Source organism: Panthera uncia, chromosome D4 (genome assembly GCF_023721935.1).
Source record: "Panthera uncia isolate 11264 chromosome D4, Puncia_PCG_1.0, whole genome shotgun sequence".
NCBI classification, from domain to species: domain Eukaryota; kingdom Metazoa; phylum Chordata; class Mammalia; order Carnivora; family Felidae; genus Panthera; species Panthera uncia.
In genome coordinates, this window is record NC_064807.1 from 56,217,057 (window position 1) to 56,275,841 (window position 58,785).

Consider the following 58,785-nt stretch of genomic DNA (forward strand, 5'->3'; position numbering starts at 1 on the left):
GAGCCCCCCAGTCGCCCCTTCTTTTTATATATATATATATATATATATATATATATATATATATATATATAATTCTTTTAATGGTTTTATTTATTTGCTAGAGAGAGACAGAGCCTGAGTGAGGGAGGGGCAGAGAGAGAGGGAGACACAGAATCTGAAGCAGGCTCCAGGCTCTGAGCTGTCAGCAGAGATCCCAGTGTGGGGCTCAAACTCGTAAACTGCGAGATCATGACCTGAGCTGAAGCCAGATGCTTAACTGACTGAGCCACCCAGGCGCCCCAACTCTTTTAAATATTTATAATATATCTTCAAGTTATTTTAGATTTTCTATATAGTAGGCAATAATAACACCAGTGAACAATGAAAGTTTTTTTCTTCCTTCAAAATTGTTAGACTTGTGTCTTGCCCTACTGCACTGGCTGGGACCTCCAATTCAATGCTGAAAGGTTTTGTTTGTTTGTTTGTTTGTTTGTTTGTTTTTCACCATGAATGGGCATTGGTTTTTCTTTTTTTTAATTAATTAATTAATTTATTTATTTATTTTTTATTTTTTATTTTTTAATATATGAAATTTACTGTCAAATTGGTTTCCATACAACACCCAGTGCTCATCCCAAAAGGTGCCCTCCTCAATACCCATCACCCACCCTGCCCTCCCTCCCACCCCCCATCAACCCTCAATTTGTTCTCAGTTTTTAACAGTCTCTTATGCTTTGGCTCTCTCCCACTCTAACCTCTTTTTTTTTTTTTTTTTTCTTCCTTCCTCTCCCCCATGGGTTTCTGTTATGTTTCTCAGGATCCACATAAGAGTGAAACCATATGGTATCTGTCTTTCTCTGTATGGCTTATTTCACTTAGCATCACACTCTCCAGTTCCATCCATGTTGCTACAAAAGGCCATATTTCATTTTTTCTCATTGCCACGTAGTATTCCATTGTGTATATAAACCACAATTTCTTGATCCATTCATCAGTTGATGGACATTTAGGCTCTTTCCATAATTTGGCTATTGTTGAGAGTGCCGCTATAAACATTGGGGTACAGGTGCCCCTATGCATCAGTACTCCTGTATCCCTTGGATAAATTCCTAGCAGTGCTATTGCTGGGTCATAGGGTAGGTCTATTTTTAATTTTCTGAGGAACCTCCACACTGCTTTCCAGAGCGGCTGCACCAATTTGCATTCCCACCAACAGTGCAAGAGGGTTCCTGTTTCTCCACATCCTCTCCAGCATCTATAGTCTCCTGATTTCTTCATTTTGGCCACTCTGACTGGCGTGAGGTGGTATCTGAGTGTGGTTTTGATTTGTATTTCCCTGATAAGGAGCGACGTTGAACATCTTTTCATGTGCCTGTTGGCCATCCGGATGTCTTCTTTAGAGAAGTGTCTATTCATGTTTTCGGGCATTGGTTTTTCAAATGCTTTTCCTGTTTCACTCATGTCAGTTTTTTTTTTTTTAATTTAGCTTGTTAATACGATAGATTGCATGGACTGATCTTTGCTTATTGAACCAGCCTGTCCTTCCCTGGTGGAGGAGATCCCCCTTGCTGCTAGAGAGGATGAATTTCAGCTCCCCACTAGGGCTCTGCTGATTGATTCCTTCCTGGCTGGCAGGGGCAAGGGTATATAGTTACTACTCCCATGTCCTCCACTGACACCATAAGAAGGGTGGCCTCATTACCATAGGCACAAGTCCTGACTCTCCTTTAGACCCTCTCTGATACCACCCAAGTGGGAAGGAAAAGGGGCACCTCATTATGCAGGGTTGGGGATAAAAGTCTAGGCTTCCCACATGCTCTCCACTGATACTGCAAAGTGGAGATTTTTTTACAACTTAACGGAGATAAAAGTCCCATGTCTCTGGGGCGCCTGGGTGGCTCAGTTGGTTAAGCGTCCGACTTCGGCTCGGTCATGATCTTGCAGTTTGTGAGTTTGAGCCCCATGCCGGGCCTGTGCCGACAGCTCAGAGCTTGGAGCCTGCTTTGGATTCGGTGTCTGCCTCTCTCTCTGCCCTTCCTGTGCTCGTGCTCTCTCTCTGTCTCTCAAAAATAAATGTTAAAAAAAAAAAGTCCCATGTCCTTGCTCAGCCTCCTCTGATGCCACATTCAATTTAGGATTTTGCATCTATGTTCATGGATAGTATAGGCCTGAAAGGAGTTTATTCCTTTTCTTTTATTTGAAAAAGAGCCTGGGATTTGACCAAGACTGGTTTGCAGTTTCTTGTATCTCAACCGAGAATGACCTACCATGTTATATAAATGTAGAATTGCAGGTGGAGAATGCAGTGGTCAGCAAGAGAGGGAGACCATATAAAGATGCTTTTCTCTGGGCTTTGTAATTGTTAAGACTTCCTAGGCTGCTAGATAGAAAACTTATTCCAACTGGCTTAATCCCTAAAAGAACTTTAATGTTCATACAACTGAGAAGTTCAAGGGTGGATTCAGTCTCAGGCATAGCTGGAATTAGGGACTCTACATGTCATTAGGACCCTGGGTCTCTCCATCTGTTTCTTATCTCTACTTGTTTTTCCTGGCTTCACTTTAAACGCTGGTGGACAGATTTCCTCATGTGATAGGGAAGAGAGTTGTCAAGAGCCTAATTCACATTCTTCTGTTTGAGTCTCCAGGTGAGAACTGAGCCCTGGCCAACACCTACACTGCAGTCTTGTGGAGGACTTGGTTGAACTCCTGACTTACAAAACTGCAAGATTATAAATGTGTGTTGTTTTAAGCCACTAAGTTAGTGATGATCCTCCATGCAGCATAGAAAGCTAATACAAGACCCTTTCTCTGCATGCTCCAATTAGAAATTTCCTGAGGAATGGCTCCGGTTAGTTTGACTTAGGTTACATGACTTCCATTCGACCCGATTGCTGTGCCAAGAGCTGGTGTACTATGATTGGCAGCCTCATTAGAATCACATAAGAGTGAGAGTGAGCAGTTCCCCCCAATACCCAAAATAATAGGTGCACAGTACAGGATATAGCTGACCTCTGTGATGGCATTCTTAGGGGGTTCAGGTGTGTCTTATGAGTGCTTATAGTGGACATTGCAAATTTGCAACCTTTAGCCAAATCTGGGTATGGATCAAATTTTGTTTGACCCTCATAATACTTACCTTGATACCATTAAAGAATTTTGAGGGACACTCAGTTCAACTCTGCAAACACCAAAGGTAAGCATGGAACCTGCAGCTGGGACAGCATCTCTGCAACCCCTCCCCCACTCCTACATTCCTTCCTGGCATTCTGTTGGAAGAAGCAGTCAGGTCCTGCTTCCACACCTGGTCCTTTCCTGCAGTCCAGCATCTGAAATGCTCTGATTTAAGCTATTTGGGTGATTACATTCTTGACCTGTTATCTGTGATTATCTGTGTTGCTTGATTTGATCATGTTTGTAATAACTTTCATTGGCTGCTGTAATCTCTTGAAGATTTAAGACATCATCCTAACCTGAGATAAATGGTCACTGGTTGTAATGAGGTGGAAATTAATCAGCACATAAGCAGAGCTCTGAAAACCTCCATTTGTCAGTGGTCTGTTCTAGACTCCTTGGTTATCTCCAAAAGCAGGGCTGAGTTGAGGCTGGTTTTCTTTGCTTCTGTAATCTTTAGGTCAGTGAGCCTTCACCTTTGCCTCCAAGCCCTGAGCTTGAACCTTCTTTCCCAACTAACAGCATGTGCTTGCTCTAGGGATGGGAAAGTGAATGGAGCATGGCTCATCCCAACCTGTTGGCAAGGGGGGAGAAAGGCTTTGAATGAGAGCACTTGGAGGATAGTTAAATGTCCTAAAGCTTACATTCAGGGCACTTCCTTCCTCCAAAATGAAACTGTTTCTTTATTTCTTCTGTTCGTGTGTGATTATAAATACATGATATTCATATAGTTCTTTCATACGTCTTTATATATTTTCCCAAGGTATTTAAAAATTTTTGTGACTGCTGTGAATTATGTACAACCACTCTAGTGTACTTTCTTACTACTTCTAGTAGCTTTGACATTTGATTAAGATTTTTGTAGCTGAACAATGTCTGTGAATAGTCTTCTTTTTTTTTTTTCTTCTTTTCATTATTTTTGTCCTTTATTTTTCTGGTCTCATCTAATTAGCTAGGCTCTGCAGAATGATGTAGACATTGAAAGCGGGTGTTCTAATCCAAGTTGTAGACATGGTACAGGCCGATGTTCTGATATTTTCTTTCATGTCAGGGGTGGTTTCCTCTATTCAAGTCTCTACTTTTAAAAAGTCAGAAATAAATATTAAATGTTATCAAATGACTTCTCAACATTTGTCAATGAGATCACTTTTTCTGCTTGAATCTATTAATAAAATGGTTGCAATAGATCTAACATTCCTAATGTTAGAAACCCTGAAACTCCTTTAAAAACTGGGTAATGTGTATCATTTGTTTAATATACAATGATTTTAATCTACTCAGATTCAATAAATGACTTTTTTTCATTTGATCAACTTTTTTTTGTTCATTCACAATCCTCTAATTCTTTCAAAAGTCTTCATCCTAATGCTTTTCTACTGGTCTTTCTTAAAATTTCAACAAGCATATTAAGACTTGTTGTATTTCAGTATCGATGCAGTGAATTATACTTATAAGATTCCCCTTCCTGATACATCCTTCATAAGATGAAACCTTAAATGGGTTGTACCTTTACTTCTCTTTCTTAATTTCTCAGCTTAATAAAGTCATCTAGAATTGTAACTGGAGTTATACCATTGCTTTGTTATCAGTGTTTCCCTCTATGTGTTTTCTAATAATTCATATATTTGTCTTGGCAAATTTGGTATCAAGAGTTCATTAGACTTTATTATTCTTAAGCATTTGATCATTAGCGTCTTACATACCATATCTGTCACATTCGTTCAATTATTTATTTTAAACCATTTGTTGGGAGAACTTTATAAATAAAACTTCTTTTTCAGAAAGAGATTATAGGGGTACGTGCTTTCTGTGTGTGCACGTGCCAAAAATGTCTTTTCAAGTCTTACATTTGTGCAATGGTCAGGGTGCATAGAATTCAGGACCCACAGCCCATTTCTGTGAGAACTCAGAAAACCTTGTTCCACTGGCATCTACATTTAGGGTGACGGAAAAGCAGGCCAATGGCAGCCAGATTCCTATCCCTTGTTAGAAAATATGCTTTTCTCCTGTGGAAAAGTCTATAGAATTATTTTAACATAGATGAGAATCAAAAATTATCCTTGTATCGACTGTATATAGGTGTGTCTTTTGCTACAATTCTTACGTGGTGATTCATGAAACTTTTATGAATGAAACTTTTATCTGTTCAGCAGAATGTTTTTTCTCCTCCTTAATTACTATTTACTTTTTATCTGCTCTGTTTTCTCCTCAAGAATTACATAATGGATCCCCTTGGTCTATCTTTTATGTCTCTCATCTTTTCTCGAATAACTGAACCCTCCCTTTTTTTTCCCTCTGAAGACTAGGAGAGAAATTTAAGTTATTTTTAATGTAAAAATTCATTTTAAGCATTGTTTTATCTACTTTTAAATACTTTCTACTGAATTTTATTTGATAAATAATGTGGATTTTTCCCCCTAGGGTCATGTTTTTATCTCCCAGTCACCTTTTCTTTTAGCTTCTCTTTGGCAAACTGCTTTTGTTTTATTGACTCTGTAGCCTCCCGAGTTCCACTGAGACTTTTCTTCACTGCGCTTAACTATCTTTTTGCAATAACTCTGTCAGCAAAGGCTGTTTGTTTTATGGTTAGTTTATTTCCTCCTTATTGGATTAAAAGTTCATGTGAGCTAACAGAAGTTTTCTATTCCACTCATTCTTTTAGCTGGACTTGTAGATTGATGACTATTGGGAACTGGCTTGGAATTCCTCACCAATCATGTGGATGACTCTTAGATGTCTCCTGGTGAACATCACCTTCTTCTCCATCTGGCTGCCATGTAGTGTCATGCCACGATGGTCACTTGGCTGCATGGTTGGTCAAGCTAGGTCAGGAAATTAATAGAATTCATTTGATTCTCCTAAATACATCTCTGTTTCCAAATCACTCTGATGACCTATGGGAGGCCACTGCTATCCAGGGACAGAAGCCAGGGGTGAATAACTTCTTCAAAAAGGGGAAAGAAAAAAGGCCAGAGCCTTTGACCCTGGTATCAGTTTTGCCACAACCTACTCACCCTCTTCTTTGCTCCAAAAGTGTGAATGATTTTCTGGTAGGGACTATGATTAAGGATAAGAGGTTAATTATGGAGATGTAGGAAGAGAACAATTCAGGAAACAATTTGAGGAATTAATATGAAAATAAGGAGAAAGAAACAATGAGGATAAAGATAAAAATATTACTTTTGTTTAATATAGAGTAAGATGTGTTGAAAGGTAACATGAATCAAGGACCCATCCAAATATGTTCAAAGAAAGAGGCCAAGGAGCAAATGAATTACAGATCTATTGATTAGAGCTTTTTTTTTTTTAATGTTTGTTTATTTATTTTGAGAGAGAGAGCCCATAAGCTGGGGAGGGGCAGAGAGAGAGGGAGAGAGAATCCCAAGCAGGCTCCACACTGTCAGCAAAGAGCCTGACACAGGGCTCAAACCCACAGACTGTGAGATCATGACTTGAATTGAAATGAAATCAATCGACGAAGCCACCCAGGTACCCCTAGACTAGAGCTTTTTGTCAGTTAAAAATAAAACTGGAAAAGTTACTTTCCTGGACATCAATAAGTTCAGTAATGCATCACAGAGATAGATAACTATAAGGCTTGACCAATGGCATATACTTTTGTAGAGTTGCTTATAGAATGGGGTAGAAAAGTCCTATTAAATGCTTCCTATTCATATAAAGCCTTCTGTGTCATTAGTTTTGTCTATGTACCCTTGATGAAATTGGCCCTTTTTCTTATCCCCTGAGACACTTAGGTGAGAGAAATTACATAACAGAGATCTATCATGACCCTTCCACCATCACTGGATGAAGTGTTTCTGAAATACCAGGTTCCTCACAGCGGCCTTCACGTCCTTGTTCCTCAGGCTGTAGATGATGGGGTTGAGCATGGGGGTCACCACCCCATAGAAGAGGGAGATGAGCTTATCTGAAAGGTCCTGCTTGTCTGCCCCCAGGGGGTCCTTGGATTTGGGCTTCCCATACATGAAAAGGATAGTCCCATAGAAGATGACCACGACTGTGAGGTGGGCAGAGCAGGTGGAGAAGGCCTTTTTCCTCCCCTCAGCTGAGGGGATCCTCAGGATAGTGGTGAGGATGAAGATGTAGGAGATAAAGATGAACAGAACTGGGACCCCCAGGAAGATCACATTGGCTACTGCCATACTGATCACATTGATGGAGATATCAGCACAGGCCAACTTCAGGACAGCCAAGATCTCACAGGTGAAGTGGTTAATGACGTTGTCACCACAGAAGGGCAATCGCATTGCTAAGGATGTTTGCACCATGGCGGTCGTGCTTCCAGCTGCCCAGGAGCTGGCAGCCATGGGCACGTAGACAGCCTTGCTCATGACCACAGGGTACCTAAGAGGGTTACAAATGGCCACATAGCGATCAAATGCCATCATGCCCAGAAGCACACACTCTGTGGCTCCCATGGCGAAGGAAAGAAACATTTGCACAGCACAGGCTGAGAAGGGTACAGTTTTCCTGGGGGTCAGGAAGCTGTCGAGAATGAGGGGGACTGAGGAGGTTGTATAGCAGATGTCCAGGAAGGAGAGGTTCCCCAGGAAGAAGTACATGGGCATGTGCAGGCGGGAGACAGACACAGTGACCAGGATGAGGACCCCATTACCCAGCAGGATCACCAGGTACATCAGTAAAATGAGCACAAAGAACGTTTTCTCCAGCTTTGGGTGGGCTGAGAGGCCCAGGAGAATGAACCCCATCACAGGAGAAGTCCAATTGGATCTCTCCATGGTGTATCTCCCCTCAGAAAGCCAACTTCATGATTCTCTGATGCCTAAAGTGGCCAGAAAGCCAGTGAGGAAACTTGCCTTGCTGAGCAGCTGGAGAACAGCCTTGGCAATCTGGGGGTCTCTTTACATTGTTCTAATAAAATGCAGAGAAATTAGTCAAAATCTACTTTGTGATATTTGGCTACCCATGGAGGTGTTTGACATTTCACAAAATTGGATTTAATTTTCTGAATCACATTTAAGATTAACATCACATGTTTACTTCAGGCTATACCATGTGTGGCTGATCCATTTTAATCAATTTTGTGAGAAGTGCTATACTCCATTTGTATGAATTTTTATTCTTTTGGGACATAAGTCTGGTGGAAATAACAGATCTTCATTCTCAATTGCTGATCCAAGCAATTTTAGATACGAATTTCCTCCTCTTTTTTAGTTCTCTCTCACAGTCCACAGGCCCCTGGGATATTTATTCATGCATTCCTTCACTCACCTGCCAAACTCTTTGGAGCACTTACCAAAAGAATTGTACTTCACCAGTCACTCAATGTATGGGGATTATCAACTCCCTTTTCCTCTCTGGGCCTCTGTTTTCCTAATATGCTCTTTGGAATGGGATATATTTAGAGATATTCTATCCAGGGACAAAATGATCTCATGAATTCCTCATTCTTCACTTTCTGTCCCACCACTAAGATGTCCTTCTCTCTTTCCTTCAAGTTCACCCCATGCCACTTAGTCACAAGGAATGAAGCCAGGAATTGGGCTGGGCTCACAAGAGTTTACATATTCTTTTACAAATTCTCTCTTACCTTTTCTGTAAACAGGTCAATAAAGAACACCACTTTTCTGAGGTCTTGGAATAGTCCAGAGGCTGAACATAGCCAATCTGATCTGAAAGTAGCAGACAGAGGAGTTAGCACCTGAAATGGATGAGAGCTAAGTTTTCTGGTCTTCGTTCTGGGTTTGGGTAAAATCCACAAAGGACCATGTATTACGTACATGAAGCCAGTTAAATTCCACCCCGCTATTGGGATTATTCTAGTCCCTGAAGTGATTTAAAGTTTAGAAACTGAAGTGACAAAGTTTAGAAACTTTATACATCTGGGATTATGTCCCCAAGATCCAATTATTTTGAAGTCCCTCCAGAAATACTTTCTTCCCCCTCCTTTCCTTTATACCCATCCTGCTGAGCTATTGGAAAACATTAGAGAGGACAGGTCATCCTGGTCCTGCCAGAATTAACATAAACGCCAGTCAGTGAGAGCTCTCAGTAGAACCCATGATAGTTCTAGGAGAGTGTGACACTCACTACACAGGACAGATCCTTGTAGCTCAATACCACTGGCATTTCCAAATTCAGGATCTTGGGGTTGGAAAGAATCAAGTGACCTAGAAAGTTTCTTCTTGTCTGTGTCCCACCACATAGAGTCCGAACTCCTAGCATGGGTTAGGCCTCTACAGGGCATTGGGAGAGTCCTAAATGAATCTGGTCCTAGCTCTTGCCATGAGAGTTTCATAGGTATAGCAGCTGTGTGCTTGAAAAAGTCCACTTGATTGCAGAAGTGATGTCCTGTTGTTTGAAGTCTTTCTTATGATCATGTGTTTTATCTTCTCCAGAGAAGAAATTTTTGTTGGGATCGGTAAGGGACAGTTGACCAATGTCATGGGATGAGGGAGGGGGTATAGGGACTCTGTTTCTTATACATTTTTTTTGCCTAACCCTCCTGTTTTAGTAGCACCCCTTCACCCCTGGACCTAGAGGATGTGGTGCAATGGCTGCTCAGTGCTGGAGATCTGGTTGCAGTGCAGTGCTCTCCTAGTTTCTGGCTCAGGATGTAGGTCTGTTAGATCTGCAGTGGAAATGACCACATCCACTTTCCAGCCTTCAGGATGTTATCACACTGCTGTCCCCCTTCTTCTTAATCTTGTGGGTTTTGTCACTTTAAAAAAAATGAAACAAAACCAAAAAAGTTAACTATAGTTTTTGTGGGTTGCAAGAGGGAGCAAAATTAGGTGCATGTGTTCAGTCCTCCTTTATGCCTCAGTCCTGATTCTGTGCGGTTTCCAGCATCCCCTATTATTTTCTTATTTATGTTAGTCATTTATCTTGTCTGTTTCCATCTGCTAGAGTGCAATTTTCACAGAGGCAGGGATTTTTTTCTACACTGTTTACAAACGTATCTGAAGTATAAAAACTGAACCTGGCTTACATTAGGCATTCAATGAATAGCTGCTGAATAAACTAGTAAATGAATTTGTGACCTACCCTTAATTTCTCCTTTGCTCCAGGTTAACCCTTCTTTTTATATTTTTATTTTTATCCCATCTTTTTCAATTTCTATTTTTGTAAACATTTAATAATGTATATAATATCTTGGTACAGGAGAACATTTATGTATTTTATAAATAAATAACAGTGTGAATTATAAGGAAGCATGATTTTAAAACCTAGAGCACCGCTGACCCCAGATACCTAGCTTCTGGCTATGGTTCCACCTTTTCAAATGTTTAACAAACCTGTCTTTTCTAAGTGGCTCTTAAATATTGGAAACATCTATCTTTTTTTTTTTTTAATTTTTTTAACGTTTATTTATTTTTGAGCCAGAGAGAGACAGAGCATGATCAGGGAAGGGGCAGAGAGAGAGAAGGAGACTCAGGATCTGAAACAGGCTCCAGGCTCTGAGCCGTCAGCACAGAGCCCGACGCGGGGCTCGAACTCACGGACCGCGAGATCATGACCTGAGCCGAAGTCGGATGCTTAACCGACCAAGCCACCCAGGCGCCCCTGGAAACATCTATCTTGAGCAGAACCAGCTTGCAGAATTCAGAATTTCTGGCCCTATTCAGAGAGGGTCTGCCATCTTACTTGTCTGAACTACATACCTTCCTTTGTTGCGCTCTTCCTGTTTCAGATAGTCTGAGCTTTGAGATGCCTTGAGGGTCTTGTTTGGAGTCTCTCTCTCTCCCCAAGTTGGATTTCTCCTGCAACTCTTCCACAGACTGTCACCCCTCAGTACGACACGTGTGAGCTTGGGTCTCTTGGGGAAAGCTCAGGAACAAGTGGAAGGGCTCACACCATTGCCTCAGCTATTATGATTGGCCCCAATACTGACAGCCACACAGGAATCGGGAAACATATCGCAGGGACAGCCTGACTCACTTCTGCTGTTTACAGGAGCTGTGTCCACATTAGCTCTTAACAGTTTATTATGTTGGTATAACTTTGTTGGTGGGTGGACTAGGGATACGTCAGGCTCTGACATAGCCCATCCAAAAGATATTGCTGAGGCCTGTTGGTCTCATCATGAGAAAGAATTCAAGGACAAACAACACGGCAGATGAGCAGCACAAACAAGAGGGTTTATTAAGGTAAAAGTACACTCTTTAGTTGCGAGAGTGGGTGAGCTTAAAGGGGAACTATGCCCACTGGAGTTTGGATTTCTATCTTTAATTGACAGTTGTTAACAAAGGGGTGGAATATTCATTACTTGAAGGTGGAGATTTTCTTGGAAGCAGGGTGGTCTCTTCCAGGAATGTGGGTTATATACCTTTTCTTCCTTATTTGATCAGGGGTTTTCTGTCATGGCACCCTTAGGGAGGAGACTTTGTCAACCATCTTGGGCCTGTCTGGTTTGATCTGGTTTCTTATGGCTTTGTTTTGCTGTGCTGCCAGGATAGGCCTTTGACTTTAGCCATGACTTCCTGTTTGGTGGCTTCCAGGCATCCTGTTAGAACCTAACTAATTGCTTTAGCATGCCTGCGTGGCTCAGTCGGTGAAGCATCCAACTTCAGCTTAGGTCATGATCTCACGGTTTTTGAGTTTCAGCCCTGGTTCCGGCTTTCTGTTGTCAGCATAGAACCGACCCACTTTGGATCCTCTGTCTCCCTCTCCCACTTACACACCCCTACTCTTGTGCGTGCTCCCTCTCTCTCAAAAATAAATAAAACATTAAAAAAAATAAGAACCTAACTAACTGCTTCTAACAACTTTAAGCCCTCTCCATACTTTGGATATTAGCTCCATAGTCATTTTCTTTAAGAAATTCTTATTTCTTTCAGTGGGGAATGGTATTTAGAAACTCAATCTGGGTGCCAAGGGTGCTTTTGAGTTTCTCATAGTTTCTAGGCCTTTCAATGGAAACAGAAAATATGTGTAAATATAAAATATTTATATGTATATAAAATTCATACTTATAATTTCTACAGAATTTTTGCTTAACCTCATTGATTAAGATTGTCTCCTCATTCCTTCCCATATACATCACCTATGTAATGAATCCTCCAAAAAAACCCTCAAAGGTTGGGGTTCAGAGCACTTCTGTGTTGGTAAACATATGAAGATGGGAGAGAATGGGGAGGGAGTGGAGTCTCTGAACGCTTTCTCATGTCTTTCCCTATGCATCTCTTCCATCTGGCTATTCTTGAATTATATCCTTTTATAACATATCAGTGGTCCAGTAAGTAAAATGTTTCTCTGAGTTCTGTGAGCTGGATCTAGCAAATTAAGAGGAAATTAAGAGGGAGAGGGGGAGGGGGAAGCAAGAGGGGCATTGGAGAGGGGAGAGGGAACCAAAGAGTAAAACAAACTAATCATAATGTGTAGTCTTATTTGGATTTTAGTTTAAGTACACACACTGAAATAATTACAGCATTTATAAGACATTTGGAGAAATATATAATCCTAGATAATTGATGATATCAAGGAATTAGGGTTGATTTATATTTTATCAGAGTATTAGTCATTTTTAGAGGTAAATACAGAAATACTTAAGGATGATATGCTATGGGTATCTGTGATTTGTTTCAAAATAATTCAAGAAAGGGAGAAATAATTCATGGGCATATAGATGAACAAGATTGGTCATGAATGGATCATTGTTGGATCTGGATATGAATACCTAAGGATTTGTTTTATTATCTTCTCTACTTTTCTCTAGATTTAAATTTTTCCATAAAATGAAAAAGAGAGGAATTCTCTAAGTCTTAGGTCATGTATTATATGATGCTCTTTGAGCATTTTATTTGTCACTTCTCTGCAGACCAGCTTTCTCTTTCTTGCAAGACACATGGCCACGTTAGTCCTATGGTATGTGGTCTCTCAGCTCAAGAGCCCTATGCCAACTAACAAGGGTCTCTATATTCACATTCATATTCCTTGGAGAGAAAATATGATTAGCTTTGTTTTGGTCAAGAATGCAATCATCTGTGCCCAGGAGAAGGGGCATGACTGTCCTCTCATCATATGCTAAGGAAGAAACGTGTCTGCCTCTGGCAGAGCTTTCTAGTTAGTATGCCATAGGCTCCAGATATGCCAAGCTGAGTCCCCCTGGGGTCACTAAGCAGGACATGTTGTGACCTAAGTCCCCAGGTTAATTTCCTTCATCATGAATAGACCCATCCACTTATCCCAGGGTGCCATACAAATTCATTATTTTCTATGTGGTTCATGGCAAATAAAATGGGAATGGGAAACACTGAACTAGGGAGGTGGGCAGGACAGGGGTAGTAAGCCAATTTCAGAGAGGTTAACTACAATATAAAACAAACTTCAGGGGCGCCTGGGTGGCTCAGTCAGTTAGGCGGCCGACTTCGCCTCAGGTCATGATCTCGCGGTCCGTGAGTTCTAGCCCCGTGTCGGGCTCTGTGCTGACAGCTCAGAGCCTGGAGCCTGCTTCATATTCTGTGTTTTCCTCTCTCTGACCCTCCCTTGTTCATGCTCTGTCTCTCCCTGTCTCAAAAATAAATAAACGTTAAAAAAAATTAAAAAAAAATAAAACAAACTTCAAAGTAAGTTGATAAATAGAGGAATTGGAAACTAAGATCTGGTTCTAAAGCTTCTGATGCTAACACAACTGATGCAGTTTGAAGGGGTTCAGAGCTGATGGCCAAGAGAGAATTCTTGAGATGTCTTCGGTGCAAAAAATGTGGTTTTATTAAAACATGGGGAGGACCCATGGGCAGAAAGAGCTGCACTGGGGTTGTGATGGGTGACTGATTATATACCTTCAAGTTTGGGGGGGGGTGGTTAGGAATAGCGTAAGTCTCTAAGGAATTTGGCAGCAAAGTTTCCAGGACCTTGAGGGGCTAGCTGTTGTTAGGATAAGATCGTTTACTACTCTCTAGTAAAACCTTAGTCATGAGACCCTTTAGATGTGTATCAGTGGCCCATATGTTTGGAGAATGATTGCTAACATATATCTTAGGGGGAGTAGAGATAAAGGAAGTTTCCAAAGGAATTTTCATATGCTAAAGAAGACTCACAGGATCCTGAGGGGTTGAGCTAAGATTGCCTTTTGTTCCTCAGCAAAGTGTCAACATGGAGGCAACTGAGCTCCTTGAGGAAGGTCACTCTGTTTCAAGGACTTGTCAATGGGCTATAAGCTGTAGGAAAATTTAATTTTATCCACATTTCTCTCTGCCTTTGTTTCCCACATCACAACTATTCTACATGAGTTTTGTAATGATTGCCAGCGGGGTAGAGGGGAGGTGGTTGGTCCATAGATTCTGAAGAGAGAATATATGTATTACATAAACAATGGAGTTTGCATGATGACACGGTTTGGGTTTGCCAGGAAACAGACTCTGGTATGGAGATTGAGGTGCATAATGTTTATTAGGGAGTGCTCTTGGGATCAATACTGGTGGAAGGGAGGATAGAAAGCCAGATTGGGCAGAGGGAGGAGTTGGCCTGTGATGTAGTCTCAACAAAGGCCTCAGTCAACCCTGTGGGGAACTCTGGCAGTAAGGCCACCTTTCAGAGTTATCCTGAGTGGGGGGGAGGGGGGTAAGACATTTATATCTCTTCATCAGTCAATCATTAGATATGGGCTGACTTGAGGAAGGGGGCATGACCTTATGTGAGTCCACTCTTCAGCTAAGAGCACTCTTTAGCTAATTCCTGAAGAAGACTGCCAGGTGAAAGCTCTCTGATTGCAGCACTTTGGGCAGCTGAAGGAGTCCTGTAGAGTCCTATGGAAAGATCTGGGTAGAACCTAGTTACAGTTCTCTTAGTCAAAACTAGTGATATTGAAAAGGAATTTTGCTCTACAAGTATGTTTCATTTTTAGGTCAATTCTTGACTTACGAAGGTTGGAGTTGATCCCAAGTTGATGTCATCCTCTCTGTAGTGAGCTAAGATGGACATAGATAGGCTCTGTGCTCAATGAAGAAAGGCAAACTCACACCAGAATGAGACAAATAATACCAGGTTTGAAATGGTGAGACAGGAGCAGCCTGAGAGGCTAAGGACTCACATAGGCAGTGACCAGTGTCCACGTTTCTGACCAGTGTGGCCAGGAGAGCACTGTGGGGCCAAAGAGGGTGGCTGGCCACATCCCGGACAGGAGAAGCCCAGGACACCCAAGGAAGGCAAGCAGGGAGAATTTGTTTTCATCAGAAAATTTTGATTCTCAGGAAAAAAAAAAGAGACATCCAGTTACCTCAAGGAAAAAGAGACATTCAAAGTTCACTTCCTTTTAGTAGCTTTGCTCCTTTTTGTGTCTCTAGTGACTGAGATCATCACGCATTACACCTCTGGACCCCTTCTTAGGTGCATGGTAAACTGGCTCTGCCTTTCAGTTTTATCATTCCACTTCTCCTCAGTCAGCCACCTTGCTCCATCTTCTGCTGGTCACATGATGCTCCTGCTCTGCTCTCCCCCATAGGTCCATCTTCTAACTCTCTGGACTGTAGGGCCAGACTGTGTACTTAAATACATAAGACTTACTGACAGCAGGAAAATTAAGCTTAAAACCAGATACCAGCTATTAGTACTCCTGGGCTAAGAACTTCCACATGCATTTGCAGGATCCAGCTTACTTGCTGTCAGTGGAAATACTCTACATGGAATCTACATGATCCCAACTCATCTGAGCCTCAGGGGAAAGAAAGAGCCAACTTCATTCTCATCTCCAGTCTCAATCCTGCCACTAAGAAAAACAAAATTGAAAGAGTACCATTTTATCTCTAATGCTGATAATTTTTTATACTATTCTGCCATGGAGTTTTGCCCCACACTGTCTTCCTTGCCTCCTTTCCAGAGAAGGATCTTGGATATTTATGTAACTCAAAGGTACACTAAGCTGTTTTTCCCAAAACAAATGGGCAAACTTCTCACAAGGGTGAATTCACACGTGCGCAAAAGGGAACCAGCAAAATCATTTGTGTTTTCAGCAGCACCCACTTCCGACCCTTCAAGTCCCACCCCATCAGGTTTTAGGTTTTATTGTTTTTAGAACTTGGGTCCAGTAACAGCCAAAGTTCTCCATTGCATATGGAATTCTGTTTTCTGGTAATCATTCTTCACATTTATCTTCCTTGGAGGACACATTCTTCTGAGATGCATGGGTGCAGGCAGCCAAGAGCACAGAATTACAGGGACATTTGTCCTCCAGACCTCACTGGGTGAAGCATTTCTGACTCACCAAGTTTCTCACAGCAGCCTTCACGTCCTTGTTCCTCAGGCTGTAGATGATGGGGTTGAGCATGGGGGTCACCACCCCATAGAAGAGGGAGACGAGCTTATCTGAAAGGTCCTGCTTGTCTGCCCCCAGGGGGTCCTTGGATTTGGGCTTCCCATACATGAAAAGGATAGTCCCATAGAAGACGACCACGACTGTGAGGTGGGCAGAGCAGGTGGAGAAGGCCTTTTTCCTCCCCTCAGCTGAAGGGATCCTCAGGATAGTGGTGAGGATGAAGACGTAGGAAACAAAGATGAACAGAACTGGGACCCCCAGGAAGATCACATTTGTCACTCCCATACTGATCACATTGATGGAGATGTCAGCACAGGCCAACTTCAGGACAGCCAGGATCTCACAGGTAAAGTGGTTGATGATGTTGTTCCCACAGAAGGGAAGTCTCATTGCAAGGGACGTTTGAACCATGGAGGCAGCACTTCCAGCTGCCCAGGAGCTGGCAGCCATGGGCACATAGGCCGCCTTGCTCATGACCACAGGGTACCTAAGGGGGTTACAAATGGCCACATAGCGATCAAATGCCATCATGCCCAGAAGCACACACTCTGTGGCTCCCATGGCGAAGGAAAGAAACATTTGCACAGCACAGGCTGAGAAGGGTACAGTTTTCCTGGGGGTCAGGAAGCTGTCGAGAATGAGGGGGACTGAGGAGGTTGTATAGCAGATGTCCAGGAAGGAGAGGTTCCCCAGGAAGAAGTACATGGGCATGTGCAGGCGGGAGACAGACACAGTGACCAGGATGAGGACCCCATTACCCAGCAGGATCACCAAGTACATCAGGAGGATGAGGACAAAGAACGTTTTCTCTAGCTTTGGGTGGGCCGAGAGTCCCAGGAGAATAAACTCTGTCACAGAGGCAGTCTGGTTGACACTTTCCATGGTATGTCTCCTCCTTCAACAGAGGAAAACACCCAGGTATCCAAACTCAGTGTTCTTTGCCCTGCATAGGCCGAGGGCATATGATCTAAAGTTCCAGTTAGGCTGAGTGATTGGATAATAGTCTTAAAAGCCCACAGTCTCTATTTATTTCCAAGAAAAAGAAGCAATAAAATCAGAAATTACTTTGGGACCATAGGACATCAAGTTTACAATGTTTAAAATGGTGATTCTAATAATTTAATGAATTTGATCAGAGATAAGACACATAACACATTCAGTTTTTTTTGGTTCTGTGTCCATATGGCAGTTCATCTCATTAAACTTTGATCAGAAAAGTGACATTAAGTTTGCTCCATGCTCTCCAACTTTGTGCCCGTTACTAGTGAAATGATTAGTTGTGAATCCACAACTAATTTCCTCTCCAGGTCATTCTCACAGAAAACATACTCTTGTTCCCAAGATCTCCTTTCTCATGGGCAACACTGGCTCCAGGGCTTTCCATCCATCCATCTGTGTCTGAACATCCTTCCACCTACTTTTTGAGCACCCAGTAAGTGGGTATGACAGTTCCTATGAGGAACAGGGGTGCTTCATAACCAAGGCTTAAGTGAGCTCACAACTTAACAGGAAAGGGAAGCAAAAGATTCAGAAGAGACTAGAGTATCCATAAGGGCACCCAGGGTATTGATGGAAATAGGGTCACAGAAAGCTCTTTGGTAATATAAAATCCAGCTGGACTTTTAAGAACAAAAAGAGATGGAAAGACAAGTGTGTGTTGGGTGGGAGGGAGTCTCAAAGTAACTTTGTGCTCTGGAAATGCTAATACATCCCAAATAGTTTGAATCTGATGTTCCACGAAGCTACAGGACTGGCTCTAAAGATGCAGAGTGAAATCACAGTTTATGGAAATCTAGTTCTCTTAGATAAGTAGAGCAGTGATTTTTTTCTTATCATTCTACTGGGTCACCTTTCCTCTAGGTGAGCATCCATACAGGAATCAGTGAGCATTAGTAGTCCTTGAGCCTTTTGACTTATCTGCTAGATACGTCACTCAGACTAATATTCTGTAACTGATTCTGTTCCCCAAGTAATCTAGTCCAACCCTCTCTCCCATTCGAGATCATTTTCTATGCCCCACAGATGCATGGCTTTTTAGTTTCAGCTTGATATCTTCTAAGAATGAAGAGCTCATTACATTCCTAAATGGTGTACTCCATTATTTGCAGAGCTCTAGAGTATTAGAAAATTTTTCTTCACATTGAACCAAGAAGACAGCTTCCTAAGAGTTCCTTATTCATATGGTGGTACTCAGCTTCCTTCTGGAATTGCAGTGAATTTGTGGAAAGTCATCAGGTCTGTAAGCCAGAGATTTGGGCTATATTCTTCTTAACCTTCTAACTTGTTGTTTAGACTTCAGTACTTCCTTCCCTCTCTTACATCCTTAGGTTACCCTATTCTGTGTTGGGATTAAAAGAGATCAATGGTGTTCAAACTTTTTAGTAAAGATAATTTATTTTTTTAAGGAAAGGGAACTTTTTGCTTTCTTAAATTCAGAGCCCTAAAATATAAAGCAGAACTGCTTTTGTTGAAGTGGGGAAGGAGGGCTCAGGAAGTCCGGGCTGCTGAGCCAGTGAGGCTCCTTCAAGGCCAGGCTACAATGATGCACAGCTCCAGATCCCATTTACATTGCAGGCAATATAAATGGTCCCCTCTGGAGCCTAACTCTGGGACAACTCCAGCCATTTCCATGGCTACTATGTGGATAATGCTCCATGGAGATACAGAAGAGGCTCTGAAACCATGGAACCATCTCATTTCCAGGGGTGTCTCTAAAATTAGATGATCACATTAAATGAGACTGAAAAGTTTCAGAGGCTTCCTGCCATCTAGGTTTTTCTAATCCAGGAAGAAGATATTTGTGTGGCCCTCAGTTTTGCAATACCACTGAAACTACTTCATGTCTTCCCTTTTCAAGTCCCAACCTTTTTGAAAAATCAAGTGAGAAGCTGGAAATGTTACTGTGCTAACAAAAGGTTGAGTATTACTCTGATAAGAACTCTCACTTACCTTTATCAGGAACCTACTGAAAAAGGGTCCCTACAGCTTGGGAATAGTGCATGGGCCAGAAATAGCAACACTATTTTGAAAGGCTCAGGCTGAGATGTCCACCTCTGATTTGAAGAAGGGATGAAAACCATTCATCCTATCTGTCTTGATTCTGTGCTTTAGGCACAATCTCCAAAGGAACAACCAGTACATGCAGAAGGCGATTTGAAATCAGTGCTGTAATTGGGACTATTGTGTTCCCTGAAGTGATTAAAAGTTTGGAAATGGAATCATACAAAGTCAGAAAACTTTTTATACTTCTGGGAAAATGTCCCCAGGATCTAATTATGCTGAAAGCACTCTAGGAAAACTTCTTTTTCTCTTCCCTTTGTTCCTGCTAGAACTTTCCATTCTTAGGCCAGTGAAGAATATCGAGGGAACCATTTCCATGTCCTACTTGAATGTCTACAAACTTCAAAATGCTTAAAATTCTTGAAAAGAGCAGCTGGAGAGGTATGAATTATTTATAAACAGCCTATGTTTGGGGCATTAAGGAACCAGCAGCTGCAGGCATAATGCATCTGTATCAAGTGCTCAAGGGCATGGCTTTGGACACTTGGGGGGAACTTCCACTGAGAACCCTAAGGAGACTTCAGGAAAGAGGAGGTTTCTGGCCAGGCCTTGAACAATGAGGGAGAATTTACACATGAAGAGATAGGAAAGGGGTGGTGGGAAAAAGAAAACCATCTTGGGGACAGAGCTTGGCACAGGTCTTGGGCTTGAGTATTTCTTCCATAGCTTCAAAAAGTCATTTGTTTGGAAAGCATCATGGAACAAGAGATATGGAACAAAGTCCAGGGAAGTTGTGCCTGGGTGGTTCAGTTAGTTAAGCATCCAATTCTTGATTTTGGCTCAAGTCACAATCTCACAGTTCATGAGTTTTAGCCCTGTGTAGGGCTCTGTGCTGACAGCCCAGAGCCTGCTTGGGATTCTCTCTCCCTCTCTCTCTGCCCCTCCCCCAACTTCTCTCTCTCTTTCTCTCTCACTCTCAAAATAAATAAATAAACTTAAAAAAAAAAAAGAAAACAAAGTCCAGGGAAAACATTCTATGTCTTCTATGTGGGTAGAGTCTGGCTGCAGCCTCTAAGATGGCCCTCAATTTTCTTGCCTACTGATATTCATGGCATTGTGTAATTCCCTTCTCTTAGTGACTTGATTCTAACCAAAAGACTACACTGTCTTTCTGGGTTTAATGAAGCAAAATGTCAGATTGGAGAGGCCTGTGTGGCAACGAACTGAGGGCAGGAACTGAGGCAAGGAACTGTGTGGCAGACAGTGTAGAACTGAGATCCTCAGACCAACTACCTTCAAGTTACATGGCCAACAATCACGTAGGTGAGCTTGTAAATAAAACTCTTCCCTCTTCCCCAATGAAACCACCAGAAGAGATCCCAGCCATTGTCAACATCTTCATTATAGTTTTGTGAAAGACCCTGAAACGAAAGACCCAGCTAATCAGTGCTCAGATTCTTGACTTACAAAAACTATGAAACAATACATGTGTGTTCCTCTAAACTAGTAAGTTTTGTAGTAATTTGTTTTGCAACAATAAACAAATAACAATAAATAAATAAATGGATTCATGGAGTGAGCTGTGAGGAAGAAGCTAGGGAAAGGAAGAGGTGACACATCTAGAAGAGGTGACACATCCCAGTGAAAGGGAACCTTCTGTTTTCCCAAAAGGCTATCTCATTGCCAGAGGACATTAGTGATCGGAAGGATTTTCCTCATTCTGGACCAAAGCTTGCCTATCACCCTCCTTCTCACTTAGCTCTTGGGGGTTACATGTGACATGGTTGCTTCCTCTTGTGTATCATCCTTTCAGAAGTAAGAAGACAATAAATCATTGTAGACATGTTCAGTAGCACTGAAGACATGAGCCTGAAGTAAGCACAGCATTCCTTCCACAGTGATTTTACAAATAGCATACAGTAACTAAACAGTAATTAAATAAATATATGGTGAAACCATGACTCAAAGCCATCCTGCAAACCAGTCCCTATCATCAGATCACATGGCACAAGGAATCTCGGGCCCTCAAATGACCTTGTGACAGGGGCTTTTCACTATGATTTAGAGCAAAGTAACTAATAAATGCAATAACAAGCCACCAATAGAATACACCTTCCTGTTGTGTTGAAGGTTCTAGGAAATTCTTTACACAAATTTGTGCCTTGTCAATAGCAGTCGTGATAACAAATCCATACATTTACGCAGACTGATAGAAAGCTGTTCACTTTTGGGGAGTAAATTTTACTTACAGTGAGATATATACACCTTGAGTGTATGATCCAGTGAGTTTTGACAGATGTGCACACTATGTAGCCCAAATCCAATCAAATTAGAGAATATTTCCACCACTGTGATGAGTTTTCTTATGCCCCTTCCCAGTCAGTCCCCAATACCACCATGCCCAGAGCAATTTCCATTGTTTTAATACTTTTCACCTTTTTAGAAACATCATATTAATAGAATCATGCAGTAACTATTCTTTGCCTAAGTCTTTATTCAGAATGTTTTTAAGATTTATCCATGTTGTTAAATGATTTAGTGGTTTGTCCTGTACTTTGGCAAAAGATTTTTTTGTTTTTGCTGAGTAGTACTCCATTATATGGATATCCCAGTTTGTTTACCCATTCTCCTTGCTGATGAACATCTGGGCTGTTTTCCAGTTTTGGCTGTTATGAATGAAGTCATTATTAACATTCTCATACAAGTCTTTTTGTAGACATGTGTTTCAACTTCTCTTGACTAAATACCTGAGAATGGGATTGCTGGGTCATAGCATAGGTATATACACTTAGTTTTATAAGAAACAGACAGATCTTTTGCCAAAGTACACCATTTTACACTCCTATCAGTAATGTACAAGAGTTCTCACTGCATCACATTCCCATCAGTGTTCGGTGTTGTCAATCTTTAAAATTTTAGCCAACCTCTCAGTCAGTTAAGTGTCTGGCTTCCGCTCAGGTCATAATCTTGCGGTTCATGGGTTTGAGCCCTGTGTCAGTCTCTGAGCTGTCAGCACAGCACAGCACAGCACAGCTTGTTAATAAATGTACATTAAAAAATTAAAAATTTTAGCCAAATTGATTGATGTGTAGCGGTCTCATTGTGATTTTCTTTGCATTTTCCTGATAACTAATGATATCGAGCACTTGATCACTTGCCCATTGGTCCTTCATATAGTTTTGTCAATTATCTGTTCAAGTATTTTGCTCATTATATACTTTGTTGTTGTGTTTAAAAATAATGGTTTGTAGGAGTCCTTATGTATGTTATTTTTTAATTATTTTTTAATGTTTATTTTTGAGAGAGAGAGAGAGAGACAGAATGTGAGCAGGGGAGGGACAGAGAGAGATGAAGACACAGAATCCGAAGCAGACTCCAGGCTCCGAGCTGTCAGCACAGAACCCAACGCAGGGCTCAAACTCACAGACTGTGAGATCATGACCTGAGCTGAAGTCAGATGTTTAACCTATTAGGCCACCCAGGTGCTCCCCTTATATATTTTAGATACGAGTCTTTGTCAGATGTGTGTATTGTGAATATTCTCTCAGTGTGTGTGGCTTCCATATTCATTTTCTTAATAGTGTCTTCTGCTGAGCACATGTTTCAAATTTTGATGAATTCTATAATTTTTCTTTTTTGGTTACTCTTTTCCATATCTTATCAAAGAAAATTTTGCTTACCCCCAGTCACAAAGATATTTTTCAATGTTTTATATAAAAAGGTTTATAGTTTTAGCTTTTATGTTTAGGTCTATATTCCATAGTGAATTGATTTTTTATTTTTGTGTCTAGTTCTATCAATTACTGAGAAACAGATATGAAAATCTCCCATTCTGACTATGGACCTATCTATCCCTTTAATTATGTCCATATTTTGTTTTATATTATTTTGAGGTTTTGTTACTAGGTGAAATACATTTATGATTTTTATGTTTTCCTGATTTATACCTTGTCATGATGAAATGTCTCTTTTTATGGTAATATACTTTATTCAAGTCTATCTTATCTGATACTTATATATCCTCCAGCTAACTGTTTGATATATTTTTCCATCCTTTTCTTTTCAACCTAGATGTGTCTGTATATTTAAAATGCTTCTTTTAGACAGAATTAAGTTGTCTTTCTTTTTTACCCAGTCTGATAGTCTCTGTATTTTAATTAGTATGTTTAATCTATTTCAATTTAATGTAATCATTGATTAGTTTAGATTTACTATTTTGTTATTGTTTTCCATTTATCTCATCTATTTTTTGTTCCTCTTTTATTCCTTTCCTGAAATCTCTTGGGTTAATTGAATAGTTCTTAGAACTAATTCCATTTTAATTCATCTATTGAATTTTTGGCTTTATCTCTTTTCTAGTGGTTGCTTTAGGGATTACTGTATACATCTGAATATTTTAGTTGTCTCAAAATTATTACTCAAACAAGAATATATAAATCAGTCAGAAAAGCAAATTAATAAATCAACCGCAGTGCCAGACTACTTCTGCCAGCATATTCTAGGTACTTGCTACTCAAGGTGTAGTCTAAGACCAGTAGTGACATCACTTGAGATCTTGTTAGAACTACAAAATCTCTAGTCCCACTCTGGATTTACTGAACCATAATCTGCATTTTAACAAAATCCCCAGATGATTCATATTAACATCAAAATTTGGGAAGCACTGTCATCATCAATTAACTGACATTCTGGGGTAACACAGAGCACATATTAGACCCATCAGACTCCTTATTTGATGATGTCCATCACTTCTTGGAACCCATCACACCATGATCATCTTTGGTCAACTTGGGTAGTTTTGTTTGCTCCTTTTGTGAGAACAACTCCCCGATTGGCCACAACCACACAACCAGTCTTTTGTTGTACTATCAGCTGCTTGGCTTTCTGCATTATTCTAAAACCTGATACTTACCTAGCCCCCTCTAAATGGAAAATGCACAATGCCTTTGCTCCATCCAATGCCACATTTATTTTATTTATTTATTTATTTTCTGTTAAATTCTTTCTTCTAACTCCACAGCTATGTTGTGTTTGCATTGGAATACCTTCTGGACTGAAATGATTGCTCTCTTGAAAGCCAGACAACCTGATTCAGAATCTCTGTGATATATGGTCCTACTGTTGGATACATAGTAGTCAGAGGTTGAATTTCCTAGTTAATAGATTATGGATTCAAATTATGAATTTTAGTGGGACACAGATATTTAGTCCATAGCAGCCCTCATTGGGTAAAAGCAGCCCTATCTCCTCCTGATTACTAGGATTAGTTATATGTAACTAGGAGTGACTCTTTGCCTTGCCTTCTGGTCTCTTGGCGTAAGAAGCCCAACATGACTGGGGGATAGCCATAGCTTTAAGTTTAGTAGATATAACAGAATAGAAAGTCCAGATATTAATCCTTACGTTTATGGTCAATTGATTTTCAACAAAGGTGCCAAGGCAATCCAATGGGGGGAAAGATAGTCTTTTCAATAAATGGTCTGCAACAATTAGATATTCACATGTAAAAAATAAATGAAACCTTTTCTTCACACCATACAAAAAGTTAACTCAAAATGGATCACAGACCTGAATGTAAAACTTAAAAGTATACAACCTGTGGGGTGCCTGGGTGGCTCAGTCGATTGAGCATCCGACTTTTGATTTCATCTCAGGTCATGATCCCAGGGTTGTGAGATTGAGCCTTGCATCAGGCTCCATGCTGAGTGTGGAGCTGGCTTAGGATTCCCTCTCCTTCCATCTGTCCCTCTCTCCCACTCGTGCATTCTTTCTCTTAAAAAAAAAAAGCTATACAACTTCCAGGAGGAAACATGGAATAAAATCTTTGTAACCTTGGATTAAGTAAAGAGTTCTTAAATAAGACATCAAAATTTATTTTTAAAAATTGATTATTGTACTACAGAATTAAAAACTTTTGGTTTTCAAATGACACCATAAAAATGAAAAGACAAAAAAGACTGAAATATTTGTAATTTGTGTATATGATAAAGTACTTATATCCAGGTTACATAAAAAACTCTTATGTATGGCTCAATAATGAGAAGATAAACTGCCCAATTTAAAATATCTTCACTAAAGAGGTACGTGAATGGCTAATAAGCACATGAAAAGATGTGCAACATTAGTAGCCACCAGGGAAATGCAAATTAAAACTACAGTGAGCTACTACTACACATCTACTATAAGAGCCACATTGAAAATACTAATAACACCAAGTGTTGGTGAGGATGTAGAGAAACTGGCAATGTTGTACACTGTGGGAATTTAAAATGATACAGCCACTTTGGAAAACAAGCTAGCAGTTTCTTAGAGTTAAACTTATTTGTACCATTCAACCCACCAATTCCACACCAAGTTGTGTACGTGAATGTTCATAGTAGCATTATTCATGATAGCCCCAAACTGGAAAAATCCAAATGTCCATCAATGAATGAATAGATAAACACAAGATGTCAGATCCATGTAATTCTAGTCTGTGATACAAAGGAGACTACTAATGCATGTTATAACTAGATGAGCCTCAAAAACATGCTAAATGAAAGATGCCAGACACAAAAGACTATATGTTGTATTGCTCCATTTATCTGAAATTTCTAGAAAAGGCAAATCTTTCTAGAAATGAGTAGATTAGTAGTTACTGGGACTGGAGTTGGGGACTGATTGACTACAAATGGGCATGAGAGAACTTTTTGAAATGATGTAAATGTTCTAAAATTGGTTTGTAGTGATAATCGCACAATTGTATAGATTTATCAAAAATCATTGAACATGACTTATAATGGGTGAATCTTATGGTAGGGAAGTTACACCTCAATTAAGTGCTACAAATGTTTAATGAGACTCTTTCTGTGTCCCCTGGTAGAAACAACACTTCTCTGGGAACTAGGACACTTATACCTACAAAGCGTAATGTTACAGTGACTGAAAGTAAAAATTCCCCCAGTAGCTAACTGGAGGTGATGTCATCAGGGATACTCTTGCTACCACCCATGATTCCTAGACCATGTATTTTGCCTTTTGGGGGCACAGAACCATAAAACAGCCATTAATTTAGGATCCATATACCCCATTCTTGAAGAATATTATCACCAGGCTGGTGCCTTAGCAGTGCTTTCAAAAGGCCATTATGTCATTCCCTCAGACAAGTTATTTCTGGATGGTGCAGTATATGGAAGGATCAGTAGATCTCATAATCACGATCTCACAATGACACCAACTTTGCTAAATGAGCCTTGGACCAATGAAATATTACACGGGATAAGTCAAACCCTCTGTGAGTTGTCAGATGGTGATGTTAGCTAATGCCCTTCAGAGAGAAAAGGTAACCCATACTCAGAAGAGGTGTTGATTTTAATCAAGATGGATCACTGCACTTTCAGAATGGAAAGGGCCTAATGTAATCAGCTTACTGCCAAGTGGCTGAATAGTCTCTTCGAATGAGGGTTGGTCTCTGTTGCTGAGAGTTTGAACAATTAGCTGCTGAAGTAGCTACATACTCACTTTGTGAGTGAGTCCCTGTTTAGCAAATAACCTCCTGCAATCATGGCTACTCTGTTCATTGTACCAATGATAGAGGTGGAACGACATCAGTTCCCTGAGTCATTCTGTTTGGTTGTTGAGCCTAGTGGAGAAGAAGGAGGCTCTGAAGGTGCTCCTAGTACATGAGCAGCTAAGGAGATGAGAGGAACCAGACTCAGATTCAAATACTGAAATAAAAACTGCTGTAAGACAGAGTGGGACTTTCCCACCAGTGGATGGAAACACAGATCCCAGGAAATTCACAGGTGGAGATCACTTGAGATTTAGTACTCCCCCTTCATTGTGTGGAAGAATATACCTGAGATTCTTCAAGAGCAGAGAATACACTCTCGGTCTCTCAGCTCTATGTGGCTGGTCAGGGATTTAAACCTAAACATTTTATATTACATCAACCTCTGGACATGTTCCACATTTACAGGTGATGGGATCCACAGAGAGCAAAGCCACTGTAGCAGAAAGGGAGTACTGATTACAAGAAGCACTGCATATTGAGTTCACAACAGTTGTTTCAAAACTGAATTCTTTAAGACTTCTGTGCATTATAGCCTAGCACTCCATTTGCACAAGGCACATGATAGAGAATATCTACTTTATACATTAGTAATCATATTAGATATGACTTTTATTGCCCTCTTTCAAAGAAAGTAACTTAATCTAGATTATTCAAAAATACAATCTAATATAAAGGAGTGTCCTTTAGAAACAAAAGGGCAGGAATACAGGCTAGGCCTAGGAAAAATTGGAAACTGAGAACTGGGAACATATGAGGAAGCCCTCAATCATCGGTTCTTTGGCTGTTCTTTCTTTTCTCTTTGCAGACTTGTTTTCTCTTTACCACCCCAGTACACGTGGGTGAACACAATTACCCCAAAACTCCCAAGTTTGTATGTTATGAATGTAGTGACTCATTTCTTGGGTATTAACAACAATCCCCAAAATCTGGCAGAAAGAATCTGGTTGGTCGAGGTAGGGTCAGTGTTGCACAGCTCAGACATGCATAACTTAACCTGTGTGGATAAGGAAGAAAGGTGACAGAGGAAATGCCCAGAGAAATGAGATTATTGACTCCTAAGCTAGAAAGCCAAACAAAAAGACACTATAATAATATATCAGAAGTGATTCAGTTAACTGTGGAATTGAACTGTCTTCATGTCATAAGCCTTCCTCAGAGGAGTTATTTAACATATTTCATTAATAACAAAAATGTTCATTTATTGAGAGGATATTCTTTGTTAGCCCTTGTGTATCACATATGTATATATATTAAATTAAAATGAAATATATTTATTTTTTATTAATATAATTTATTGTCAAATTGGCTTACACACAACACTCAGTGCTCATCCCAACAAGTGCCCTCCTCAATGCCCATCACCCATTCTCCCTCTCCCCACCCCCTCCTAAATGAAATATATTTAATCCCCACAACAATTCCATGGGGTTGGCTTCATTATGTCCATTTTACAAATTAAAAAACTAAGAGTCTATAAGATTAAGTAGCTTTTTAAAAATGTATCTGAAGTTACACAGGCAGGGGCACCTCCACATCAGTCAGGCTCCAAAGTCCATGCTCTTAACCACAAGAGTAATTACCAGTGGATTTGTAGCATTGGTGCCAGTGTCCAGTCCAAATCCTGAAGAGACAGAGGAAATTGAGTTTGACCATTAGAGTCTGGATGGTTGCAAACATTAATTCCAGGGAAATAAAGGGACTCAGAATATAAACTTTGCATTGCAGTAATAATGAACTGAAGAGTGCTAGAAATTTTATTCTTGGCCTACAGTATCTGGAGTTTGATTAGTGTTGACACAAAATCCTCCTTCACAAATCTGGGTAGGAATAGATGTGCTTTATGTACAATAAAAGAAGATGGAGCCAAAATAAGCTCTAGGATATTAAGCAGGAAATAATTAAACAGGAAGCACTCTGGGTCCCCTGCAGGGTTAAATGGTATCATTTGGGATGTCTTGGTGTTGGTAATTTTGCAAAATGGCAGGTTGGTTTTCAGTTTGGACACCAATTAAGAAGTGACTTTTCCTCACTGCCATACCCCCCCCCCCCCTTGCATAGTAGAGCAGAAAACAACATAATGGGCACAAATTGCGGCTGGTCAGCACATGAACAAGGAAAGTTTGTTTTTCTTACAAAGTTTTCCATTTTTATTTATTTTTTTCATAACAAAAATAAAATATAAGAGTCACTTATCCTTGTTTCTAGGTGATGTAGCACAGTCCTCTCCCCTCTTCATTCCAAAGATTTGATGTTCATTGTCAATCACTCAGGAAAGTCCCATCCTGATGCGTATTGTTTGGGCAGTTTTGTGATGAGACTGGTGTGTAGGACCATCGAACAAATCTATGATTATGAAGCAGTCATTTCCTAGGAGATCTGTGTGCACAGAGCCACAAGGTATGCTGCTTCCCCCTACTCTCACTAGGCAAAGCATTTCTGACTCACCAGAGTCTTCACAGCGACCTTCACATGCTTGTTTCTGAGACTGTAGATGATGGGGTTGAGCATGGGAGTCAGCACTCCATAGAAGAGGGATATAAGCTTGTCTGAAAGGTCCTGCTTATCTGCCCCCAGGGGGTCCTTGGATTTGGGCTTTGCGTACATGAAAAGAATGGTTCCATAGAAGATGACCACCACAGTGAGGTGGGCAGAGCAGGTAGAAAAGGCCTTTTTCCTCCCCTCAGCTGAAGGGATCCTCAGGATGGTAGCAATGATGAAGACATAAGAGACGGAGATAAACAGAACTGGGACCCCCAGGAAGATCACATTGGCCACCCCCATACTGATCACATTGATGAAGATGTCAGCACAGGCCAACTTCAGGACAGCCAGGATCTCACAGGTGAAGTGGTTGATGACATTGTCCCCACAGAAGGGTAATTGTACTGCAAGAGAGATCTGCACCAAGGAGTTGGCTCCACCAGCCACCCAGGAGCTGATAGCCATGGGCACATAGACAGCCTTGCTCATGACCACAGGGTACCTAAGGGGGTTACAGATGGCCACATAGCGATCAAATGCCATCATGCCCAGAAGCACACACTCTGTGGCTCCCATGGCAAAGGAGAGGAACATCTGCATGGCACAGCCTGAGAAGGAGATGGTTTTCCTGGGAGTGAGGAAGCCATCCAAGACGAGGGGGATGGATGAGGTTGTGTAGCAGATGTCTAGGAAGGAGAGGTTCCCCAGGAAGAAGTACATGGGCGTGTGCAGGCGGGAGTCAAGGATGGTCACCAGGATGAGGACCCCATTGCCCAGCAGGATCACCATGTACATCAACAGGATGAACACAAAAAAACGTTTTCTCAAGCTTTGGCTGATCTGACAGCCCCAGCAAGACAAATCCCACTACAACAGATTGGTTGCCCACTTCCATTTTAAGTTCTCTCTTCTACCCTCAGGAAAACTGAGGACAGCAAGCACATGTTTATAGGGATCAATATGTGGGGATTTAAATGACAACTTATAATTAAATTTATCCTTTGGCATGCCAACTTATAATACTAACATTTAAATTACAAAAATCATTGTCCACTGAAGTTACCTTAAAAGTCAGGATATGTCAAATCAAAAGCAGGAAGAGCAGACCCTGGAAACTTAATCAAATCATGATATATGATAGAATTTTAGACAGATGAATAGTGTTGACATACTTGAAGGAAGGGTCTACATGGGAACCATAAAAGAGGAACCCTGAAGTTGTACTGTAATGCATGGGTCCAGACCACTGATTGGCTCTTCTGGCCAGCCCTGCCTGCCTGTAATTGTCCCTGCAGTGTCCTTAGGGGCTTCCGGCTGTCATACTCAGTGGTGATAATCACTGACATCACTTCACTTACTCTAATTCTGTGCTTATACAATAATTTTCTGACAATAATTTGATGCCACATGGAGTCCTACACGGAGAGGATGTGATGAGCAGAGGCCAGGAACATTAGAATCTGCGTAGCATTTATATTTGTTACTTGATGCCTAGTTTATACTTCATTTCTCATGAGTTTGGTTGATCTTCCTTCATTGCACCGTCAATAGGGATTCTCTGGCTAATAGTTCATGGAGACCCTAACAAAAGCACTTCTACATCCCCCCTCTCTAACCATGGCCTTTGTCCACAGCATTGCAGTTTCCCTTAGTCTGTTCCAGCCCCCAGTGCTAGGGAGCAGGGGTAGAATCCAAGGACAAATGTCCTTCATGCCTCCCAGTGTGAGCATTTGTGACTCTATAAGCAAGCTCTATGCTTTTGGAGCTGTTTTATAAGTCACAGCTCCTCACTCAGACCCTTTTATATCTGAGTTGACCATTAAAACCACTGCAATACCACAATAATGCTTTCTCTCCCATAGAAGAGCCGACAGTTCTACCCAGCCTTGCAGAGGGGTCACCCCAAAGAGGCATTGCACATAGGATGTGCTCCAGTCATGTAGACCAGTTAATCCAATATATTAGAGAAAACCTCAAACCTTGGCTTCTCATGTTAAACATGAAGAAACAGAAGCTCACAAGTGCTCCGTCATTTGTGCTAGAGCAGGTCTACTGAGGAGCCAAAGACCCACTATGAAATCCTGATCATCCTCGCTCTCCCTAGGACACTCATGAAAAATAGAGATGTCACACCTTTCTCTAAGATATCTGCCTTGTAACAGAGCTTGGGTAGGGGGCTGTCCCTGGGCTTCACATGTTGCATCTGTGACTATTACCCTGTTGCTGCTAGTCTGAAGCTGTCGTCATGCAATTATCAGAGGACATTAACTATGGGCACTGAAAATACTTGGAAAAAAGAGATCTGTTTTTAGAGATATTAGTACTATTGGCTGCAGAATCTCAAGCTTGGCAGAAATGTCAAAAATTAACTGGTTTGCCTCTTTCCCCTCGATTGTATGAATGTCTATGAAATGCAATTTTCCCATTTCTGCTTTGAACACCTTGAGCTATGTGAGTGCATGGCTCCCATTCCTTTGTGAAACAGCCTTGATTGCTGGAAAGTTTTCCCTTACATTGATTGAACAGAACTTCCTTCTTCTAATGTTGTCCCCATACCTTACCTCCTACTGCCCCCCACTGGCCTAAACTCCCAGGACATGCCTGCTCCCTTCCCCTATAAAAGCCCTTCAGAGACATGGGAGCTGTGAGCTGGTCCCTACTCACAACTATCTTTTCTCTTCTCCCACCTACTTGGAGAAGTTTTGGCTACAGAGAGAGCTCAGTATACATCTAGTATGAGGATGAGGCCATGGTGGGGTCAGGAGCTTACCTAGACAGGAGGTTTCATGGCAGGGAGGATGCTGGAAGGCTCCTGGCTTTGGAGGTGATAGCTTCAACTGCCCACCTTGACCATCCCCTGTCTAGCTCTATCTGTTGAAGCTGTGCCTGGAAATGTGCAGCAAATTCTGTTTAGCTATCTTGGAGCTAAGCAGTCCCTTCAAATTTCACAGAAGGTAAAGAAAATTCGGGGTTGGCCATAGCCAAAGGGGCTCTAGCTGCTCTCTTTGCTGGCCTTCTCCATGCCTGGTGAGATAATAGCAGGAAGGACACCTCAAGTTGCTGCTTCCCAGTGGCCCTGCAGTCATGCCCAACCTGCGTGATCGGGGCAGACACACTCTGCTCTCTGCCCCTTGCCCTCTCTCTATAGGTTCCGTCAAAGAACCACGGAGGAGTTTAGAGTTCTGGTTGTTTGGGGGCAGTTTTTTTTTTTTTTTTTTTCAACGTTTTTTTTTTTTTTTTTTTTAATTTATTTTTGGGACAGAGAGAGACAGAGCATGAACGGGGGAGGGGCAGAGAGAGAGGGAGACACAGAATCGGAAACAGGCTCCAGGCTCCGAGCCATTAGCCCAGAGCCTGACGCGGGGCTCGAACTCACGGACCGCGAGATCGTCGCGGGGCTCGAACTCACGGACCGCGAGATCGTGACCTGGCTGAAGTCGGACGCTTAACCGACTGCGCCACCCAGGCGCCCCATGGGGGCAGTTTTAATCCCAGAAGCAATTTAAAGTTTGGTGGAGGCCTCACAGGAGTTTAGAGCCTGTGTCCCATGAACTCAATTATATACATTGTAGACAACACTATGTAAATCTTAACTCTCACTACAAAGAAATGTTCCTTAGATTAGAAATTCCCGTCCTGTCCTTGCTGACCTTCCTGGAAGTAGAGGAGATAACTAAGGTCTGACTATGCTTTTACCACAATGGTATCTGTTAGAGGGGGCTCTGCACTTGTCTTTGCAGGACTAAGTGTCCAAACAAGAGATGAAAGCTTGCCTAGACCCTCGCAGACACACTGGGCATCCACATGCTCCAGTAGCTGACCTTCGCTGCGGTCATCCAGCACTCATCCTGGGCTGATCAGCTCTAGCCCTTGCCCTCAAAGACAGGAAACATGTACCACAAGCCAGCACCAGGCGCTAGAAATGACAAGGATGGCACCTCTGATCTCCAGAAACTCCCAGTGACAGCTACAGTTTGAGAGATGATTGCCAAGTGCCCCTAAGCTGTATGGGAGCCCAGAACAGGCAAACGTCAGAAGAAGGAGGTCAGAGCAGCTTAGGTCCCAACTAGGAAGCAATTCTTCCTGCCCCCCTGCCATACTATAGTATAGCAGGGAATAAGGATTGTGGATTGAAGCAGAGGACATGAGGGCAGAAGAGAGCTCTAGGGTTGGTGAGGAAACAGCAGAGTCTACCCTTAGAAGCAGCTCTGGAGTCACAGCCCAGGCAGCTAACTAGCATTTTGCTAAGAGCTTCTGTTTAGTTGGAAATCTTTGGTGACAAGAAACAAGAGAACCCTTCAGGTCACCTCCACTGGAGTCCAGGAGGTGAGAATCAGGCAGTATGGAACGTGGCCATGCCTGCTCGGCAGGGCCTGAGAACAGGAATTTTCCCATATAAGTGGATAAGAGGGAAGGCAGGGAGGAGGTAAGGAGCCTTGGATTAAAGCCTAATCTCTATCAAAAGCAACTGACAAAGACTGGTCTTAAAAGAGAAGGAGGGTGATTTGCTAATAAGAGACGCTGGGAACTAATTTTTCCTTGAGAAGAAGATGGAAGTTGGTATCAGTTTGTTGTATACTTTTGTCACCCACGTGGGCATCATGTAGTCATCACGGTCCACGTTATCACAGGGGAAATGCACAAAGATCTCATTATAGAGTGTGGGTTCGGCTCCTCTCCACCAATGCTTTTGTCATTTTCATAAAGACTGAAGAAAAGAAGTCCTGGAGCCCCCTGGTTGGGGACCTCTACGACCCACAGACCACTGCAGGCTTCTGGCTGGAGACTAGCATGTTGGGACTTTCTCTTAAGGAAAGGTTTCAGCCCTCTGAGCCCTCACTTGAGACCCTCTATAGAAGCCTACCAGCCACATGGCACATCTCTGAGTCCAAGGAGTGCAGGGGGACAAGAGAAAGTTAAAAGGTAGGTGGGGAGAGACATCTGTGTATCTTCTTTAGTACCTGCATGCCGATTACATTTTTAGGCACTGCAGACAAATACATTGGGAACTAGAGGGTCCACCTCGAGACTGCTCCCAACCTTGGCACTCTCACTTTTGGAGGTGTCGACCCATATCATGTCAAAATGCACCTGTATCCCACTTTATGTGTAATTTTGTGGTAAATTTGAAGTTATTTTTCTACTTCTGTTATTAGAATTACTTGGCATACAAGTGACTCAATTTACAATTCTATGGTTTCTCAACAGTAAGCATAAAAACTCTGGAGTGTTTGCAAAACTAAGGTAACTAACTGCATACACATTGTTTTAAAATAAGATTCATGAATACAGTACATTCATTTATCCATTACTGAGGTTAACATAATATTCCCTTTTTTGGGCACACAAATAAACAACTATTAAGTTTTTAAAGGATTTCTGTTTGTTTGTCTTGTAGTTAAGAGCCAACAGGTTTTCCAGCCCTCAAACATCTTTGTACTTAGAAAACACCCCATGGCCCGACTACTGCACCCTCATGCCCGGCGGGGGGGGGGGGGGGGGAAAAACCCCCCTGCTGACTCTCTGCTTAGGAGTAAAGACATTTGGGGGTGCCTGGGTGGCTCAGTCAGTTGAGTGACTGACTTCAGCTGAGGTCATGATCTCACGGTTTGGGAGTTCAAGCCCCGCGTCGGGCTCTGTGCTGACAGCTCAGAGCCTGGAGCCTGCTTTGGATTCTGTGTCTCCCTCTCTCTCTCTCTCTGCCCCTCCCCCACTCATGCTCTGTCTCTCTCTGTCTCAGAAATAAATAAACATAAAAAAATTTTTAAAAAAAGGAGTAAAGACATTTGTACAGTAAGTACAAATTAAGATCTGTTTATAGAAGTAAAAAGTAAGGAATTTAACTTAGCAAATCATTGAACAAATGGAATTTCCAAGTTACTTTCCTCGGGAGCCAGGGTGCAGGAGACACCTGGGAACACAGGCCCATCACACACAACTCATGCACCAGTACTGAGATTTGATAATTGTTTTCTGTTGTGGGTAAGCTTTCCCAGGAAGTTGACTCTGGTGGGGAGATTTTCATGCAGGATGTTGACTGGAGAGTGCTCTTAAGATCAATACCTGTGAGGTGGAGGTGAAGGAAGCAGGACAGTGCAGAGGAAGAACTTGAACTGCCACGTAACTCTCATGGGCCAAGGGCAAGCCAGTGCAGCAACTAACTGAATGTTGTTTGCCACCAGTACTCCCCGTGGCTAGGGTAACAGGAGCCAAAGCCCCTAAGGGAGAGAGAGGAGGGGTCTGGGCAGTACACTCGCCACACCACCCACTGTACGCTCTTAACCAGTACTTCTCACGGCTTAACACGCACATGAATCTCCTGAGGGATCTTGTTAACATGTAGATTCCAATTCAGTTAAGTCTGGAATGGGCCCCTTCCGCATGTCTAATAAGCTCCCAGGTGCTGCTAACACTGCTGCTCCGTGGACCACACTATGAGCAGCATGGCTCTGAATTCAATTTGCCCCTCACCTAGCATCACTTTGCATTGACTTTCTCAAGTGAATCAGAGTGTGTGGGTTACAACATATCCCAGCATCACTGGGTGAAGCGTTTCTGAGCCACCAGGTACCTCACCGCGGTCTTAACATCCTTGTTCCTCAGACTATAGATGATGGGGTTGAGCATAGGAGTTAAAAGTCCATAGAAGAGGGAGATGAGCTTGTCTGAAAGGTCCTGCTTATCTGCCCCCAGGGGGTCCTTGGATTTGGGCTTCCCATACATGAACAGGATGGTTCCGTAGAAGACGACCACGACTGTGAGGTGGGCAGAGCAGGTGGAGAAGGCCTTTTTCCTCCCTTCAGCTGAGGGGATCCTCAGGATGGTGGTGAGGATGAAGATGTAGGAGACAAAGATGAACAGAACTGGGACCCCCAGGAAGATCACATTGGCCACCCCCATACTGATCACATTGATGGAGATGTCAGCACAGGCCAACTTCAGGACAGCCAGGATCTCACAGATGAAGTGGTTGATGACATTGTCCCCACAGAAGGGTAATTGTACTGCAAGAGAGATCTGCACCAAGGAGTTGGCTCCACCAGCCACCCAGGAGCTGATAGCCATGGGCACATAGACAGCCTTGCTCATGACCACAGGGTACCTAAGGGAGTTACAGATGGCCACATAGCGATCAAATGCCATCATGCCCAGAAGCACACACTCTGTGGCTCCCATGGCAAAGGAGAGGAACATCTGCATGGCACAGCCTGAGAAGGAGATGGTTTTCCTGGGAGTGAGGAAGCCGTCCAGGACTAGAGGAACTGAAGAGGTTGTGTAGCAGATGTCTAGGAAGGAGAGGTTCCCCAGGAAGAAGTACATGGGCGTGTGCAGGCGGGAGTCAAGGATGGTCACCAGGATGAGGACCCCATTGCCCAGCAGGATCACCAGATACATAGACAGGATGAGTACAAAGAACGTTTTCTCTAGTTTTGGATGGGCAGAGAGGCCAAGCAAAACAAATTCTGTCACAGCAGATTGGTTGGATGCTTCCATTTCAAACTCTCTCCTTTATCCCTAAAAATACTGAAGGCAGAAATTCTTGTTGGTTTTTTTGATGGCTTGCTTGAGTCAGTACATGGGATCACAGCATCATGTCCCTAAAATTATAAACAAACTTAATCTATATATGGGATTCAACTACAAAACCAAGTAATCTCAAGTAAGTCTGTGTAGCAGTCAAAAGCATCTAGAGCAGAACTTGGAAATCTAATGAAATTTAATGAAATAAAAAAGACATTTTGATATTAACATACCTAAAGCAAAAATTGTGTGTCTGCATATGCTGTGTGTCTTCCACACTTTCCAGGGAAACAGGAGCCTCTGACTAATTCTGTCTCTCTCATACAATTGGGACCACAAGCTATCCTAGCTCAGCGACAGAGGCCATTGAGTCATGTTGCCCATTTCTCTGGCTCTAGTTCTTCTTTGCCCAGGAAATTTCTAATATAATTGGACTCCCCATACAAACAGTTTTATAGGAAGAGAATGTGCTGGCTTGCAAACATAAAGTTACTTATATTTGTAACCGTTTTATTTCTTATACAGTATGTGGTTTACACTTCAGTATCTTCTGAGTTTAGTTGGTATGAATCAATTTATCTGATCCTGGCCCTCTTCTCTGAATAATCTGACCCAATTGAATTTCTGGAACCTATAACATGGAGCACTCACCAAAATCTCCCGTAACCACAGCTCACCTGTCTGCACCTCCGTGGCTCTGGACCTTGGGCCCAAGGAATATAATCATAGCTGACAGAGCCCATTCATAATACACACCCCCAGCCTAGGTTGAGTGGGGTCTTGAGTCATGTGCCATCCAGTGCCATTGAGATGCTTTGGAGACATCATCACATGTAAATCTACTCAGCTTGCCAGAATATTCAGTGCCACACTGTAGATCATCAGTTTTTCTGCCAAAGAGATTAGGAACACCAGATGTGATCAGGCCCTGTAGCAGAGTGCCTAAAACAGCATGGAGTGACCTGACTGCTGGTTAAAAATACAGATTGCTGAGTCCTACATTTGCAGATGATCTTGGAGATCCATTTTTTTGTTTGCATAGTTTTTAAATAAATGTTTCTCATATATTTCTGATCCACACCAGTCTTGGGAATCACTGACCTCTAAAGGTGGGGAGGGGTGCCTGAGGGGCTCAGTCAGTTAAGCGCCCGACTCACAGTTTGTGAGTTCAAGCCTTGCGTCAGGCTCTGTGCTGACAGTTCAAAGCCTGGAGCCTGCTTCAGATTCTGTGTGTGTCTCTCTCTCTGCCCCTCCTCCTCTCACACTCTGGCTTTCTCTCAAAAATAAACAGATATTAAAAAAATTTTTTTAAGGTGGGGAAACTGAGGTCTGGAGAGAGGTTTGTGACTTGCACATGGCCCCAAAGAAAGGGTACTTTCTTCTAATTGGTAATGATACAGTGCCCAAAAGAAGTTATCTCGGGATATGTGGAATGAAGAGAGAGAGAATCATTTTTAGAGAAAAGCTCTTTTAGTACCAGGAAGTGCAGAATTTGAAGCTTGGCAGAACCTTCAGATATTAAACCAATCCAGTCCCCTTCCCTAACCCACCTGTTACAGTGATCCTCTCCTCAGGAAGTAATTTCTCTGCCTCTGCAGAACATTTGAACAACATGGGGGCTCGCATCCTCCCATATTATTGTCAATATATATCAATATATTGTTGATTGCTTTTTTTCTAACTTCTTCCTTCCTCCACGGGCCCAAAGACTCCTCTGGGCTCATGCAAAACAGACCTGCTCCCTTGTCATAGCAGCAGGCTTCAGAGCTTTAGAAATAGTTGTCTTGTCCCCCAGCCCAGTTTTTCCCTCCCTGCCTCACCCTGCACTCTCTTTTCAGCCTCTTTTCTTCCCTCCCAACTGGTGAAGAGCTGGCCATAAACATCACCTGGAACTTACCCAGCGTGGGGTGACATCTAGGCTGGGCCTGTTGCTCACAGGAAGGGAAGCCACTGGAGGGGGGAGGCTGCCAGTTTACAGGAGCAAGGCGAAATGACTGTTTCTGTTGTCATCTGTCCATCTGGATGCTACCAAGCCATAACCAAGCAGGCCATACAGGCCTTATCTCTCAGAGCTGCTCCAGCAACAGGTAGATGCACATTTGTAATATGGGCACATACTCTTTAACTATTGTCTGACTTCCTGGTGTCTCTAAATGACCCTAGGTATAGAGGGGTCCAAAGTACAGCCACAGGTCAAAGCCCATAGAAGCTACAGCTACTCACGGTGCCTTTGCCAGACCTTGGGGCTTAGTAAGACGAGACAAAGGTTAACTGTCGAGGATGAGGATCGGCCAGGAACCTCAGCCCAGGCAAGGCTGCACCCCAGGGTGAGTTGGTGAGCCATGCAGCTATTAGACCCAACATCCTCTTCTCTGGGCTCCACACTTTCTCCAGGGGGCCCCTTGATGACTCTCTCAGGAATTAATGCTGGGTTGCTTTGGGGCCAGGCCCTATCCCAGAAGCAATTTAAAGTTTGGTGAGAGGCTCAGAATTTAGACTTCAATCCCATAGACCCAATTAGGCAATGTTGTGAAGTCTACCCAATGCTGCCCTCTCACTACAAGGAAGTCTCAGCTTAGAACATCCTCTGGCCAGGTAATCAGAGTTCCCCTGGGTTTTGATCATGATAATCGGTTCAAGATGGTTCTGACATTGTCCCCAGAGAGCCTAGAAGGAAAAAGAACTGGGCCTCAGTGACTCAAATATTCCTGGGAACTTTGGGCCAGATAGATTCCCTGCCCGTCAGCCATCTCCTCCCCTCCATTTCATGACCCAGCGTTCTCTCTCTCTCTCTCTCTCTCTCACTTGTTCTCACTAACCTGCCCACCACTCTGAACAATCGCTATAACCATGTCAAGTACCAAAATGCCAAGTACCAGAGAGCAGGAGCGGGGGACATGATGACCAGAAACGGGCCTTTGCCTTCAGAGAATGGCAGGCACCGCAGGAATATCTAGAGAGCAAGGCATGGCTGACAGGGCCACAGAGTTTTCCAGGAGGCTGTGCACAGGAGGAGCGCGTAGAACTAGCCCAGGATGAAGATAACAGGGATGGGGGAGAGAGGGACAGAAGGAGACATTTAGAAGGAAGAAATGGTGGGATTTAGAGACAGATCTGGGGTGAGAGGTGCAGGAGAGAGAAGAACCAACAGTGGTTAAAATACCGGATGATTACGGAGGAGAGGCTGTCCGGGCTGGTAGGGGTAGGGTGGCTGCAGGGTTGTTTCTGATGTTTCACGCTACAGTTTTGGTATATCTTTAGTGCCCAGCTCATTGGTTACTAGCAATAAGGATATGACTAAGAAATCGTGTCTGTGACTGAGGAGGTTATGGCCTGTTGGATTTGTTATATTTGAGATAATGGTGAGATGTCGATATTAATGAGTTACCGTTAATTTATAACTTTTCTAAATCTCGTCTTACCTAAGCTTCCCCAGGATCCCTTGAGGTAGGTATGAGGGATACTTGGATGTGAGCAGGTAGAGGAACCCTCCATCTCTGGGCCAGAGCACCTTGCATTCGTGATGTCTGACATCTTTGCCCTCTGCTCTCTAAGTGCTAGGAGCCTTTCCTCCTTCACTCTTGGCTTCCTCAGGGTGAGGGGATGTTTCAGAGTTTGTGGGGGAACAGCGGTGCAGGCAGGCCTCGTGGTCGGACAGGTGTTGGAATGTCAACCTGAGTGGCTCCCGCTGGCCCCTCTGTGGCAGAGCTCTGTGTCCCCCAACTCCAGGGCTCTGCCACACTGGGGACTCCGATGTGCCTCACGGACTCCAGCTGGGACTAAATACCCCCTACTCTCTTCCCTCTGACTCGACTTGAGCTACCACAAGCCTAGCTTCCCACAGCCTTCTCTGTGTTACTGTGGTTTCTCCTTCCTCTCTTTCCTTCCTTATACCAGCTGCTATGTCCTGGTGTTTGAGTTCAAGCTCCTGAGAGACAGATCTAAGGGGTTTGGTTAGTCATCAGGCAGTATAGGCTATCACGGAGTTCACACGTTAACTGCCCCTAAGACAGGTGTCTGCCTGGTCTAGTCAGGTGAGTCCTGGGGCCATGGTGCTTCACGGTACAAAGCATGGAAACAACATAAGAGGAAAGAGAACATAGGTATAACCAGTAAGTGAGGCTTCCTGGAATGAAGCAGCGAATCAGGCAAATGCTGTTTGGATAATCCAGCATTCAGACTTCAGAAATTACACACTTGTGTCTGTCTCCACTTAGTGCTCGCTGCATGGAGTGGTCTCCTCTCCATGAAGAGGCAAAGCTTTGGTCCTCTCATGGAGACAGGTTCTCCCTCCGCCTCCTCCCTTTACCATCTTCCGAGAAGTTCTGTTTCTCCGACCTTATACCACTCGACTCCAATCCCAGTTTTTATCTCAAAACGGTGGTGGTTCTTTTCTGCCTTCACAGAGAATGTGCTAGAATGATTCCTGACAATCTCAAAGTGTTTTGGGCAAGGTTGAAAAGTTTTGGCTGGGGATCTGGTCACAGATCTAGTGAATTCCATGGGATGTCGTGTCCACATTTGTCCTCAGGAAGCCACAATTAACAGACGCCTCTCTAGGAGATGCTGGGGCTACTGGGGTTCAGTCTACCCCTTCGGTCAGCTCCACTCATTTTTGGCAAGCTCACATTTACACACACACACAAACGCATGGAATAAGGATATTTCTGACACACAAAGCTCTGTCTTGGCCAGCTAAAACTCAAATATCCCCTGGCTGGTCTGTCTGGGGCTTCCCTAGGCAGTGAGGAGAAATGAAGAGCAACATTTTCAGAACCACTTCAAATCTCAATCACACACTGAGTTAGTAAGATCTAGCCTAGTGCTACTCAAGTGTGACTACAGGCAGCACTGGCATCACCTGGGAACTTGTTAATAATGCAGATTCCTGGGCACCTCCTTGGACCTACAGAATCAATCTCTGGTGGTGGGTCCACATGTGTGCCTCTGTTTGTGTATGTGTATGTGTTTTCCTAATCTCTCTTTTTTAAATTTTTTAATATTCATTTATTTTTGAGAGAGAGAGAGAGAGAGAGAGAGAGAGAGAGTGGGGGAGGGGCAGGGGGTGTGTGGGGTGTGGCGTGGGGGGGGGGGGCACAGAATTGGAAGCAGGCTCCAGGCTGTCAGCACAGAGCCTGACGCGGGGCTCGAACTCACAAACAGTGAGCCCATGACCTGAGCAAAAGTCAGATGCCCAACTGGCTGAGCCACCCAGGTGCCCCTTCTAATCTCTTTTTTTACATTTTTAAAAAATGTTTATTTAGTTTTGAGAGAGAGAGAGAGAGACTGAGTGCAAGTAGGGGTGGGGCAGAGAAACAGGGAGACACAGAATTCCAACTAGGCTCCAGGCTCTGAGCTGTCAGTTGCAGAGCCCGACGTGGGGCTTGAAATCATGGACCACAAGATCATGACCTGAGCCAGAAGCCAGAAGTCAGAAACTTAACTGACTGAGTCACCCAGGCGCCCCCTTTTTAACATTTATTTTTGAGAGAGAGAGAGAGCGTGAGCGGGTCAGAGGGGAGGGGCAGAGACTTAACCAACTGAGTCACCCAGGCGTCCCTCTGATTCTGTTTTAACAGGTCCTCTGGATTCTCCTGCATACTAATGTCTGAGAAGCACCCGTCTATCTAGACTTTTCCTAGGATTGGAATTCTGGTTATTCCTTTTAAGCAATCGAACCGGAGAGAGGTATTTTTTATGAATGGTCAGAGCAGCTGCTGCAATTCCTCTGCCCTGGAGTCAGCTGCGCTTTCGGTCTCCTTGGCCCTTAACTCCTGACCCTTGACCCTTGACTGTTCACACCCCTGCTGCCCTCCTCTGGGTCACTTTCTCTGGGGTCTTTCTGTCCTCAGGATCCACTTTCTCAGAGCGTCTGCGCACTAGAGTGAGTGGGACCCTCGCGGCCCAGAGGTCAGGGAGGTCCTGGAAATACCATGAACTCATTTTGCAGAGACTGCAGCAGTCTCTTACGGTAGTACGGCTGGAATTGGATCCAGACACGGCAAAGCAATGCCAGCCACTCTAGGTATTTAGTCCACGAGTGTCCTGCACACATATCTCCCTCATCTCTCCCAAACACACTTTACCCCCAAATGAATTCATCTTCTCCCCTAAAACCAGCAACTTGGTCAGTGAACTTCAGTGGTGCTGCCATCATCCACCCATTATCTGAGCGACAGATGTTGACTCTGCCCTCTTTCCTGCCTGCTCTATGCAACCAAACTCTAGTATTGTATTTTGCAAACATTCCTTGAATCTCCATGTTCACCGCCCCTCAATCCCTTCCTAGTTAATGTCCTTATCTTCACTTGCCTTCAGTGTTTCCCTCTCTTTTTCATTCTGTCCTCCTGCGCCCTGTATCCCTCCACATTGTGCTCAGAAGGATCAACCTCAAATGCAAATCTGACCCTGCCAGATCTTCACTTAAAATCCCTAAGTGCCTCGGGACGCCTGGGTAGCTCAGTCGGTAAAGCGGTGGACTCTTGATCTCTGCTCTGATCTTGATCTCAGGGTTGTGAGTTCAAGCCCCGTGTTGGGCTCCACACTGGGCATGAAATCTACTTTAAAAAAAGATCCCTAAGTGCCTCAGTAGCCCCTACGGGAGAAAGTTAGGACTTTCCTCAGCATGCCCCCAAAGACAAACCAGAGTCCAGTCCTGCCTTCCTCCCCATCAGCAGCACCTGCCTCGTATGCGCCTACAATACTGCATGGCTGGTCGCTCCCCACTCTGGGGGCTCTTTCTCGTTTCTGTGTCTTTCTTTATGCAGCTTCTTCTGCCTGGGACGATTCCCACTCCCCTTTGTCAGGTCAACTGTCACTCACTCATTCTAGTGGTATGCTGGTAAATGTTTAACAACCAGATCTCCAGGTCAAAAAGCTCCTGGTCTGGAGCATTTGCTGATTTCTGTGTTGTAAACACTCCCACGATGGCCAATTTCAGGCAACCAACAAAGTCACTGAATGGGAGTTGGGAGGAGATGCACACATTTGGCGAGTCAGTTCCAGCACACGATGGGCTTTGGATCATCTGCTCCAGGAAGTCTGGCCCCTGCCTCCCTCTGGACTCTCACCAGGAGCTGGGCATTCTCCCTCTCCCGCGCCACCTACCTCGTTTGGTCATTTTCTTTTCATGTTCCTCTCTTGCCACTAGAGGGCGCAATCCAGAAGGCAGAGACCGCGGTTACTCTGTACATTTCTGCTTCCAGGCAGGGCACACTCAATGATTGTTGGCTGAGTAAAGGAATGTACCCATTCTCTGGACCCATCCCTGTTGTTGGCCACATTCTGTCAGTGACTTTCAAGAGGTTTTAGAGCACATGCACAAATGAAAGAAAGCTGAAAGGACGGTGATTTAAATGGATGCTGGGTGAGGACTGAGGAAGAACACAGCAGGTTGCTTAATCCTATGAGTTGAAAATTTAGAGGGAAAGTATAAGTCTTCCAGTCAGGCTCCTAAAAACCACTGCCAAAGCACAGACTTAGGGTGATGGTGCTTGGCCACCGCACAGCAGAAGAGACTTGGGATCTGAATGAGTCCTGGAATCACTGCCCAGTAGGCTGTTGGACCCTATTAATGGAGTTATGATGTTCAGGGGAAAGAAGGGAGACAGGAAAGAAGGGAGGAGGGGTGGGAAGGAAAAAGGAAGCAGGCAGCAAACTCCCTTCTGTGCCTTCAGCATAATTGGATCTTGGGGATGTTATCCCAGAAGAATACAAAATTTCTAGACTGAGTATAACTCACTTTCCAAACTTTAAATGACTTCAGGGACTAAAATGATCCCAAAGAACAGACTGTAATTTAAATTATCTTCTAAAGGCGATGGCCAGTCCTTTGGAAATTGTGCCCTGAGTGCATGAGGCAGGTGGAGGGGAAAGGACTGACTGGACATTTCACCTGCCTTGTCACATGTTCTGAACTCACCCTGGTACTTCAGACCCAGTGTTGCTATTTCTTACATGTGGCCTCTTCCCAACCCTCAGGAAACAAACGGATCATTTGTGTTCACCATGTTTCTGATCCAGGTAAGTGCAGGTTTTGATCATACCAAAATTTTCATTAGCAAGCTTCATTTCTGCCCTCAGACTTGATTGTAACAGAATAGAGGCTCAAGAGGGAGAGAAGCCCCTTCGTTGGTATGGTGTTATTCCCATGAAGTCAAATAGACCCCACAAGTTGCAAAATTTTGTAAGAGAGATCATCTGTTCTCACCCCACTTTGTGCGGAGGGAATAGGGCTTGCCCAGGACCTCACAGCTCATAGTCTTGTGTCCACATTCAGGTGTCCCTTCTTGATTAAAACCAGGGTGGGGGAGGACTCTTCTTCTGTAGTTAATGATTCAAAGGACAGTAATAATCACGAGCCACGTTTCTGGATCTGGTGATGATGGCATGAAGGGAATATTTTCTTCACACAATCCGGGTTCTTGGGAGAGGACTGGTCAACTCAGGCTGGGACTGATTTACTGCCCCAGCACATATGTCACAAGTAGTAGTGTGTCCTGGGCATCCGAGCCATCCCCATGCTGGGAGCCATTCTCAGTACTGAGTGGCCTTGTAGTCAATTCCTGGATGGTACCTTTGCTTCAAAGAGATATATCAGTGTTTTTAAGATGCTGGCAGAAAAAGGGAGATTGTTGTTTATCTTCATGCTAAAGCTAAGGGATTTGTAGATATTTGGAGGGCTGGCACATGGAAGAGGGATTAAGGTTGCAAAGGAGCAGATTTCAGCTCAGTATCCAAGGAGAAACTTCAAAGGGAACGATCGTCATCAGGAAGCCCAGAGTCCCACATCACTCAGGCCATCAAGCACAGGCTGGAGGACCAGGAAGAAGGTGGTAGGGCTATCTGCACTGGAAAGGGAGCATATTGCTAAATAGATCCTAAAGCCCATCGTCAGTAGTGTTGGCGTGATTATTGTGGTTGTTGCTGCTGTAATTACTTGTTTGCATGACTATTTGCATATCTACTTCCCCCGCTAGATTTTGAGCTCTTTCTTTGAGGTCATGGGCTCTGCCTTTCATTGTTGTGTTCCCACCACCTAGGATTATGCCTGCCCCCAAAGCAGGTGCTCAATAAATGTGTCAGCCTGAACTGAATTTTGATGGCACTTATTCGGTCACAGCTACAATGTTAAGAACCACTGGAGGAGTGTCTCTGAGCTCCCCAGGTAGATGTGCCCCTGCATAATCAAGGAAGGGCCTCGATTGCTGAGAGAACTTGGCAAGATGGATGCCTGGGAAGTTCATGAATATTTTAGATATGGGGCACATAGAACTGAATGCCCAACACCCTCAGTGTTGCCTACAAGTAGGGTTTTTTTTTAATTGGTTCAGAATAAATCCCAGCTTGGGGAGCTCTCAGAAGTCTGAGGAGAGAGTCAAGCTTTCCAGAAAGAAGAGCTGACAGAGTGGGATGTGGGGCTTTGTGAACAGTCTCGGGGAGAAGCCAGTGCCTCTGGTGCAGGCAGCTGGAGAATGAAGAAAAGAAGGGATATGCAGTCTGAACTCTCCGTCAGTGTGGCCACTGCGTGCAAGGGGCCCATTTGCTGCCCCAAATGTACAAAAGCATCGACAAGATATTAAGACCATGGCACTGTGGTCTGAGCTAATTCTCTCAAAAGGTGACAGCAGGGCAGAGGAGCCGGTGGCTCTCATTTGCCCCAGGAAGAGGGATGCTCGATTTCCTGGTTTTTTCCTATTGGTTTTAATTTATGTTGTCTTGTCTCCTGCATGCCTTCTTCTTCTTCTTCTTCTTTTTTTTAATGTGTGCCAGATGTTGTATTTGCAAAATTCTTTGTGGGAGTGATTCAGAAGACTGGGGTGACGTTACTTCCCTTCAGCCTGCATTTATATTTGCTTCTGATATTTGGAAGCACCAAAAATCTGGGACCACCTCGATCCAATTTCAGGGAAGATCCAATTTTGGGGGAAGATTTGAAGCTGAGCTACAGCACCTGTAAACAAATGCTTCCCTCTGATTTACTCCTGTGGTCCTGCCCTTTGGGATCCCCTGCCAAAGGGAGGAGGTTTCGGTAGAGGCCCTTCACGGTGAGCCGTGGACTTCAAAACCTGGTCCCCTCCTTCAGGAGGCTGGAAGTAGTGCTTCTTAGCCTCTCAGTAGCCACCTCCAGACGCTGCACATGCCTCGGCTGAAACATAGCCTCAAATGCTGGACTTCTCTGAATCCCTGTTCTTTCCCAGAACCATGACCCTGTGGCTCTTTGTTGTTTTACAGCCTCGCTCATGCTTAACACAGTGTTTTATATAGTTGTCTAGGTTTTTTTTTTTAAGTTTATTTATTTATTCTGAGAGAGAGCACGTGTGTGTGAGCTGGAGAGGGGCAGAGAGAGAATCCCAAGCAGGCTTGGCACTGTCAGTGCAGAGCCCGATGAAGGGCTTGATCCTATGAATTAAATTTGAGATCACGACCTGAGCCAAAATCAAGAGTTGGATGCTTAACCGACTGAGTCACCAGGTGCCCTTAGCTTTTTTTTTTTTTTAATTGTCATATGCCGGAGAGTTAGTCCAAATTATCTCTTCATTCTTACTAGAAGCAGAAGTTAAATACTCTTCTCTACTACGTTTTTCCTAGAATTCTATAAAGATGACCAAATTGTCAGAGCTATTTTCCAGTTGATCAGCGGGGTTGGGATTTTTGCCCTGCTGCCCAGACGCTTTTGGAGTCAGAGCTGAAATTGACTTCAGAGAGTTCCTGCAGGTGACAGAGGAGATGTACGATGGACAGGTTCAATCAGACCTCCCCTGTGGTGGGGTTCATTCTCCTGGGACTCTCAGCCCATCCAAGGCTGGAGAAAACATTCTTTGTGCTCATTCTACTGATGTACCTGGTGATCCTGCTGGGCAATGGGGTCCTCATCCTGGTGACCATCCTTGACTCCCGCCTGCACACGCCCATGTACTTCTTCCTGGGGAACCTCTCCTTCCTGGACATCTGCTACACAACCTCCTCTGTCCCCCTCATTCTCGACAGCTTCCTGACCCCCAGGAAAACCATCTCTTTCTCAGCCTGTTTTGGGCAGATGTTTCTCTCTTTTGCCATGGGAGCTACAGAGTGTGTCCTTCTGGGCATGATGGCATTTGATCGCTATGTGGCCATCTGTAACCCCCTGAGATACTCTATGGTCATGAACAAGGCTATATACATACCCATGGCTGCTGGCTCCTGGGCAGCTGGTATCACCAACTCTGTAGTTCAGACATCCCAGGCTATGAGGCTGCCCTTCTGTGGGGACAATGTCATCAATCACTTCACCTGTGAGATCCTGGCTGTCCTGAAGTTGGCCTGTGCTGACATTTCTATGAATGTGATCAGCATGGTTGTGGCTAATGTGATCTTCCTGGGGGTCCCAGTTCTGTTCATTTTTGTCTCCTATGTATTCATCATTGCTACCATCCTGAGGATCCCCTCAGCTGAGGGGAAGAAAAAGGCCTTCTCCACCTGCTCTGCCCACCTCACAGTTGTGGTCATCTTCTATGGAACCATCCTCTTCATGTATGGGAAGCCCAAATCCAGGGACCCCCTGGGGGAAGATAAGCAAGACCTTTCAGATAAGCTCACCTCCCTTTTCTATGGGGTGGTGACCCCCATGCTCAACCCCATCATCTACAGCCTAAGGAACAAGGATGTGAAGGCTGCTGTGAAGAACCTGGTACATCAATAATACCTGATTGAGTGACTATCAAAGAATTCCAGACTGCCAGAATGCAAGACCTCCAAACTCCTCATTGTGTTCATGGGAAAATGGTAACCCAAAGTAGAGAAGGGAGTTTTGTAAGGTCCATGTTGTAGACCATGCGACTAAGGCTAAAAAGTAAACTGGTTCTCTATCTACTCACCCACCCACCCATTGTTCCATTGACTAATGGAAGCTTCTATCTATGAACCTAGAAGGAAAGAACCTTCACAGTTCTAGAAATGTTGGCTAGTTTTTGGCTTTGTGCACAACCACAGTGACATGTCAGAGCTGTTTTATGCTAGTGAAATCTTAGATTCTCTGCCACCAGAAGCTGGTGCATATCTGTGAAGCCTCATTGGTGTGTGCAAAATTAAGAGATAGACACAGAATCTGGTTTTAGTAGAACTGGGCTCTTGGAATATGCTGTGAGGCCCTATGTAGAATTGTTCATCACTGTACATGTTTTGATATTATCCTAGAGGCCTGTGTTCAGTAAGAATAACATGAAAAATAAAATTTGTACCATTGGCTGATAGCACCATTGGCAAGAATTCACCATAAGTCTTGGCCCCAGTAAAAAAGGGCTCTTACCTTCAGTATGGAACACTCTGAGGAAGCACAGAGAGATGTCTGCACTCCGCTACCCATACCCCAGGTCTAATCACACACTGGTACAGTCCTACATGGCTGGGAGTCAGCAGGTCTCAATCTCTTGTTGCCCACACAAACTATATGACTCACAGCATCAAACACCATGGGGGTGCCCAGACAATAAGGAGGTCCAAAAAATGTTTTGGGGAAAGCAAAGGGTTATAATAATCCTCAGTTGCATGGCTATCATCAGCCATTAGTAAGAGTTGCTCTACATTGGTTATGGCACAGGTATGATGGGCTGTGGAGCTACAGGTTTGGACACTTTGGGTTGCAGCCCTAACAGCATGGAGGTTGGAGGTCATTTTAGGTGGGAGATCTTCAACTGTACAGAAGACAGAATTCTACTCACCCTGGTTTAAGACTACTGTGGATTTATCCAAAAGTAGGGCCAACCTCAGGCAAAGTTAATCAGGCTCTAGCTCCTTTGCTCTGAGATTCTCTTGACTCTTCACTCTTCCATGTGTCAGCTTTGTTCTCAGGCTGACTCTTCTCATGGTCACAAGATGGCTGCTGTAGTCCTGGACCTGCATTTTCCACATTCATTTATGGGATAGAAACCACTGGTGCCTACAACCCGAGAATGAGTGTCCTGAAGTTTGCTCTGACCCAACCAATGGATGCAAACTGCAAACCAATCACAGTGGCAGGTGAGATAAGATTATGCAGATTATCTTAGACCAGCAGCCCCTGCTCTGAAACAGAACAGTGGGGTCAGTCTAACCTAAGTCTATGGCTGCTACACAAAGGAAAATCTGGAGTTGTTAAGAAAGTGGTAGAGGGGCCATGGACCCTGGAAGAGCAGCTGACAAATGTCCACCATTTTCTGGGCTCTATGTGAGGCTTATTCTGGGAAACCCCTAGGAGGGTAGAATGCCTCTTATTGAATGTTGAAGCAGAATATTCCCAGCCTAGCCAAGTGTATGCTCAATGTCAGACTAAATCTGATTAAAGAAAATGAATACAAGAATATTCCTGTACATCTGAGTTTTTGTCCTAGATTCACATCTGTCCCTGATATGTTTGTGTCATGTCTTAACTCTGCACCTGAGAAGTCCTCCTGATGGTCTGCCCTTTGAGGTGAATCTTACTCCTCCTTGGCTTTGCAATCTTATAATTTTTCTACTTTTAGTTTTCCTTTGCCCCATTTTCTCACCTGTTTGGCCTTGGGTGTAGTTTGGGGCTATCTCAGTCCTTTGTGGGATGATGCCAGGCATATATTGAAAGACCAACAAGCAAACAAAACAACAAATAGGCAAGCAAACAAGTAAACAAACAAAACCCAGATGAACTAATGACAAAACATGACAGTGGGAGGGACAGTGGTCTGGCTGTTGGAGAAGCAGCCCCTCCCAGCTCTTTTCTCTGGGCCTTGCTGTCTCTCTCCCCAGCTGTGCGTTAATTTGGGACTGGATGGCCTTGAGGTCCTTCCAAAGCTGACCTTCCAAGGTAGTGATTTTAACCCCAGGCTACAAGCATGAGACTAGGGATGGTGAAATGCCATTTTGTGAAAGTCACCTTCCAGTATCATGGCCCCTAGGGCATACTTGCCCTGTGCTGCTTCCTCAACCCCTAGTCCCCTGTGTTTATTATATGTGGCACACGACACATACAGGAGATGGTGATTATCAGTATTTCCACATATGTACTTAGATTTCCCTGAACATAAGCCCCTGTGATCAGATCTCAGGTCCTTTGTCATGGACACTCCCAAAGGTACATCTGTGCTATTTGCAATTGCACTTGAAAGAGTCTGCTCTTTCCCAGATTCTGGGTGGTGGCAGAGGTTCCTTTCATGGAGTATTGCATATAAAATACCAACACTGCCTGCAGAGATTAGGACTTCTGGTGGGCTTTCTCACAGGAGAGAGGAAAGAGAACAGCAGTCTCTACTGAACTTCTCTTTGGGGTTGGGGACAGTGAGCGGGGATACTGTGGAACCTCTCTCCTTGGAAATCTGTAAAATGAGGATCCTACTCTCGTTGAATGGACCACAGTCCTACCCTCCTCACCACCAGAGGTGAGCAGGGATGCCAGCAAGTAGAGGAAAGTGGTTGCACCCCAGGAGAGGATGGGCAAGGGGACGCAGGGAGAGTCCGGGGCCCTGTGTTGGTGTCTCTGTTGATCTCTCATTCTCCATGCTGTCCGCCTCTGCATTTTCCTTTGTTTCGTGATCTCCACTTCATCTGACTCACTGCGTTAACAATGTGGTCAGAGCAAGTCTTACTAACAGTTAATAAGAGGGATGGAATTGAGCATTATTATAACCCTTTGTTCCCCCACCCCATTTAAAACATTTTCCTTATAGTCTGGGAACAGAATGTTCTGGCTCAGCCAGCCCCAACTCTATAAAAACTTCTGCTCATGAATTCTAGGTGATTTCCCTAATCAACTCAAATACATTCTTAGGGGGAAAAATGAGAAAAATTTTACTGGAGCCTACGCAAGTGAATATTTGTTCGTATAACTAAAAGAGCAAAACTAAACAGATGGAGATGAAAGTTCACTGAAGAGTCAGTGGCTCACAGCTGGTACTGGCTGTAGACTCAGGAACCATTAAGATTCCCAAGGGACCCTCTGAGGCCCAGGGCTGGTTCTGTTTGCTCCCAATTAAGGCTGATGCTTTGTTCCCCTGGGGCTTAACTCCAGGAACCTGAGTGTTGTGGAAAGTCCATTAGTATCCCAAATGGAATCATTACAACAGCTGCTGCTAGCACTCCCAAAGAAAATGAGAGAGCAGTTGAAAGAGCAACCGGGTAGGAAGGATGGAGAGGTGGGCATGGAGGCTGTTCAGGTCAGCACACCCTGGGGCTGAGCCATCCTGCCAGGCCCCTCCAGAGGTGCTGTGAGCCCAGGCCAGGGAGCCTGAGACCTGCCTTCCAATTCTGCTTCCATTCACCACTGGTGAGTTTCTTTCCCTCTCTGGGCCTCAGTTTCTTTGCCTGTTAAATGCGAGTGTATCCTCCCATCCCTCTCACTAGACAATGCATGAGAAAACACCTAGGGAGAGCCCAGAGGGCTCACAACCTGTCACTCATGGATTAGGGGTCCCCTCTGGGTTCCCCCCTCCACAGTTCATGGGCTATGGCTCCCAATTCCCAAGGCCACTTCGGGCACTGTTTGAAGGAGGCTTGGGTGGCTGATGTGTGGCCCTGGCTACCTGTGCCTGCTGCAAACCTGCCATCTGGTGGACATTCCTGCAAGCCTCGGGGATCAGTGCTTCTGGAATCTTAACGTGCTCAAGAGTCACCTAGGGCTGTTGTGAAGATGCAGATTTGGATTGAGTCTGAGGTGGGACCCAAGACTCTACATCTCTGAAACGTTCCTGGGTGCCTATGCTGCTGCTCTGCGGGCCACACTTTGCATAGCGGCCCTCAGAGACGTGGGATCGGGACCAAGGGAGTGAAGGAAGAGGCAGGGAAGCAGCTCCCTCATAGAGGTCTCCTGACATGCGCCAAGTCCTTTGGCCTCAGCCACCGACTCTGGTCTCTCCAGTGCCAAGAGCAGCAGTTGCCCTGTGACCTCACTTCTCTTATGGATCTAAGAATTGGTGATATATCAGTTTGTTCAGCTTTTTACTTGTCAACAGAGTGTTGACGGCCAAGCTTCTTACACGTGAGACCAGAAACTAGCCATTCCCCATTTCAAATAGCTCCAAAGTGCAGTCAAGTGCAAACAGATATACAACGTGGTCAAGGGCAGAACAAGAGGCATAAATACAACAGAGGAAGAAATACATACCAACTTTTGCAGAAGACACAGTTATTATATTTCTAAAAATTAACCAGAAAGCTATTAGCAGTAATATGAGTTCAGAAAAGGTAAGGAGATAGAAATAGCTTCTCAAAAATCAATTGTATTCCTACATACCATCAATATACAAAAGGGAAAAAAAACAAGAATGTGCTATTTGCAATAGTAACAAATATCAAATGATTGGAAACAAACATAATTCCAAACATGACAGAGTTAAGAAAAAAAAAATTATGAGTGTTTTGGGAGTACAGAGGAAGACAAGGTGATTGACCAGGAATAACTCTAGGGAGAAGCAAGAGAGAAGAAATACATTAAAAATGACCTTAATTTTGAGGGTGGAAGCTCTCAAATTGTATCAACAGGAGACTCTCTTTAATATGTATACCCTGGGCTCTACCTCCAAATATTTCCATTTCTCTACATGTGGGTAAGGCCAATTGGAAAGCTGGGCTCAGAAATGTAGTTATTTAGTGTTTTTAAGTCCCTCAAAGACTCCACTGAGCTACATAAATTGTTAGCGAAGAACAACTGAACAATACAAAGATGTTTTGAAGGAAACAATGTTAGATTCTTCCTACCAGATTTGAACTTCTTACAAAGTAACAATTACTGGGATAGAGGGAAGATGGCGGCGTAGGAGGACGCTGGGCTCACCGCGCGTCCTGCCGATCACTTAGATTCCACCTACACCTGCCTAACTAACCCAGAAAACCGCCAGAGGATTAGCAGAACGGAGTCTCCGGAGCCAAGCGCAGACGAGAGGCCCACGGAAGAGGGTAGGAAGGGCGACGAGGCGGTGCGCGCTCCACGGACTGGCGGGAGGGAGCCGGGGCGGAGGGGCGGCTCGCCGGCCAAGCGGAGCCCCCGAGTCTGGCTGGCAAAAGCGGAGGGGCCGGACGGACTGTGTTCCCACAGGAAGCGCGACTTAGCGTCTGGGAGGTCATAAGTTAACAGCTCCGCTCGGAAAGCGGGAAGGCTGGAGGACAAAGGGAGGGAGAGCTGCTGAGCCCCCGGACGGCAGAGCTCAGCTTGGCGGGGAACAAAGGCGCTCGCCAGCGCCATCTCCCCCGCCCGCGCCATCTCCCCCGCCCATCCCCCAGCCAAAATCCCAAAGGGAACCAGTTCCTGCCAGGGAACTTGCTCGCTCCGCGCAAACACCCAACTCTGTGCTTCTGCGGAGCCAAACCTCCGGCAGCGGATCTGACTCCCTCCCGCTGCCACAGGGCTCCTCCTGAAGTGGATCACCTAAGGAGAAGCGAGCTAAGCCTGCCCCTCCAGCCCCCGTGCACCTTGCCTACCCACCCCAGCTAATACGCCAGATCCCCAGCAACACAAGCCTGGCAGTGTGCAAGTAGCCCAGACGGGCCACGCCACTCCACAGTGAATCCCGCCCCTAGGAGAGGGGAAGGGAAGGCACACACCAGTCTGACTGTGGCCCCAGCGGTGGGCTGGGGGCAGACATCAGGTCGGACTGCGGCCCCACCCACCAACTCCAGTTATACACCACAGCACAGGGGAAGTGCCCTGCAGGTACTCACCACTCCAGGGACTATCCAAAATGACCAAACGGAAGAATTCCCCTCAGAAGAATCTCCAGGAAATAACAACAGCTAATGAACTGATCAAAAAGGATTTAAATAATATAACAGAAAGTGAATTTAGAATAATAGTCATAAAGTTAATTGCTGGGCTTGAAAACAGTATACAGGACAGCAGAGAATCTCTTGCCACAGAGATCAAGGGACTAAGGACCAGTCACGAGGAGCTGAAAAACGCTTTAAACGAAATGCAAAACAAAATGGAAACCACGACGGCTCGGCTTGAAGAGGCAGAGGAGAGAATAGGTGAACTAGAAGATAAAGTTATGGAGAAAGAGGAAGCTGAAAGAAAGAGAGATAAAAAAATCCAGGAGTATGAGGGGAAAATTAGAGAACTAAGTGATACACTAAAAAGAAATAATATACGCATAATTGGTATCCCAGAGGAGGAAGAGAGAGGGAAAGGTGCTGAAGGGGTACTTGAAGAAATTATAGCTGAGAACTTCCCTGAACTGGGGAAGGAAAAAGGCATTGAAATCCAAGAGGCACAGAGAACTCCCTTCAGACGTAACTTGAATTGATCTTCTGCACGACATATCATAGTGAAACTGGCAAAATACAAGGATAAAGAGAAAATTCTGAAAGCAGCAAGGGATAAACGTGCCCTCACATATAAAGGGAGACCTATAAGACTCGTGACTGATCTCTCTTTTGAAACTTGGCAGGCCAGAAAGGCTTGGCACGATATCTACAGTGTGCTAAACAGAAAGAATATGCAGCCGAGAATCCTTTATCCAGCAAGTCTGTCATTTAGAATAGAAGGAGAGATAAAGGTCTTCCCAAACAAACAAAAACTGAAGGAATTTGTCACCACGAAACCAGCCCTACAAGAGATCCTAAGGGGGATCCTGTGAGACAAAGTACCAGAGACATCACTACAAGCATAAAACATACAGACATCACAATGACTCTAAACCCGTATCTTTCTATAATAACACTGAATGTAAATGGATTAAATGCACCAACTAAAAGACATAGGGTATCAGAATGGATACAAAAACAAGACCCATCTATTTGCTGTCTACAAGAGACTCATTTTAGATCTGAGGACACCTTTAGATTGAGAGTGAGGGGATGGAGAACTATTTATCATGCTACTGGAAGCCAAAAGAAAGCTGGAGTAGCCATACTTATATCAGACAAACTAGACTTTAAATTAAAGGCTGTAACAAGAGATGAAGAAGGGCATTATATAATAATCACAGGGTCTATCCATCAGGAAGAGCTAACTATTATAAATGTCTATGCGCCAAATACCGGAGCCCCCAGATATATAAAACAATTACTCATAAACATAAGCAACCTTATTGATAAGAATGTGGTCATTGCAGGGGACTTTAACACCCCACTTACAGAAATGGATAGATCATCTAGACACACAGTCAATAAAGAAACAAGGGCCCTGAATGATACATTGGATCAGATGGACTTGACAGACATATTTAGAACTCTGCATCCCAAAGCAACAGAATATACTTTCTTCTCGAGTGCACATGGAACATTCTCCAAGATAGATCATATACTGCGTCACAAAACAGCCCTTCATAAGTTTACAAGAATTGAAATTATACCATGCATACTTTCAGACCACAATGCTATGAAGCTTGAAATCAACCACAGGAAAAAGTCTGGAAAACCTCCAAAAGCATGGAGGTTAAAGAACACCCTACTAACGAATGAGTGGGTCAACCAGGAAATTAGAGAAGAAATTAAAAAATATATGGAAACAAACGAAAATGAAAATACAACAATCCAAACGCTTTGGGACGCAGCGAAGGCAGTCCTGAGAGGAAAATACATTGCAATCCAGGCCTATCTCAAGAAACAAGAAAAATCCCAAATACAAAATCTAACAGCACACCTAAAGGAAATAGAAGCAGAACAGCAAAGGCAGCCTAAACCCAGCAGAAGAAGAGAAATAATAAAGATCAGAGCAGAAATAAACAATATAGAATCTAAAAAAACGGTAGAGCAGATCAACGAAACCAAGAGTTGGTTTTTTGAAAAAATAAACAAAATTGACAAACCTCTAGCCAGGCTTCTCAAAAAGAAAAGGGAGATGACCCAAATAGATAAAATCATGAATGAAAATGGAATTATTACAACCAATCCCTCAGAGATACAAACAATTATCAGGGAATACTATGAAAAATTATATGCCAACAAATTGGACAACCTGGAAGAAATGGACAAATTCCTAAACACCCACACTCTTCCAAAACTCAATCAGGAGGAAATAGAAAGCTTGAACAGACCCATAACCAGCGAAGAAATTGAATCGGTTATCAAAAATCTCCCAACAAGTAAGAGTCCAGGACCAGATGGCTTCCCAGGGGAGTTCTACCAGACGTTTAAAGCAGAGATAATACCTATCCTTCTCAAGCTATTCCAAGAAATAGAAAGGGAAGGAAAACTTCCAGACTCATTCTATGAAGCCAGTATTACTTTGATTCCTAAACCAGACAGAGACCCAGTAAAAAAAGAGAACTACAGGCCAATATCCCTGATGAATATGGATGCAAAAATTCTCAATAAGATACTAGCAAATCGAATTCAACAACATATAAAAAGAATTATTCACCATGATCAAGTGGGATTCATTCCTGGGATGCAGGGCTGGTTCAACATTCGCAAATCGATCAACGTGATACATCACATTAACAAAAAAAAAGAGAAGAACCATATGATCCTGTCAATCGATGCAGAAAAGGCCTTTGACAAAATCCAGCACCCTTTCTTAATAAAAATCCTTGAGAAAGTCGGGATAGAAGGAACATACTTAAAGATCATAAAGGCCATTTATGAAAAGCCCACAGCTAACATCATCCTCAACGGGGAAAAACTGAGAGCTTTTTCCCTGAGATCAGGAACACGACAGGGATGCCCACTCTCACCGCTGTTGTTTAATATAGTGCTGGAAGTTCTAGCATCAGCAATCAGACAACAAAAGGAAATCAAAGGCATCAAAATTGGCAAAGACGAAGTCAAGCTTTCGCTTTTTGCAGATGACATGATATTATACATGGAAAATCCGATAGACTCCACCAAAAGTCTGCTAGAACTGATACATGAATTCAGCAAAGTTACAGGATACAAAATCAATGTGCAGAAATCAGTTGCATTCTTATACACTAACAATGAAGCAACAGAAAGACAAATGAAGAAACTGATCCCATTCACAGTGGCACCAAGAAGCATAAAATACCTAGGAATAAATCTAACCAAAGATGTAAAAGATCTGTATGCTGAAAACTATAGAAAGCTTATGCAGGTAATTGAAGAAGATATAAAGAAATGGAAAGACATTCCCTGCTCATGGATTGGAAGAATAAATATTGTCAAAATGTCAATACTACCCAAAGCTATCTACACATTCAATGCAATCCCAATCAAAATTGCACCAGCATTCTTCTCGAAACTAGAACAAGCAATCCTAAAATTCATATGGAACCACAAAAGGCCCCGAATAGCCAAAGTCATTTTGAAGAAGAAGACCAAAGCAGGAGGCATCACAATCCCAGACTTTAGCCTCTACTACAAAGCTGTCATCATCAAGTCAGCATGGTATTGGCACAAAAACAGACACATAGACCAATGGAATAGAATAGAAACCCCAGAACTAGACCCACAAACGTATGGCCAACTCATCTTTGACAAAGCAGGAAAGAACATCCAATGGAAAAAAGGCAGTCTCTTTAACAAATGGTGCTGGGAGAACTGGACAGCAACATGCAGAAGGTTGAAACTAGACCACTTTCTCACACCATTCACAAAAATAAACTCAAAATGGATAAAGGACCTGAATGTGAGACAGGAAACCATCAAAACCTTAGAGGAGAAAGCAGGAAAAGACCTCTCTGACCTCAGCCGTAGCAATCTCTTACTCGGCACATCCCCAAAGGCAAGGGAATTAAAAGCAAAAGTGAATTACTGGGACCTTATGAAGATAAAAAGCTTCTGCACAGCAAAGGAAACAACCGACAAAACTAAAAGGCAACCAACGGAATGGGAAAAGATATTTGCAAATGACACATCGGACAAAGGGCTAGTATCCAAAATCTATAAAGAGCTCATCAAACTCCACACCCGAAAAACAAATAACCCAGTGAAGAAATGGGCAGAAAACATGAATAGACACTTCT

General features: G+C 43.5%; 5 protein-coding genes across 5 annotated transcripts; 1 reads left to right on the forward strand and 4 right to left on the reverse strand.

The window, feature by feature from the left end:
* Positions 1–6,952: 6,952 nt before the first annotated feature.
* Positions 6,953–7,912, reverse strand: LOC125932552 (olfactory receptor 13C7-like). The gene has a single exon (XM_049645316.1). It carries the CDS (start codon positions 7,910–7,912, stop codon positions 6,953–6,955), a length of 960 nt encoding a protein of 319 aa, XP_049501273.1.
* An 8,399-nt stretch (positions 7,913–16,311) lies between these two features.
* LOC125933206 (olfactory receptor 13C7) lies at positions 16,312–17,277 on the reverse strand. The gene has a single exon (XM_049646466.1). The coding sequence runs from the start codon at positions 17,269–17,271 to the stop codon at positions 16,312–16,314; it is 960 nt and encodes a 319-aa protein (XP_049502423.1). The 5' UTR covers positions 17,272–17,277.
* A 12,041-nt stretch (positions 17,278–29,318) lies between these two features.
* Positions 29,319–30,322, reverse strand: LOC125933917 (olfactory receptor 13C7-like). Its single transcript, XM_049647499.1, is given in 2 exon segments — positions 29,319–30,238; positions 30,240–30,322. Coding segments are annotated over 2 exon segments (954 nt in total). The 5' UTR covers positions 30,318–30,322; the 3' UTR covers positions 29,319–29,362.
* Positions 30,323–35,926: 5,604 nt separating this feature from the next.
* LOC125934641 (olfactory receptor 13C7-like) lies at positions 35,927–36,916 on the reverse strand. The gene has a single exon (XM_049648508.1). It carries the CDS (start codon positions 36,914–36,916, stop codon positions 35,960–35,962), a length of 957 nt encoding a protein of 318 aa, XP_049504465.1. The 3' UTR covers positions 35,927–35,959.
* Positions 36,917–47,672: 10,756 nt separating this feature from the next.
* LOC125935448 (olfactory receptor 13C7-like) lies at positions 47,673–48,623 on the forward strand. The gene has a single exon (XM_049649495.1). The coding sequence runs from the start codon at positions 47,679–47,681 to the stop codon at positions 48,621–48,623; it is 945 nt and encodes a 314-aa protein (XP_049505452.1). The 5' UTR covers positions 47,673–47,678.
* Positions 48,624–58,785: the final 10,162 nt, after the last annotated feature.

Coding starts and splice junctions, on each gene's coding strand:
- LOC125932552 (XM_049645316.1), bottom strand. CDS start 7,912: ATGGAGAGATCCAATTGGACTTCTCCTGTGATGGGGTTCATTCTCCTG.
- LOC125933206 (XM_049646466.1), bottom strand. CDS start 17,271: ATGGAAAGTGTCAACCAGACTGCCTCTGTGACAGAGTTTATTCTCCTG.
- LOC125934641 (XM_049648508.1), bottom strand. CDS start 36,916: ATGGAAGCATCCAACCAATCTGCTGTGACAGAATTTGTTTTGCTTGGC.
- LOC125935448 (XM_049649495.1), top strand. CDS start 47,679: ATGGACAGGTTCAATCAGACCTCCCCTGTGGTGGGGTTCATTCTCCTG.